The 71,002-nt window shown below is 35.1% G+C and overlaps 9 protein-coding genes and 1 pseudogene across 12 annotated transcripts in view; 3 read left to right on the top strand and 7 right to left on the bottom strand.

The window, feature by feature from the left end:
- The window catches only part of LOC105174762, a 3,413-nt gene extending 2,217 nt beyond the window's left edge, over positions 1–1,196 (bottom strand). The window contains exon 1 of the mRNA XM_011096950.2: positions 557–1,196. Coding sequence (XP_011095252.1) covers positions 557–994 — 438 coding nt within the window. The 5' untranslated portion in view covers positions 995–1,196. The remainder of the gene's footprint in view (positions 1–556) is intronic.
- LOC105174761 (transmembrane protein 184C) lies at positions 2,156–5,370 on the bottom strand. 2 transcript variants are annotated; one of them, XM_011096949.2, is made up of 5 exons: positions 5,063–5,188; positions 4,086–4,351; positions 3,879–4,001; positions 3,147–3,437; positions 2,156–2,673 (listed from the first exon to the last, which is right to left on the bottom strand). In XM_011096949.2, exons 2-5 carry the CDS (start codon positions 4,332–4,334, stop codon positions 2,467–2,469), a joined length of 870 nt encoding a protein of 289 aa, XP_011095251.1. In that variant the 5' UTR covers positions 4,335–4,351; positions 5,063–5,188; the 3' UTR covers positions 2,156–2,466. The 2 variants fall into 2 exon arrangements, with proteins under 2 accessions (XP_011095251.1, XP_020554016.1); XM_020698357.1 differs by having other exon boundaries at positions 2,229–2,673; positions 4,086–4,347; positions 5,063–5,370.
- On the bottom strand, positions 7,948–16,626 carry LOC105174760 (phytoene dehydrogenase, chloroplastic/chromoplastic-like). 2 transcript variants are annotated; one of them, XM_011096948.2, is made up of 15 exons: positions 16,294–16,626; positions 14,433–14,710; positions 14,217–14,349; positions 13,503–13,591; positions 13,350–13,407; positions 12,895–13,050; positions 11,458–11,606; positions 11,144–11,263; positions 10,379–10,592; positions 10,181–10,283; positions 9,918–9,965; positions 9,647–9,692; positions 8,993–9,180; positions 8,674–8,836; positions 7,948–8,340 (listed from the first exon to the last, which is right to left on the bottom strand). In XM_011096948.2, exons 2-15 carry the CDS (start codon positions 14,670–14,672, stop codon positions 8,278–8,280), a joined length of 1,770 nt encoding a protein of 589 aa, XP_011095250.1. In that variant the 5' UTR covers positions 14,673–14,710; positions 16,294–16,626; the 3' UTR covers positions 7,948–8,277. The 2 variants fall into 2 exon arrangements, with proteins under 2 accessions (XP_011095250.1, XP_020554015.1); XM_020698356.1 differs by lacking the exon at positions 16,294–16,626 and adding an exon at positions 14,804–14,919.
- LOC105174759 (uncharacterized protein YnbB-like) lies at positions 17,691–21,731 on the bottom strand. The gene is given in 12 exon segments (XM_020698544.1): positions 17,691–18,220; positions 18,383–18,475; positions 18,723–18,842; positions 18,961–19,047; positions 19,138–19,359; positions 19,449–19,526; positions 19,930–20,079; positions 20,173–20,286; positions 20,398–20,513; positions 20,516–20,648; positions 21,341–21,454; positions 21,555–21,731. Coding segments are annotated over 12 exon segments (1,449 nt in total). The 5' UTR covers positions 21,717–21,731; the 3' UTR covers positions 17,691–18,160.
- Positions 22,217–25,949, bottom strand: LOC105174758 (lysine-specific histone demethylase 1 homolog 2). Its single transcript, XM_011096947.2, has 2 exons — positions 23,801–25,949; positions 22,217–23,642 (listed from the first exon to the last, which is right to left on the bottom strand). Exons 1-2 carry the CDS (start codon positions 25,344–25,346, stop codon positions 22,924–22,926), a joined length of 2,265 nt encoding a protein of 754 aa, XP_011095249.1. The 5' UTR covers positions 25,347–25,949; the 3' UTR covers positions 22,217–22,923.
- LOC105174757 lies at positions 27,672–29,071 on the top strand. The gene is made up of 2 exons (XM_011096946.2): positions 27,672–28,010; positions 28,094–29,071. The coding sequence occupies exons 1-2, from the start codon at positions 27,776–27,778 to the stop codon at positions 28,816–28,818; spliced, it is 960 nt and encodes a 319-aa protein (XP_011095248.1). The 5' UTR covers positions 27,672–27,775; the 3' UTR covers positions 28,819–29,071.
- Positions 31,989–32,441, bottom strand: LOC105174756. Its single transcript, XM_011096945.2, has one exon. The coding sequence runs from the start codon at positions 32,425–32,427 to the stop codon at positions 32,152–32,154; it is 276 nt and encodes a 91-aa protein (XP_011095247.1). The 5' UTR covers positions 32,428–32,441; the 3' UTR covers positions 31,989–32,151.
- Positions 46,599–51,003, top strand: LOC105174755 (PAP-specific phosphatase HAL2-like). 2 transcript variants are annotated; one of them, XM_011096944.2, is made up of 4 exons: positions 46,599–47,095; positions 48,580–49,252; positions 49,570–49,937; positions 50,829–51,003. In XM_011096944.2, the coding sequence occupies exons 1-3, from the start codon at positions 46,942–46,944 to the stop codon at positions 49,871–49,873; spliced, it is 1,131 nt and encodes a 376-aa protein (XP_011095246.1). In that variant the 5' UTR covers positions 46,599–46,941; the 3' UTR covers positions 49,874–49,937; positions 50,829–51,003. The 2 variants fall into 2 exon arrangements, with proteins under 2 accessions (XP_011095246.1, XP_011095245.1); XM_011096943.2 differs by lacking the exon at positions 50,829–51,003 and adding an exon at positions 50,264–50,811 and having other exon boundaries at positions 46,600–47,095.
- Positions 56,087–57,994, top strand: LOC105174754 (annotated as a pseudogene).
- LOC105174753 (NAC transcription factor 56-like) lies at positions 68,641–70,463 on the bottom strand. The gene is made up of 4 exons (XM_011096942.2): positions 70,366–70,463; positions 70,110–70,295; positions 69,719–70,017; positions 68,641–69,626 (listed from the first exon to the last, which is right to left on the bottom strand). The coding sequence occupies exons 1-4, from the start codon at positions 70,406–70,408 to the stop codon at positions 69,090–69,092; spliced, it is 1,065 nt and encodes a 354-aa protein (XP_011095244.1). The 5' UTR covers positions 70,409–70,463; the 3' UTR covers positions 68,641–69,089.

Genomic DNA, 71,002 nt, shown 5'->3' with positions numbered 1-71,002 from the left:
CCACCAGTGAAAGAATCCAAGTAGAAAATTAGAAAACAGCATGTTTAGAAAACTACCTGCACAGCTAGCTGCTACTGAACAGAATTTTACAGAACAAGCAAATGCAATAGCGTTACATCTCAAGAAAATTATTAATCCTTAACTGGTACGCTTAGTTAGTTTGCGAACTGATATTGAACTGTTTCACATTAATCAGAAACAACGGACAAAGCTATCTCTGAAAATAATAACCTCTAAATAAGAAACAAATTGAGCAGTTCAGTATTACAGACTCACATACCAAATTAACTATCCTTCATTCTTTTCCCCTCCCCTAAAATAGTGTTTTGAATCTTATTATAGCAAGTAGATTAAGCTAAACTCGAAATTCAAAAACAGCCTCAACGCCAACATTCCTGAATAATGGCCAACGGTGACAATTCATGGAAGAACATATATCCCTGAGTATCTCTATATTCACATCGCTACATACATGTAAATGATCAAATAAACAGAACTCCATCTTTCGATCCTCAAAGGAAAGAACAAAGGCACAAAAGAACAAAGAGAGAACTACCCAAAGGGAAACAATAGCATCAAGAAGCCAGCCCAACTGCCCAGTCATAGAAAGATAAGTCAGTAGAATTGCCAAAGCAAGATTCCCCAACACTCTTGCAGTTTCACTGTTGATTCTCCCACCACCATCACCGCCACCACCTCCACCAAGCCCATTAAAGCCGTTATTGAATCTCATTGCGACTACCCTCCGACCCTTACTAACCAAAATCCCATCTTCGCGCTTGCCCACTCCTAAGAATGGCAATTTTTCCCTCAAAGCTTCAGCCTTGAACCCGTCTCTGTGAATACATTCAATCTTTGTTCTTAATCGTGAATAGTAATTGATGGGTTGTGAAAGGTTCAACTTATATATGAGGTGTTTCGTGTTTGTACCCCTGTATTTGTGGAGAGGGTATAAGGCCGAGGAATTGATTGAAATCTGTACTAATGCTGGCATGGCAAAGCTTTTCGATGTGAAGAAAGTCAGGTAAGAGAAGTTCGTGGTGCTTGTCTATGGAGGTGGACTGGTGCAGGAGCAGCAATTAATTTCATGCTTTGCAAATCTGAAAGAGATAAAATTGAATGGATATTTTCTCTTGCATTTTATATGGCTTCTCCTCAGACGAAATCAAGAAAAGTCCTCCCTTTAATTAACAAACTCCCCACCCACAAATAAAATAAAGGCTTCCCTTCTATGTCTTTCTCAAGAAATTAGTTTGGGAATTTTCTTTTGGTTTTATTAAGTGGACAAATATTATCATTTAATTTAAAAATTCTAGAAAGTTGCCTTTTTGTTTTGTTTTATTGTAGTGAAAACGAGAAATTATTATTTTTTTGAGTAAATCTATTATAATTATCAAAACAAATATTTATATTTAATGATTAATAACTAATGACAATTATAACAATCATATATCAATATCAGATAATTATATTTGTCAACAATTATTATTAAAGTAAAACGACACCTATTATTAAAGTAGAATAATATTTTATATGTTGGTGGAATTCGAATATATAACCTTATATGAACATAAAATCGTTTTCTTTTCTTTCTTTCTCCCCCCCTAAAATGACTTCTCAATCTTTATTTTCATTCAATCGTTGTATCCATTATTTATATGATGTAATAAATATTGAATCTTATATAAAAAAAAAGGAAAAGAACCTATCCATATTTCCGTAGTACGAGAGATCACTACTGGTGCATTATTCCAAGTCATTACAAAGCATATTGGTTGTCCAAACGAACTAAAGTCTGTTCACCATCACTGCATTAATGGTTCTTGTTCCATAATTATATTGGATTAGAAAATAACTTGGGGTGGTGCTTCTGAACAAGTTAACAATTGCAGATTTTGTGTTATTAAAGCTTTGCTTAGTGTTTCTGAACCAGTTAATAACGATAGATACTCGTCATGCACTTGTACCTCTGCAAGCAGCTGTGCCGCCTATGACATGCTGCTGCTGCCATGATCTAAAGCTGGGCAAGTAACTCACGGAATTCGCTTGCGCGGGTCTTTGCAAGTTTCAGAATCTGCAAACTGTTTAGCTTTCACAGTGCTGATGGTTTTCTCACCGGAAAGAGCCTTATTTTTTGGTGGATCCAACACATATATAACTTCCAAACAAAATCCCAAATGAAAGGATTGAGTTTCAGAACTTCTGTCTAGTTTTGGACAAACCCCATCTGTTTGCTAACTAAATATCCTTTATTACCACTGGAAGAGCTACAGTGATTTTTGTAAAATAGAGTTCTTGTAATATGATCAGCAATCTACTAACTCCGAGTACATCCAAGCCAAAAAGATCCGTGGTATTATTATTAATACAACAAAAGATGAAATGCATAGCATTACCGATGGTTATACACCATGAAGCTGCCACATGTACTGGCAGTAGTATACACCAGGACCTCAGTTCCTTCAATCACTCATTCTTCTTGTCACTCTTTTCTGCAACAGATCCAGTGCGGTAAGGCTCAGCCGAATATGCATATTGCATGAGCAAAGAGAAGAAAACCATCTCCACTATCACTAAGACATTCTGCAGAGCTTCCTGAAGATGCTCGACATCCAGCCAGAAATGGTTCGATTTAATTATCCCCAACGCTACAAGAATATCAAGCAGAATTCCCTGGAGAAGGATGAAGAATAAGCATTGGCTAACCGTTACATAATCTGCCAAAGATTGGCAGAAAACTGTGCTGCCCATGTTCACCAATAATATCATCAAACTCTTTCCAGTTCTTGATTCATTGAATGTGGAAGATTGTAACTAAGTTTAACACTTTAATCCTGGGAGGGGTAATTTAGTTTCAATAAGGTAATTTCCATTTATAGCTGAAGAGAAACTTAGCATCCGGTAAAAGTATGATATGCATTAAACATTGTCAGATAAGTGAGGAAAGAACAAAGAACTGATTCCAGAGCAGTTATATTATGGCAAAATATATATAGTTCTTAGATCCTTTAAATTAAGACATAATATAATTTATGTAATTGAAAGGTACCATATATATCAGGATACTACCGCAATGTTGATCATATACAGAAAAGCATCTGCTCGTTATCAAATTGGTCATTGAGTGAAGAGATATGAAAATATACCTGCCAGAAACAGAAGAAGACAATCCCTTTGACGCACAAAAACTTGGCCAGAGGTTTGTGTGGTGCTAGCTCCTTTGCAAAAACATGGTAGAAGACCACAAGAGAATACAATGCCAGTGAAACTGAAACATTCAAGATGATGGTGAATGTCCAGCTAAGCCAGCTGGGATAAATATCAAGAAGTTGAAATGCTATCATCAAGACGGAGCAAACAGGGCGAATCACAACAAATTGCCATGTCCAGTACTTGAGAAGCTTTAAATTATTGTGATCCAAACGGACAGTGTGGGGCTGCATTTAACATAGACAAACATTTAAAAACATTATTATCAATCATGAGGTTTAAGGAAAAACACAGAAACAATTCTATATGTGTGCAATATAAGTTCTGTAGGGTAGTGCCATTTCAAAAGATCATAAAGAACAACACAGCTTGGACGATCAGCAATCTAAAGCTAGTTTTAATATATCCGACAACCTATTACCTACAAAGCAACCTTGATTGGATATAGTGTTAACATTCCTACAGTTTGTTGCAATAGTTATGACAGTAAATTTCTATTTCACTACATTAACAATTCAATGTTTTCTGGAGAGGGAAGTCAGGGACAAATGGAGCATTACTTGTATCCACGTATTATAAGATCTTCCAGATACAGCAAAGTTTCTCATTGTTAATGGCTAGGGGTAAATAAGCAATAAATACAAAAGTTAAAAGATGAAGACACGTACCTGGAAAAGAGTCATTGGAAATGAGTGATGGATTTCTCTTCCTTTGATTTCATCAGGAACTATATTTTTGCTGATGGATATGTTCAAGTATGTATACATCAAAGCCAGAAACTTTGCCATCACCTACCATTAAATGACAAATTAATTACATAAATGGTCTTAAGTTCCAAAGACAACAAATGATATCTCAATTGTAGAAAAACTCACCAAAGCCTCGTAACATTCTTTTATAGAGTCCAAGAAAGTGAAAAATGTCTCACTCCCTCGTATGTCTAGCAAACCAACATAGGAGTCGATAGCATACAAGGGAGCCATGAGGACAATAATAATTATTGCCTTTTGTTCCTTGGGCTTCTTCCAGGACATGAAATGTTGGGATACTAACTGTATGGAGAAGTGCAGAGATAGCATGACACATACAGTTGATCCGATCAGAGTTAATTGCCCGCGATCCATAATGGAAGTATATCTGGCTAGACAACACAGAGATAACTATTAAGAGCTGCAAGCATATGCCTGACCTCAATTGCAATCATGAAGTCAATCATCTAACATTTGCTTCCAATTATTTTCTTTAATAATTGTACTTTGTGAATTTATTGTAGTAAGCTCCATATGTTTTGGCTATTTGAGACTCAAAACGCAATTTTCATGATTATTTGGTTCCCGCAAGTATATCCTCTCACACTGAATTCTTATTTCTGTAGTTCCCTCACAATAATAACTATCATAGCTTCCTTCTTCATCAAAATTAACAACTTTTCATCCCCCCCATCAAAAGAGAAGATAAACATAGTTCAAATCTGGGCTCCACCATCAAGCACCATCGTTTAATCATAAAGCGGGCTCTAAAGACAACACAGAAAATGAAAGAAACATGGAATAACGATGCTTTATGCTCATCCAGACAACCACAGCTAAGAACCCAAAATCTTCAGCGTCTGAACACTACAAACGTCATAAAAAAGAATTTGAAAAAGCCCACTCAAATCCACTCAAGTACCAAAATCTTATCTTTAAAGCTCAGATAGAACACGCACTCGCTAAAACCACTAACAGCCGACAACACATTCCCAGACACACTGATTCTTTTTCTTTCCGCTTAACAGTTCAACATAAGCATCGGTACAGCAAACGAAGACAGAGATACACCACAAAAGCAAGAAGGAAAAGGGAACACTTACGGAGTTGCGGAGAGTAAAGGTTGATGCGAGATGTGAAGAAATCAAGAACAAGAAAAGTGTAGTGGTTTTTACTTGACGAATGAACCGAGAGATGATTGAGCCTTGACTTCAATAGTTGAATATATATATATGTCTATATAAACATCGAAATTCACATGTTTGTTTGAAAATGACAATAAATCCAGGGATGGGTTGATAATTCGCAGGCTGTAAAAGTAGTATATCTATATATATATCTGGATTGGAGTGGTTGATGGGTTGGTTTGATTGTTAGGTGAAGGGCAAGAACAAGAAGAAGAACAATTCAGCGAAAAAGAAAAATTAAAAATACAATAAAGAAAAAAACTAAAATATGCAGTTTACCCTGGATTTGGGAACGTGAGCTTATTGGACTGAGAAAGTATTACCATTGAATTTTGCTTTACGCGGCAGCACGTGATTGGTACATGCCTCGGATCTCAATAGACTTTTTTTTTTTTTTTTTAAGGAAAATATAGGAATTATGGAGGAAGGATCAATGGCGTGAAATTTTAGAAAAAGACAGATCAAATCTGAAGTTTTTAAATATAGAGGACATATCTGTACTTAGAAAAACAGATTTTAATTTTAAAAATTTTGAACCTACACTCAAATATGTGATTGTTCCACTATTTTACATCTTCATGACTTTTTTTTTCCCCCAAAAATGAAAATAAAAAGGAAAGACATGCATGATTCGCTTACCTTGGGTTAATTATTTTTATATTATAAAAAAAATAAATTATATAATAAAACTATAACGAGATGCGGATATAATCCACTACAATATTTTTTTTTTTTTAAAAAAAACCTATGTCGTGGATTGAATCCACGACTCATTAATGATGTGCCCAGATTCATCAGAAAATTTGGTATCGTTACTATATCTTTCAAAATTAGAGGATACAGAAACGACTAGAAACTACAGTTGGGGCAGTGCTGTATTTGCATTTTTATATCGTGAATTATGCAATATGAGCACAACAGGTAAAACTGCAATTTGTAGCGCACCGCAACTGTTACAAGTAAAATTTAATTATTAACTTATAAAGAATTTAAATTCTATCCGCTACTCGTTATAAATTTATTATACATTTTATTTAAATTATACTTATATAATTTATTTTTTTTACCATAAAAAAATAATTAACTCCGCATACCTTTCATGAAGGTGCAAAAGTTTAAAATTTATATCACGTTGATATATATGAAATGTTTTGTAAAGAAAATACATGGATGAATCATCATGAATTGATTCATAATGTTTGGCCCACAAGGAGGGCACGTGACGGTGCATGGAGCATGGGTACCACCAATCAAATATGTATAAATCTCCCATAAAAGCCTCATATATATATATATATATATATATTCCATCAAGCACAAATCAAGATGAATTGAGTTGTTTTGTTTACGATCGGATTGAGTCACTAAAAAAATAAGTTGAGTTAGTATAGATTTGATTGGTATTAGGTTGGTTCTAAGCATTGAAACCTAGAGCCATCTAAACATAGTGGTCCAGAACTACCTAGTCTTGAGCTAGGCCTGTTGGGCCATTTTTTTTAAATAATAACAATACATTGTATATAATTTTCATTTTATTCTTCTACACTAACTAATCTAGTAGTTTTTTTTATACTTTTGAAACTTGAAAAATTATTGTCATTATTGATTAATTTCTAAATTCTTAGTACTTTAATTCATTAATACTTTTTGTTTATTTTTTCAAAGTTTATTATAAATATTTTTTGAATTTGTTATCATCTAAATTCATTATATAATTTTAAATATTATTTTTTCTAGTTAGGATTTTTTTGTAATTTAATTTATTATTTATTTTATTGCATAATACTATTATTTAAGTAATTATTCAAAAGAAAATTTCTATTTCATAAAAAAAAAAAAAAGAGATAGACACATTTGAGCTTGATCCAGGTCTAGTCTGATCCTGGTCCAAGCCTTAAGTGAGTCGGTTCAAGGATGATACATCATAATATCTGATCTTGACTAGTTCTTGGACCTCATAAGTCATTCGTATCCTGGGACAATTCCCACAAACCTTGGGAGCATGCAATTCATAGCTGGTCACTGCACCATCAAAATTAACATTTAGAAGTTGTCGATTTCTTTATCACATTTCTAGCTGTCTGTGCAAAAAGGCATAGATTAGTCTAGACATGGTTGGATGGTAATCAAAGCGGAGAGTAAAAGAATGAAAAAATCCCACCAAGTGGTAGTTGCTCTCTTACGAATATTTTACAAATAGCTCGTGTATAATGAGTCTCAACTTCATAGATACAATTAAAAAAACTTTTTCATAGTCAATGACCGAATTGAGATAGGTAAGTATATTAATCAATGAACTTAAATGTTCTGAAGTACAGCTACAGTCAATTATCTTATCATGTGTTGAAGGTGAAATTCACATATTCAAGCTTTAAAGCATTTCAGCATGTGACTGAAATCTCACTGGAGGTCATTTGCAGTAAGGCATATGATATGCAGAATCTAAGCCATATTGAAGCCACCTTGCAATCACCCAAAGGAGAAACTTTCAGAGATGAATGCACCATTGTGAGAACCCATATGTGCTGTGTCTATAAAAATTTTAGAACCTCCCCAAGAACTAGTCCCCATTGAGTCCAATGGCTGCCACCCTGTTCAAAATTCATGAATAAATGAACACAACAACCAACATGACAAACTGTATTGGTGAATAGAACTTTAGAGTTTTATGATTCACTGACAGGCCTCCATTTGTGTATGTCAAATAGAATAGTAGGTGCAATAGGATTTGGAATAGAAATCTCATAAATTTTCGAAAATCTTTTGCCATCTCTGGTGATTCAAACTGCCTCACTCACATTTCAATAATTCGCATCTTGTGGGAAGGCATACTGAATGAAGAATTACAATGAATACTTACTGTTATCATTTAACTTCAAATCACCAATTAGGCAATTGTAACAACTGTTATTTCCAATTCAAGAAAGAAAAGATTTGAGTTCAGCATCTTACAATTTGGAACATCCAAGTACGACGATCTAATGTTTCCACACCACCAAAAAAATGTTGAGCCAATTTTCTTATGTTTCTATTTCGTTGAGTCTAACATGTACATAAGCTTCATCCTTATCTTTTGTCTTCCATGAATCGATCGTGCGCTGCAAATATAGCACTTGAAAAGTCCAAATGCATTAGGCAAAGGTGGTTTGAGGAACCTTCTTCCTCTGTCCTTTGGCAGCCAGCAATTCATAATCCTGAAGAAATCAATAGTGCATTCAGCCACACATAACCCTTTCATCATAAGAACAATACTCAATCACCTTTGATGCTGTAATGTAGCTAGTACCACATAAGGTTCAAAGCTCCTTTACAACACAAACACTTCTAATACACAGCTTATTTTTGCACATGTTTACATAAAAATCATAAAAGAAGGATGTATGTTGGGCTCAGATGTAGAATAATAGTTATGAATAGACCAACCATAAAGGAGATGAGTAGGGACATCAATGATGAAACATTAGAAATTAAATGTACCATGCTTTGTTTTATGTCCAAGACATCATAAAATAGTCGGTAAGGCTCACCTTTACAATTGCCTGAGCACAAAGCTTTCCTGATAGGGTGGCACCTTCCATCGAGGCCAAGTATTTTTGCTTTGTATAATCACCAGCTAAGTAGAATCCTTCTACTGGAGACTTTTGTAATGGACGACAAGGCTCAGAGCCAGGTGTAGTTTTATATACAGATCTGCAAAATAGAACTTGAGTCGGGTTAAACTGACAGGAAAAGAAAAAAGGGGAAAAAATGCAATATCATCATAGTGTTGGATTTTTCATCACAAGCTTCTGCAATTTAACATCAATAGCCTGTGGCAAGTAATAGCTATTAGCATTATTCATTTACCGTGGAGTTTTAACTACATGGTACTTCAATATTTTTGCTTTGCTCTGATCAGCAGAAATTTCATCAGGAAATAGTTTTGCGAGTTCCTTCATTGTGGCATCAATGATTTCTTCATTACTGCGTGAGATCCATTCTTCTGCCGGTGCAAAAACCAACTCCAACATGGATTGGTTAGGGTTATAGTATTCCTGACAAAAGCATTGATGCCTTGATAAGCAGAAGGGACATAAGCACAAATGAAACAAAGCAAGATAATTTGAAAAACAAATTCCTCAAGAACTGCATAACAAACTACGCAAACTAGTGTGCCAAACTGAGCTGTTAGAAAAAATGCCTAACAGTTCATATCAATCATGTTTAGTCCCAATCTTATATCCAAATTGCTCCCGGGTTTCTCAAACAGTAACAGACACCTTATTATGTTAGAAATAACTGTCCTCAAAGCTCGAGCAATAGCAGAGTGGCTTACAACCTTGAAACAAGACAATGTAATATATTGTAAATCCTCGAGAAACAAAAAGGAGAAATTTTCTATCTCCCTGACTTGGGTGAGATAAAAGCCAAAAAAAGATAATTCTAATTACTTTATGGATTTTGGTGCTCTTAAGGAACCTTCTTCTAACAAAACGACGAAGATGCAGGTTTAGGTATTACCTTACAAGTCACTGACATGTCAGCATATACACTGAGAAGTGGACTTCTGCATACAAAAAAAGAAAAGGCATGAACAAGTAGCTCAGTGGGATCTTACAAAGAAAACCCAACACGGTAGATATAATAAGTTAGTAACTGTGATGTTATTGAATATTGATACAATTTTATAATTGTTGTATTATGTAGAGTTGCTAATCTGATAATTACATGTATTTTAGCTGAAAGAAGTTCATAAAATAATATAAGTAACATATAAAGTGAATGATCATACCTGCTGAAAAGTAGATGATCATATGTGTTCTTCAGTTTTCTGTCAAACCTGACATTACCACACTTACATGTCATCTCAGTTTATATACATGCGACAAAATCAGATCCAGTGTTCATAGAATTAAAGATGCTTTATCTTTTTCCTAAAGGATAACATCACCTGTTGATGCAGTTACCATGGCATTAGTTAATACTATCACTCTACAAGTAATGTAGTGCAAACTGCCTATGAAGTAAGTTCTGTATTAAAATTGCAAGACTAACCATATGTGAACATTTATAACTGGAACTCCGACTAATTTCTCCAATTTCTTGAAATATTCAATCTCCCTCCAGTCCTCCGGTAGAAGAAGCTTCAGGACATCGACTAACCAGGATAATGGTTAATCAGAATCTTATACAGACTCAAGCTAAATAACAGGGGTATATATATATGATGGGCTAGGAGAACGAAGGCTCTACCTGGAGTTGCAAATACATATGCATCTCCTTCAATCACATTTCCATTATTTAGTATGAAGCTTTTGACACTTCCATCTTTATCTAGCTCAATCTTTTGTATTCGTGAGTTAAGTCGGACTTGGCCACCACGAGACTGTATATGATCAACAATTGGCATGCATAGTCTTTCTGGCGGATTACCATCCAAAAAAGCCATCTTTGATCCATGCTTCTCCTGTTGTTTTATCAAACAGATTGGAGTCTGTGTCTTTTGGTCTAATTCAAATGAATGCCACATAAACTTACTAAATCATGAAAGTAAAGACCAACCAGATGATTTCTTTATTATGGATAAAAAACGAGTTCCAAGAGTATATTCATTCATGCAAGTCTTGTATGATTAGTGGTCATTTAGACAAAACGAGTATGATATTAAACAAAGTGAACAATGGTTGTGCCAAATAAAAACTAAATGCGAACTATACTCACATTCCATGAGAACTTTACATGGCCTCTTTGTAGCTGTTGCTAACCTATAGTCTTAAGTTGAAGTGATCAAGGAACCTTAATTCTTACTCTGTGAATTCCTATTGTGAACTTTCATAGTGCAAAGCAACAGCTTCATGCTATACTAATCATATTTTGTTGTCTGTAGTGCATTAATTTGCACTTGGAGATCGAGTGAAACAGGGAAATAGAGATAGAGATAGACACACACACACACACACACCACAGAGAGAGAGGAGAGAGAGAGAGAGAGAGAGAGAGAGAGAGAGAGAGAGAGACCTGCAGAAATCGGTTCAAAGCAATCAAAACACATTGCATTGAGAGCTCATCAGGGTTTATGAAGTTCAGTGCCTTTGACATGGCAATGAACACTTCATCAGTAACCCTATCTGGTATGCCCTGAAATGATCAGGATTTATGAATTATTAACTATACCATGGGGATCAAGAAATGATGGCAAATGAATTAGTGCAGAGAAAAATAATTGAAATGATATTTATGTTTCTCAAAATAAGCAAGCATCGTCAAAATGGAAAAGTTGTTCACTTCATTGTACAGCACAATAAGTTACCAGTATAAGAAACCAAGCATACCTGCTTTCTCATCCAGTCTTCAACTGTTATTCCATCTTGAGCCTCGACATAAGACTGACCGCCAATTATGGCTGGCAAGAGCCCAATGGCAAACTTGATTTTCTCTGGCCAAGTAAGCATTTCATTGTTCTTCAGGATGGCCCATAATCCTGCCAATAGCATTTTAAGTGAAGGACGGGAACTGGAAAATTGACAATTCGTAATTAATACTATGACCACATACTATCCCACATTCAAGGAACTCATGATTTTTCAGGTGCTCATGCAGTTTATCTTAAGCACAGAAGACAAAATTGTCTCAAAAATAACTTTCACGTAAAAGAACCTTTAAAAAATGACTTTTTGTAAACTTAAATAAGTATATTATTCCTCCTATGCATATTGGTACGCACACTTTAATAGCAAAGTGAGTGAAGATCTTCCTCGTGAATGGGCAAAGATACAGAATCAGGAAAGGGAATACAATGGATCCCAGCAAAGTCCAAAGTTCACTGTAATATGATAAATTTCTTCACTCAACAAGAACTTTCAATCTGTTTGCACACTAAGCCCCTGTTTTTTTGTCGGGAATGGAATATTATACACGAAATAAAAATGCAGGGAATTTGATTGCTGGAAATCTTATTCCATTGCAGATATTTGGATACAACAAGGTATTTAATAGAGAAATCAATCAAATTCCTTAAAAAATGTTTGGTGTGTTACATATGACAAAGGAATGGAAAATATATATATAGATAAGTTTAATAATGTCCAAAAATAGTTTTATTGGTATATCCCAAGGGAGTGGAAAACAAAAGATAGGTTTTAGATTCTTAGATTTTCTATGCATATTCATAATTTGTGGGGATTTTGTTTCCATTTCCTGTTTTTTTAAACTATCTAACCAAACGAAAATATATGCTACCTGGGATTTAAATTCCCAAAAAAATGCCATTCCCACTAGACCTAAGGGTAATGAGAAACAAATAATGCAATAACTCAATTTATGAATTCATGATGCGAAGAACTATCACATTATTTGGATCTGTGTTCACAAGATCATCACCAGAAAGTCATCTACTTCAAACAAATGTAATATATAAGATAGTATATAAGTACCCACGACAGAAGTCAGGAGATGTTGATTTGAGTCTGATATTTGGGCATATATATCACTGACTGCTTGGAAAGACTTAACTAGACAAAATTTTGCAGGATAAGCTGCTGAAGAGGGTAGCAATTATGCATCGAGAAATGACCTCCACACAGACAACCAGAATGTAATAAAAATATGAGGCTTTATTATCTAACATTCTTTTTTTTTTGTGCGGTTAAAGTGGTGTATGGTACGTCCTTATGTAATGTGCTGACAAGATTTATAATAATACGAATCTTCATTGTGGTATGGTAGGTCCTTATGTAATGCATCCTTAGCTTTTGCAAAGACAGGCTCACCGTTTATTGGCGATGGTAAGACTTCGGGAAAATCAAACCGGCTGAACTCTCCTGGCTTGTTTGGCATTGCAAATATCATAGAATGCTCCTTCCATTGCAACCTGTCATTAATGCCTAGCTCTCCAAACAGGTTCTGAATATTTGGGTAAGCCCCAACTAAAGCAAATCACAAATAAATAGAAAGTCATTTGGCGCATAGGAATGTCATCTATAGATGTAGGAAGCTATTGAAAGGGTCCTTAAACAATAGCAAGTAAGAAAAGTTAGGTAAATACACAATGAAGATTTGTATTACTATAAATCTTGTCAGCACAGTTTCCAGAAGTGCATAAGTGAAAATAAGAAATCTAACAAGATATGCTGCAATGGAAATAAGGCGATTCAGTAAATTAAGCTTCGTTGCATTAAAAAGTTTAATGAAATTTTGGAAGTCAAATTAGGGAAATCAAACTTACAGAATATATGTAGGCCAGTCTCATACCAGTCTCCTTCATCATCTTTCCATGCAGCCACCTGGACCAGACAGATGTCCATAAAAGAAGATATGTTTGAAGAACAGAAAAGTTTGTGAGAGAGTGAAATTCTGGAGGCTGGAGCATATTACTAACCTTTCCACCCAGGACATCCCTTGCTTCCAACAGTATTGGTTTATGGCCTGCATCTGCCAAATATTTTGCTGTAGACAAACCAGCCAAACCTACAAGTATTGAACAGCTCAGCAGTTTGGGGAAGAAAAGAAAAAGGAAGAGATCTATCAGATAATACTCTGTAACAAAAAATCATGTGAGACTTCTAGTCATTTTCAATATTAACCAGAAGTGGCACATTGTGACATAAGTGAAGCTACATCAGATGTAGCAAGATAAATAATAAATTCATTGCTCGGGAAGAGGCTACACTATTCTAGGGAAAACATTAACAGGAAGCACTGTCTTGAGGTTGCTATTCTTACTCAACTGTTTGGTTTTCTTGCACTAAAATAAGGGACTGATCAAAGGATGTGAATTCAACAAGAACCATGAACTAAGAGCATGGGGAAACAGGGTCCTTATTTTTGCATTCTTGTTGTTGGATAATATTTGGTACAGCGACATGGGAACAGAAATCAAATCCAATTGCTTATCAAGGAAAGGCAAGAACCAGAAATAAACTACAAGTATAATATTTCTTCCTAAAGGAATGAGAAAAAAATCAAATTAAGTAAAGCATAAACCAAAGTAATTCAATAATAGCATAGGGAAATTTGTGAAAACACAAGAAATACAATCAGCTGATACAAAAACAAGAATAAATAACTGAAAACTAGAAAATGCTCATCTCACCTGCACCAACAATAACCACTTGCAATGGCTTGTTTGGACGGGGAGAAGTACGAAAAGATGAAGATAAAAAAGCAGCTTCCAAATAGTTGATTGTATTCTCAAGTTCTGGTCTCGGGAAGTCAATGCAAACAACCTACTCAACAAACATAGCATCAAGGCTGTCCTTTATTCATGACATATAATCCCAACCATTTGAACAACATTTTGAGAGCATACTTTCAAAGGGAGCGGATCCCTGTTAGATCTTGATGTAAAAGCATGTACAGGAGGAATCCTTAATTGAAGGCCCATAGCATCACCACCAGCAAACGACAAGCCATACATTCGAGCAACAGTGCTGCTGCTGGACCTCCTAGAGGTGCAGCCACTTGTCTTGGCAGATCGTGAACTCCAAATATTGGCTATGTTATTTGGTCTGCTCAGGCTGACAGCAGAAACATGTCCAACTTGGGCCATTTTCCAAATTTAGGATTTGCTCTCAACCAATGCTGCCCCTACAAAATCACTGCTTAGTTAACATTTATATCAAGAATTTCAGTAAGTAGCAGCAGCAATCAATACTAATGACTAGGAGCAACCCATACTACCTATCCCAATCTTCCCTTGGACCATCAGTATAACCCCGGTTCTGACAACATTGGGGGAAAAAAGTAGCTTTGACCGCTGAAATCAAGACATCTCAATTTCAGCTCCTGACTTGAGGCATGTGTGCTAGTTGCATGCATGGTTTTCTATGTATTAATATCCCATCGTTTGTGATTCAGCTACAACAAATTTTCGTTCATCTTCAGAAAATTTTCATCTGAAAAATGTGATTCTTCATCGGCAAAAAGTTTTCGTTCAGCGGGTTTATTTGTGAATGTTTAAAAGCTCTTTTATTCGGTTGGAAACCCAAAAATTGATAGCAATAATTTTACTACTCTTAATAGTCCTCTCATTATTTTTATGTGAAAAAAGTTACTCGAGTTATTAATAAAATTTATTTTTAGTAAAAAATTAAATTTAATATTTTTTTATTAATATTGACAAAAATAATATTGTGTCTTTATTAATATTGTGTATAAAAAATTGACAACAATCATATTACATGATTTTAACCAAGCAAATTTTTCAAAAAAATATTTATTATTTGAATGTAATTTTTTGAAAAAAATATTGCGTGACTAATTTTTGTACAATATGATTAATTGACAATATTGCGTGACTAATATCGACCAAAAAAAAACTATTGTCTCTTTTTAATATCATGTACAAAAAATTAACAAAAATAATATTGTGTCTTTATTAATGTCATGTACAAAAAAATTGATAATAATCATATTGAAGTACCGATACTAAATAATTTTTTTAAAAAGTAATTATTATATATCATGATTTTAATTATTTTGACATACGCACATATTTATTATTTTTATAAAAATTAGTTGATTTAGTTACTTCGAATAAAGTTACACAATATAATTATTTTCAATTTTTGTACCAATATCAAAGGACATGCAATATTACTTTTGTTAAGTTTTTGTACACAGTACTAATAAAAATATTAAAATTTATTATTAAATTAAAATATTTTTGGGAAAAAGTACATTCAAAAAATAATTATTTTTGAAAAAAATGCTTGGTATCTACTTTAACTAAAGTCATACAATGTGATTATTGTAAATACCTTTTTCTCTAATTCTATCTCACTTTTCAAATAACCCTACTTTCGTAATTTTTTTTTACATTATTAAAATATTTTTTTCTAAGGATCTCTGGATACCATCAGACCTAATGTTTAAAGTAGGGTCCATCCCGCGAAAAGCATGACAACTAAATAAAAGATGAAAAACACAAAAGTTTATTGCATTCATTCAACACATACAAAAGAAACATGGAATAACCGAATGCTTTCCACAGCTAAGAACTCAAAATCTTCAGCGTCTCAACAAGTTGAAAAAACCCCACTCAACTACCATAATCTTGTCTTTAAAGCTCAGATACAACGCGCACTCCCAGTCCACAACACATTCCCACAGCAAACGAAGACACTGAGAGAGATATACCACAAAAGCAACAAGGAAAAGGGAACACTTACGGAGTTGTGGAGAGTAAAGGTTGACGGGAGATGTGAAGAAATCAAGAACAAGAACAGCCCACTGCTGTTTGCTTGACGAATGAACCCAGAGATGATTGAGCCTTGACTTCAAGACTTGAATATATACATATATATATATACATCGAAATTCACATGTTTATTTGAAAATGGCAATAAATACGGTGGGATGCGTTGACAATTCGTAGGCTGTAAAAGCAGAATATATATATACATATATATATGTCGATTGGAGTCGTTGATGGGGTTGGTTTGATTGTTATGTTAAGGGCAAGAACAATAACAATTCAGCGAAAAAGAAAAATTAAAAATATAGTAAATAAATATGCAGTTTACCCAGAGATTGGGGAACGTGAGGTTTATTGGATTGAAAAAAGTCTTACCATTGAATTCTGTTTACGGATCAGCACGTGATTGCTACTTGTCTCGGATCTCGATAGAAAATTTGAAGATTTTGAAAACAGTAATTTACAAGTAGCCCTGCAACAATTATAAATAAATCGCTATTTTTTAAAAATTATTTATTTTTTAAAATAATTAATTAATCTTTTTAAAATTAACAATTATCTAATAAATACACCTCATGACAATCAATTATAGAAATGTTTGTCAGATGACCGTAAATTTCAAAAAAGTATTTATACTTTTTAAATAATAAAATATTTTTTAGAATTATGATCAAGATTAGGAAAACCAATTTGTAATATAACCTTTTAAAAATTGTAGAGGATAAAATAATGACATACCAGATGGCCCATCACTTCTGGCAATTAAAGTCTACCTAGAAAAGGAGATTTTAGTTTTAGAAAAGTTGAACATTGACAGAAATATGTGATGGGTCGAGTACTACTACTTCATGAAGTAATTCGTTAACGTTTGGCCCACAAAGAGGGCACGTGAGGGTGCATGGAGCATGGGTACCACCAATCAAATATGAATCAACTGACCCATACAAGCCTCATATATATCTGATTGCATCCGTGACATCAAGTACAGATTAGTTATTTCAAGAAATGAAACACAAAAGGAAATTAAAGTGACAGTCTTTGTTTGTGCTACTACGTGTACACTGTACAGAGTAAAAAATTAAAATTCTAAAAGTTTAACAGTTCGAACCATGTTTTTCTTCAGTGCTCTTCTCTTGCGACAAATTCTCAGTTCACTATATTTCACAGCAGAACTTTGATTCCCATGACTCCATGAGGATAACGAGTACAAATTTGAGAACTAGATTGATACATCATAATATCTGATCTTGACTAGTTCTTGGACCTCATAAGTCATTCGTATCCTGGGACAATTCCCACAAACCTTGGGAGCATGCAATTCATAGCTGGTCACTGCACCATCAAAATTAACATTTAGAAGTTGTCGATTTCTTTATCACATTTCTAGCTGTCTGTGCAAAAAGGCATAGATTAGTCTAGACATGGTTGGATGGTAATCAAAGCGGAGAGTAAAAGAATGAAAAAATCCCACCAAGTGGTAGTTGCTCTCTTACGAATATTTTACAAATAGCTCGTGTATAATGAGTCTCAACTTCATAGATACAATTAAAAAAACTTTTTCATAGTCAATGACCGAATTGAGATAGGTAAGTATATTAATCAATGAACTTAAATGTTCTGAAGTACAGCTACAGTCAATTATCTTATCATGTGTTGAAGGTGAAATTCACATATTCAAGCTTTAAAGCATTTCAGCATGTGACTGAAATCTCACTGGAGGTCATTTGCAGTAAGGCATATGATATGCAGAATCTAAGCCATATTGAAGCCACCTTGCAATCACCCAAAGGAGAAACTTTCAGAGATGAATGCACCATTGTGAGAACCCATATGTGCTGTGTCTATAAAAATTTTAGAACCTCCCCAAGAACTAGTCCCCATTGAGTCCAATGGCTGCCACCCTGTTCAAAATTCATGAATAAATGAACACAACAACCAACATGACAAACTGTATTGGTGAATAGAACTTCAAAGTTTAATAATGATTCACCAACAGGCCTCCACTTAGCCTTGTTGTAGAAGCAAAGATTATAAGAACAGCAGGAGAAAATGGTAGTACACACCTGACAATAAACAGCAAACGGCTCCCTCAGTGGTCCATCACATGAAAGTTCACTTGTACTTCCATCAATAAAAGTTCCATCAGCAAATATCACCTATTCCACGAGTGATTTTTATTTGAATCAGATTGTCTCAGAAGCTTCATATGTAACTTCACATGAAAAGGCATATATAAATCACATTATATTTAAATGATTAGAAATTTTTCTTTCATCAAATGAATTTGTTGATTAGTAAATTATTGCAAGTGAACAAAGAATACTCAGCGCAAACAACTATGACAATTATAGTTCCACGGTCTGTTGCAGTGCAGCAGTTGTATTGAAATGCGTGTAAAGATACCTCAGACGCATAGCCAGGAGTAGCACCTGCTATGGGCTTTGTAAAAGAACTAACAGGAGAACTTCTCTGCACGGCCTCACAGAAGGCAAGCAGGCGCTCGCGGCTTCCAAGCTGTACTGCCTGAAGGCAGAAGAAAGCAGTATCAAATCAGCGTAAAAGGTCAATTTGAACTGCAATGAAGTAACCAATTAGTGTTATGTAATTAATTACATTTTAGATGTAAATATACTAAACAAACCTGAACTACATCATGGCGAGGAACCCGGCGACCTGGTTGAACCTTGTATCCTCGACCTGCCATGACTTCAGCAATCAGAAGGCTTCCCTGGTAATTGATTAAAATGTCATTGACAGGGTAGAGATAACAACAAAATGAAAAGAAGAATATGATGAAAATAGAATTAGGATTACTTACCTTTATTGCTTCGCCAACCATTTGTGGAGCAAGAAACAGACCTTGAAAAAATATTCTCATAATATCTCCTGGAGTTGAACCACAGTCAACTCCTAGACCTGGTGCGGAGAGACGAGCAGCTGCTGCTGCTACCCATTTTTTTCTTCCAGCAACATACCCACCACATGGCGCAATTGTTCCACCAGGATTTTTTATAAAACTTCCAGCAATTAAATCTGCACCCTGCCAGCCACCAACAGTATATTGTGCTAAACTTTGACACTCAAAGCACTATTATGAAGCAGAAATCACCAAAAGCCAATGCTACATACCACCATCGAAGGTTCCATGATCTCCGTAAATTCACCATAGCAGTTATCCACCATGATCAAACAATTTGGATTCTGCAACTGTAATTGCACACTAATGGTAAGATGACTAGGACAATTGACCACTTCATACAAAAACAGAAAGAAATATCCAAAGAGAGAGAGAGAGAGAGAGTATGTGAAATTTGATGCTAAAATAAAGTTTGATATTTGATGCTCAAATAAAGTTTGATATTTGATGCTCAAATAAAGTTTGATAAGCTTTTCTCATCACTAGCTGCAAGGTAAGATGACTAGGAACATTTATCCTTTCGTGAATGGAGAGAAAAATCAACCAAAAGAATAAGTTGATGCCAAGAAAAGTTTGATAAGCTCTTCCAACCCCTAGGAAACCAGGTTATCCCTTATCCCATCTTAGTTAACAGAAGTTTACTGAATCCAATACTGATCAGATCATATAACAGAACTGGTTTTCCAAAGTTACCTTGATTATCTTTATTGCCCTTCCTATTTCATCTACACTCAAGCTGCGTCTCCATGAATAACCACATGACCTCTGAATGAGTGCACATTTTGTCTGAGGTCTCAAAGCAACCCTTAGGGCACCCCAGTCCAGTCCACCATCCTCAGAAAGCTGAAACACAATCAATAAGAGCCAGAAAATTAACACTTGTGAGAGAAACAGAAATCTCAACATATAACTGAAAAGGTATCAGCAGCAACATACTGGCACTTCTCTGTAATCTATTCCAAAATCTTTCAAAGAACCTATATTGTCAGAGTCTCTTATTCCAATCACCTCCTCCAGTGTATCATAAGGAGCTCCAGCAACTGCCAGAAGCTGGCCAATGATCAGTCTAAGCATGTTATAGATACAGCTGAAGCACGCAAATTGCACAAACAAAATATAAATACTTAGGAACTCGAACAGCAAGAAGGAAATGAAACTTACCTCATCTCCTGGCCTTAGAAAAGCAAACAATGCACAGGTGATTGCATGAGTACCTGAGAAAAACTGGCAGTGAACAAGAGTAAGTAAGAAAGTATTATCACCCCTATCAAACAAAGAAACATCGACGGGAAATGGCAAACCTGTGCTCTAACAATTGCAGATTCAGCACCAAAAATTTCTGCAAAGGCTTGATCAAGCGCCTCACGCCCACCGGCTTCTTCATGACCATAGCCTGTGCTGCCACCAAAGTGCTGATGCCATACATAAATTGCATGGTACTCATAAAAGCTTCTAGGATTAAGCTAAACAAATGTACTTGACCGGCAAAGTAATGTAAGAGTGAAAATATATCTGCATGACACAATTGTTTATGTTTTCTTATACTCGTGTAAGTCACTAGGTGATCAGGCATTTCGTTGATCTTTAAGAATATTATGGTTAAACATGATTGTTTATATTTTCTGATAATCATGCAAGTCGCTAGGTGATCCAGGCTTTTCATTGATCTTTAAGAATATTATGGTTAGACAATCTCATAGATTCTACAAATCATTCAACAAAATACAAAATTATTAACATGTTACCCAACACTGCTTTAGGTGGGTTTGCATTATATGAATGATGGTAATATGAGTTAGAGGCCTTTCAATCATCAACATCACCACTTCATATTCTAATGGTAAATAAAGGTTGAAATAAATGTCTGGTGCACACCATTGAGTATATATACTAAATTAGTCAACAATTAACTTCATTCCAGCAAGAAAGCATGCAAAAAATTTCAAAATTCTGAAACCAAACCATCCTCTTCATTAATGTCTCGCCACAATCAGCATAGTCAAAATTTACGTATCGAAACCAACACAATTTGCAGAAATAATGGTAATGAAACGTAGACCAAATAAGTAAAGGAAGCGGAAATTCTGCGAAACGCAACGCCTACATGAGATCCAACACGACCATTCTGAAAAGCTTTAAGCACGCGCGCCGAGTTGCGCGCCACCAAATTATCCACTGCTCGGAACTCCGGGTACAACGAGTCCACTGCTTTCTCAACCTACACAAATTTCCAATCAATTCACGAAAAGAGAAAAAGAAAAAATTACTCGTCAGTCGATTTTTTGATAAGGAGCACTAAGCCGGTGTCCACGTTGTACCTCAGGAACAAACGTTTGTTCCTCGCAATGGAGAGAGACAGCTGAAACCCGAGACTTCCGGCGGGCAGAAATTTTGGCTCCGGTATAAGCGGTGGCTGCGCAGGGTAAGGTGAAAGTGCGCGGAGGATAAACGGATGTGGTGGAGGATAAGTACAGAAACATTTTCTGAATCAAGCTTTCAGAGGAAAGACACTTCTCCCAGTTCTTAGTGTTAATGCAATTCAAAGCCCATTACAATTTGGGTTAGAGTATTGGGCCCTTGTGGGATGATGATGTCTGTATTAAAAATACTTTCTTTTTCACTTCATGTCCACACTGTTGTCAATTTTGGCCCAACATTTAGTTATAATGATAACTATGAGTTTTATTTTTAGTTTTTTGTAATCAATAAAAAATGAAGTCAAGATGAACCCATTGCGGCTACTCTAAGGAAACCTAATCACCACAAAATGTTATTCCTGTTGTAACTACTTCACTAGGGAACTTCAAATGTTTCTTCATCAAAACTCAACGGGGCATTGTTCAATTTGGTTACATAACCCAACCAACATACTGCGATGAAGTGTTATATTCTGGCTACCGCTGCTTGAATGAAGATTATCGGACGATGAAGTCATTACCTAAATATATTTGACCAAGGTTCAGGAATGTGGGTCTAATTCATATTATTGACATCCTGTGTCATTTTCTTCAGCACGATCACACATCCGGCAATTTTGAATCAGAAAACAATTAATTACCTCTAGTTATATACCTAACTAAGAATTTTTAACCTAATTCGAAAGTTACTTGAAATGGACCGAGAAGGAATTATAAGCATGCAGCAACTCTGTAGTACTATACTAGTACTTAATAAAGCACAAGAAGAAAAGAACAGATACATGTGTATAGTAGGGTTTCTACTTTCTAGTGTACAGGGGATCAATGTGCAATGGATATTTCAAAACAATCAAAATCTGTAAGCAGAGGGCCATATTCAGTTGCCGCGGGAAGCTCAGATTCTCTTCGTCCTGCTGTCCTGCTCTATAAGGTGATGACCAAAGAATCTTGGACAAAGAAAGGGGCAGAGATGGAGGAGAGAGTCTACAGCTTCGAGAAATAGTTTCAGCATTGCAGAGAGCTCGTATTCTTTAGAGAAACCTAATCAAACATATCATTTACCAGATATAGTAACCTATTAATCAACACGACCATCTGGGCAAGTTACAAAACAACAACTTTCATTCCGAGATTAACTTCCATTGCCATCTATGCAAGAGTCCAACAGAGAATCACAGCATGCCAATTTTCTGGCCATCATTATGTGCTTATGCAATAATTGACAAAGAAATCTCCTCCAAGAATCTCGGCAGAATATTGGTGCATCTCGTTATCCAGCAAGTATGCGAGACCTACTCCTACTTCTCCTTGAACTAGCAATATTAGAAATCAATGTGCTACCTAAGAGTCCGATAGCATTGGCCCCCATCAACTTCAGGCCGTGCTTTTGGCACAGAAAAGATAACTTATTTGAATGTCCTTCAGTAGCCTGCTGCAAGTCTTGTGCCTGTTCACGAGATATTACTGTATATAGCTGCACCGGTTGATTTAACAACTGCTGACTGCAAATCTCCTTCCCATTACAGTCGTCACTGATATATCCATTGCAGCATGTGCCAAGAGTCACTTGCATTAATCCCAAAGATTTAGGGTCTCCAGAGGAAAGATCAAACACAAAGCAAAATTCTTCAAATGCTAGATCAGGTCTCTTGAAGAGGTCTAACAAAATATCAATGTTCTGTCCCAGATTCTTCTGCATGGACTTCCTAGGATTATTTTGCCTAGCCCTTGTGGCTTGGAGGATTCGAGAAGCTTCTCTAAGGCCACTTAGATAAGCACCATGCATGGTGGCAGGGTACTGCCTAGTTGTGGCCTCGCCACCGAAAAACAAACGGCCACCTACAGGTTCTGCAAGGATATCATAGTCGTTTCCAGAAGACTGGACTCTGATGTGCGAATATGAACCATAAGAAAGAGGATCAGTTCCCCATCTAGTACATATTGATTGTAAAGGATTAGGTACATGAATTCCCTTGGGAGCGTATATGCCTGTAAAAATGGAATAACACCCAAGAAAGCTCAACAGAGAAACAAAAAACATAAATCAAAGTTTTACAGAAAGAACAGGAAAGAAAATAAAACCACAAATGCATTAATATCAATAGACTAATGAAATGGCATAAAAGCACCAGCATTAAATAATGTACCTCTGAGGATTCTCAAAACGTGATGAACAGAAGAAGCTGGGTCTGTGTTTTCAAAAAGTTGTGCTGCTTCTCCGGCTACCAGCGCAACAAGAACCGGAGCACCAGAAACAGTATGGTAGCTGTAAAACAAAAAGAATTCTCCCCGATGGTGGCTGGATTCTCTCAGTGAGCCAAATGTATCCAAGTCCTCCCCCCAGAAATTATGGGCGAAAACCATGGCCACCTTATTAAGCAACCCAAACCCGAGTCTTTCTATTGCTGCTAGCTTCTTTTCAGGTAAACCAGGTTCAAATCTGATTTTTCCTTTTTTCAGGACTCCAAGGGGGACAGTGCAAAGGACCATATCTGCTTGAAACACTTGATTCCCTGCAATGACCTCAACACCTTCATTGCCATACCTAATGGTCTCAACGGTCTTACCATATAAGATCGGAACTCCTTTACATAAAGCTCTGATTAATCTCCAGTTTCCACCTGCAAGAAAACAGTGGTCGCCTCCCATTTCATAAGGATCATCTTGGTCCCAATAAGCAGCAGAAAGGTTTGAAAGACTTCCAGCATTGGAAAATTCCAGGTTAGCAAAATGCCAATCAAGTAGTTGTCTTTCCTCATTGCTTCTAGCAACAGCATATAATTGTCTAAGTGTGTCTAGAACTGAACCTAGAGAAATATTAGCCGCATATCCACCCATTATTTGTCTAAGTTGGGTAACTTTGTCAAGCAGCTTATTAAAGATGAGTTCGACCTCCGAATCAATTTTTTCATCAACGGGTGTTCCATCCGGTTTGTATAGAGGGCACTTATCTCTGACCTTGTGAAGAGGAATCGAAAGTTGTCTGGCTAGAACTCCAAGAGGGTTGGCATGAATACCAGTTATTACACTGCCACCAAGGTCAACAGCAGCATAGTTACCCTCTTGACCCATCTTTTGAGTGTAAACTCTTCCCCCAGGTCGGCTCCTACCTTCGAGGACGAGCACTTTGAAACCAAAGGATCTGAGCTGCCTTGCTGCTGCCAACCCTGCAAGTCCTGCTCCAACAATTATCACAGAAGCCTCCGTAGTTTCCTCAAAAATTTGAGACTCAAATGATGCCGAAACCCCAAAATTTATATAACCATTTATTAGAAGGAAGTCATAAGCTGCATTCATCAAGCGCGCGTAGTCATTACTTACGGTTTCCTTAATCTGTGCTTTGGAAAGCCATGAGTGCACATTGTCCCTCCACTTTGCAAGTATGTGGTTCCTTACAACTATGTAATCATTCTGCTCTTTCCCACCCAATTCACTCACAACCCCAGCTCTTATTTCTTCATCAAGTAACTCGTCAATTGGAAATCCCAAAGACAATGCTATCATGGCTTCGGTCTCAGTTTCCTTCTCTAAATCTTCCTGTGTCCTATTTTTCTTCTTCAAAGAACCACCCAAATGCTTCTCTATCAACTCATCCATCAAATTCTCATCATAATTTTTTGAGCCCCTCTTCCTTCTCAATAACCTTCTGGAACCTGGATTATCCAATATAGGGGTATCCCCAGTTTCCCCCATTGTTCCTGAAACTTCAATCTCGTTCAAATATCTTGGACTTTATCCCCACAATGAAGCCTCATTATACATTTCTCAAGAAGCAACCACATGCATTATAAAACTTCAAAATATCAAGAAGGTTTTCCGCTCATCAACAAAACACACGTGCACTCTCTTCATCTACAAAAGTTTTCTTTTCTTATAATCGATTCTAATCATTTGAGACTTGCCTTCAACTGACAAAACCAGAATTCAGCGTCACGTACACTTAAGATTCACATTCCTACTTCAGAATCTCTATCTTTCCATTCAAAAACACTAGCAAACCCCATTTTCACTACGAAGAACTCAAACCCCGGCACAATGAGGGAAATTACACCCCAAACTTGAATTTCAAATGAGCACTGAATTCTCTCAACTTTCTAACCAAAAACTCAACGGCACAGAGCGACTGCAAACAGCCAAATTCCGGCCCAGGGTTCGTAACAGGGGAAGAAAACGTACCGTTGAGGGAGCGTCAAAATTTGGTGAGACACAAATATGGTTAAGCGGAATTAGGGTTTAGTTTGGGAACTATTGCACCGTCGCAGCGCTTGCAAGGCGAGTTGACTCGGGGAAATTGGAAAGTGTCCGATGTGATTGGAGGGAAATCACACATTTGATGGGCTCTTAAATAGGCCCAATTAGGAAATTTCTTACGGGCTTTTTAATTAGGCCTCAGGACTTGTGTTTGAGTTATAATTGGGTGCCCAGAAGAGCAGTCTGCAGAAAGGTACCAATCACATGGGCTCACCAAAGTCCATTAAGTAAGGCCTCGTTAATCGTGAAGGGATTACGGTGTTGATTATTAATAAATGATAACATAAGGAACAAATTATGATAAGTTTATACAATATTTTATTTACTTGACTGGACCAATAAATGTTAAAATGTCATAAATGCCCAAGTATATTTATCATGTCAAAAATGAGAAAACTCCTACTTAAAGTAAGTTTGGCCGAATCAAATTTATCAATGAGGAAGCGTGATACACTTGCTCACTATCTATAAATTCATATTAATTACACCATAAATATATTGTACTTATCATATAATTAATTTATATTCAACCAAACTCAATCTGTTCCAAACAATATGAGAGACGAAGATTGGTCCGTCGCCTGATCATTATGTCGGGCCTACTCCTCTAGTCCATGGTTGGACTAGTCAAAGTAATCGAACCATTGTTCATATCTGAAATAGTAAATGACTCCTTATTTATGAAAATTATTATTATTATTTGTTAATTGATATTTTACTTGAACTCTTTCTAAAGTAAGAGGACCAAATGTCTGATAAAATTATCTTTAGATTACTTTTACCTCTTCTCAATTCCCAAATGTGATTCTTCACTTTATTAATGTAACTATTTGGACTAGCATAAAGATATACAAGTCATTTTATTTGGTTGGCACGAAGCATTATTCAACAATTTATAGATATAACTAGAAAATGCGGGATTCTAGTACAATAAACTGTCCTCTGTATGTGTATGTGTGTGTGTGTTTTATCAATTGAAGTACTAATTGAAGGTATTATGGTTAGAATACCGAAGGAGGAGGAAACATAGGCAAGAATCCAGGGAGTGTTTATGGAGCATAACAATGCATGTTGTCAACTATCAAACATCTGCCCTATCTTTACTCTCAAAATTCTAATTTAAATTAAATTTTGTCCAATTTTAATTAATTATATAACAAGTACAAAATTGGTATTCAATTTTTTTTTAAAAAAAGTGATTATTTATATAAAAATATATATTATACTTAGTAATTTATAATTAATTTAATTCAATCAAATTTTAATTTAAATAAAAATTTTGCACCTCCACTCGGCACACAAAATGAGTACTGAGTTCCACATGTATCTCCCTTGAAATAAGGTACCCTTGGTAGAGACAAGCATGTAATGTAGGTATACTAGTTGTACTAGTAGCAATATTCAATTAGCCCTATTCTAGGAGCAAGTAATAATTTCATGAACACTGTCTTAATCTAGGCACACATCAATCTGGCCGTAAATTTGGTCCAACCTATTAGGCTTTTCACCCAGCACTACGTACTAATGATTAATCAACTTCTTTGATCACGGATCAGTCATCATGTGACTCCTTTTTCACAAAAGACCAGACATATAAAATGTCAACTGCAAGTTGATTAGTTTAAAAATAGGCCTTACAGCACCAAACCCATTGACCCAACAATAACAATTTAGTACTCCACTACGAAGACTTAATTCCAAATTCCCATGCACGCACCTAGCTGGAATCGATACAAGTTCAGACAGAGCACCCACCAGATCTGTTTAGTATTTTATGTTTTAACGACCCACAAGTCCAAGTCATTGCACTCTATATAACGAAGGAAGGAGTGTTTAAGTTATTAGTATAGATCTCGATCGGAGAAAACATAATGAAGAACCTAATAAGCAGCAACTGTTTCCGTTTCATTACCCTTGTGCTACTCTTTCTGGTCTGTGTAGTCGACGCCCATGGAGATACAATAACCTGCTACACCAGGAAAAGTCCGTGCTTCCTCAAGCAACTCAAGTGCCCCGCCGAGTGCCCCTCCAAGCAACCCACCAGCTCCTACGCTAAAGTCTGTTACCTCAACTGTAACTCACCCATATGCAAGCCCGAATGCAAGAGTATGCCGACATTCTTATTTATATTACATTCTTTTTGCTATTATATTACATTTTTGCACTCCATATCAAATTTTAATTTGCAGATAAGAAGCCTAACTGCAACGGCCCCGGGGCTGCCTGCCTGGACCCCCGCTTTATAGGCGCAGACGGGACTGTCTTCTACTTCCACGGCCAGAGCAACCACCACTTCACCTTAGTGTCAGATCCCAATCTTCACATCAACGCCCGCTTCATCGGCCTACGCCCCGTCGGCAGGCAGCGCGACTTCACATGGATTCAAGCCCTCGGAGTCCTCTTCGACGCCCACACTTTCTCCGTCGAGGCAACTAAAGCTCGAAAATGGGATCAAGAAACCGACCACCTGAAGTTCTCCTACAACGGCCAAGAATTAACCGTTCCGTCCATCTGGGAATCCCCGGAGAACAAAATCAAGGTGGAAAGAACGTCGGAGAAGAACAGCGTCGTCATCAGTTTACCTGAAGTGGCTGAGATCTCAATCAACGTTGTGCCCGTGACGAAGGAGGATGACAGGATTCACAACTATCGCATACCTTCCGATGATTGTTTTGCTCACTTGGAAGTGCAGTTTAGGTTCTATGGCCTGTCTGGAAACGTGGAGGGTGTGCTTGGGAGAACTTATCAGGCGGACTTTGTGAACCCTGCGAAGCTGGGCGTGGCGATGCCGGTCGTGGGAGGTGAAGATAAGTACAGAACGTCGTCGCTTTTGGCTACGGATTGTGCGCGCTGTATGTTCTCTCGGGGTGCAGTTTTGAGTGAAGGAAATAGCGTGTCAGTTGAGTCTGTGTAAAACAGACGAGACTGAGCGATTGGGAGAAAAGAATGAAGTGCTCAGGCAGCGCAACTTGTGGCCAAATATGTGATTTTGTGAGAAATTTATAAATGGTTGTAGAAGCATGTTATCCACCTACCATCTACTTTTTAAGTTTTCTACTTGATTGAATTTTTCTTTTTCAAGAAAGTGATAATTGTGGAATGTATAAACAAAAATATGAATCGGAGGAAATAGTTCATTCGAAATTTAAGTATAAATTTTATTTCAATTTCTTCTACAAATAATTAATTATTTTTTAAAAGAATTATATGTAATGTCTCAAAATATGTTCGGCCCAAGAAAAAATCTATCACGGGAAGAGCCCAAGATGGATTAATGGGCATGTAAATGAGACCCAAGTACCAAACCCACAAACTGAACCCATTAAGTGAGAAAGGATCAAGAAAACGCAGGGAACGTTGGCGCGGAAACCACCTAAATGCCGAAACATTCCACTCACGCCTGGTTGTGTTCTAGTCAGACAATTCGGAGGAGTGGTGGCTCCTCTAATGTCGAAAAATTTTAGGGAAGATAGTTGACTACCTTCACCACCTCCTAGGAATTTGGAAAGCTTACCCCAAAAAAGATTTTATCAGAATAAATCTCAACAGTTAATAACTCAAATTAGAAGATAACTTCTGGTAGTTAGGAGTCTATCTCTTTGCAGCTGTTTTTTCGAGTCCACGGGGTACTAGAATCCCTCAGCCAGCAAGATGCGAGTACTATAAAGGGGGACTTCCCCCTGTGTCACAGGCGTACTCTTCGCAGCGGAATGTAATTCTCATATATTTTTCGTCTATGCTGCGTCTAAAGTTACGCCTAACCTTCGACCAGCCTTCGCACATATCAGAGTATCGCGACAATCCGTATGCTCGCTGAGGCTCTCGGCGCTCGTGCCTTAGCGTCTCGCACACTATCTCGGAACCTGCCGACGCATTGCTCAATGGTAAGGAGCATCCTCGCTCCGCCTCGGCATTACAGCACAACGCATGCGCCCGCAATGCCCATCTCATGTCCAACACTCACTCGGTACATCCTAGGCGCTCGCCCTCATCATGGCCGCCTTCCATCATCTAATTATTGTTCTAAATTACGCTTTCTGCAATTTAATTCTTATTTCATCACTATTTATTGACTTTAGCGTCGAAGTGCTGATGTATTTTTTACAAATCTCATTTCCATGACTTGTGAAAAGTTACGCCCAGAGACCTTAAATTGAACCTGTACAAACGAACAACTTTTTGCTCGCATCAATATTTAAATTGCACCTATAAAATTCTAAATTAAAAATACTTTAAATTAAAGAAAAGAAAAAAAGGAGAAGAAGAATCTCAACATTTAAAAAGAAAAAAAGCATCTAAATCTCTTGTCTTGTTGTATTCTTGGTGTGACTGATTTTTTTTTTTCAGACTTATATATTATTGATTTTGCCCTCTTTGTTTTCAATTATTATTTTTTGAAGAAGAAGATCTTCTATTAGATTTTGATAACGCCAAATGCTCCACAATACAGATAGAAGGAACAGCTCCCTCACAAATCACAATCAAACTAAGTATTTGGAGCAAGGTTATGAGCCAGAGATTAGCAGAGCGCCGAAATAGCGAAGAAGACAGTCCCCATAGGTGTCATTTTAAAGCTTCTCGAGTTAATGCTACGAATGACATAATTAAGACAATCATGCAGCTTCAATATGAACCAGAGAGTCCTCAAACCTGACAGCTATTTCAGCGGATGTGCGTGCCGCAATTGCCTCCACCTCATCCGCTGCCTGAACATTCTTCAAACGCTGCATTTTCCACGCAATACACGCACCATGTGCTCTCATGTATCATATTTGGCACATTTGATTGTCCTCATTTGCTAATTAATTATAAAGGATAAATATTCGGGCACTTGCCCCTCCACATAAAACAAGATTAAGTGTTATCTGAATATTTGAGTTTTTATAATTAAAAAATGAGGACAAAAAAAATAATATACATGCAAAAATAAAAATCAATCATAACAGATTGCGCGAGTGAAAAACATAGCAAGACGGAAGTGTTAGAAAATTCTGTTTCAAAATATTAAGGCGTTTTTTTGACTTTTTCTTTTTTACAGAAAAAATAGGAATATTCTGCACATATTTTAATTTTTATAGAAGGATGGGCTGAATTATTAAGGCCTTATACTAAATTCTCCTTGTAATTAATGTGGTTGTCTTAAACTTGCATACATTCAAAATATAAATAATATGCATGTTGAAAAATTCTCATGTCATAACATGCTATGATGTCGACATACATTTTGACGCAGCAAGCGAGTGGAAAGATTGTCCAAACCACGTTTTCTGTCCATATGAGTAGAAGTTACAGCCAAACTCAAGCCAAAAGTCGTTTCTCGAACAAGAATTAATGAGAAAGTCGTGAAATGATAAAAGTTCACAAAGAAAAATGAGCCCACAAAAGAAAACGAAAGATTGAGAAATTGTCATTGGGGAAAAAGATTGAGAAATTGTCATTGTAGCAAGTACGCAAGAAAAAGAAAGATTGAGAAATTGTCTCTGATAACGTAATTTCTGGCCGATTCTGAACTTATGACGAAACCAAACGAAGGGTTTGTCCCGATCATTGATCTTCATCTGATTATGAATTAATATATACTCTTAATTCTCCTGATAATAGAAATTTGAACTCCATTTACTGACTCCAAAATTAGTCATGAATTCTATTTTCTGCTCGTGAGTGAGCGTAATGGTACAAGCCTGTCTCACTGTGAGATCGACTGGTTGAACTAAGACGAAAGTCGGACATAATGATAAAAGTTAAATTGCAGCTTTGGGGTATGCGCGGTTTGTATAAGTGGTGACGATGATCGATCATCTTATGGGAAAAATCCATAAATTTGATACTTTTTGTTAATTATTAAGCATCTGAACTTTGAGGTTACCTTAAAATATTCAAAATTTATTGTATAATTGGTTCAAGTTCGATCAAATTGAGTATGAGTTAGAGTTTCTCAGCACTTCCCCTTCCCAGTATCTTACCAAAATGGTCGATCTGATCAAGGAACATCTCTGCAGTAGTGGATTTTCAAACTCATGACAACATTTATTGTCCAAAAATCAAGCTCCTGTGGGTAGAGAGAGTGAGAGAGTGGAGAGAGAATTATCCACAAAACTTGATTAATTAATTCATGCAGGTTATAATACAGAATGAATCAAAATCCTCTCATAGTATTACAAAACATGGAGAGAGAGAGAGAGAGAGAGAGAGAGAGAGAGAGAGAGCTGAGCGGCGGCCGATGAGTTCACATACACTGATGAATAAATCACCTGTAAGATTTTAGAATAGTCCCACAAAAACTACACATGATGGCCTTCCACGACTTGCAATAAAATGGGATGTAGCAAAACCTGGTCAGCGTTCTCATATCCGCCACCGTGGCTCCATGGCGGCACCGCGAGCACATCCCCGCCACCGGCTTGCTCCGCCGCACCACGCTCTTCTGGTCCACCAGAAAACAGAAGCAAACCATATATGAAAGAGAGAGAGAGAGAGAGGCCCTATTCCTTTTTCCTTCTTCACCACTTTGGCTCAGAAGCATAAAAGGCTTGTGGGTTCAACTTACTACATTTACAGACATATGCTCCATACTTATACTTTTATTTCCACTATTTTTAAATTATTCCAATCTTTTCGCCACGTGGCAAAATTAAATTATTTGACCTTTACTAACTGGAATTTTATTTTATTTAAATAAAATATGTATTTTGTAGTATAGTATATGTACAATATCTAAGCTGCAGAATGACAGATTCTTGCTACGCGTGTAGAGAGTTCCTATTTGGATGGAAAAACCTGTGAACTTTCAGAAGAGTTTGGGGGTCGATTGCCACGTGTGCAATGGGTTAGTTGGGTAATTAAGTATTATCTTTAATGACAAGATATGTGTCTTTTTCTTACAGTTTCTCCATTATCTTATCTTAACCTTGTCTCAGTGAAACAACACCTTACAAAATTTTCCCTATCATTTATTATCATAGTTGAAAGCAAAAACTTGTAGTCAATAATAATTTTTACGATTGCACAATAATTATTAATTATTATTTTTACAAGTAAAATCAAGATATTTATCATATTTGAAAATTATTGTAAGCATTTTGGTTATAAGTAAAATCATAAAAAATATTGATCAAACATGATCAAAAGTGTTACATAGTGCGTTTTGTTGTCTTTTGTAAAGATAGATGGAGAAAAATAAAACTAAATAAGTATGTGTTTGTATGTTCGAATTTGTGTTTTAGAGATAATTTAAAATAAATGTTGTATTTTTTATATTGTGTTTTAAGATACAAAAATCACTGTTCATTATCAAATCATATTTCTTTTATATATTTATATATAAAAATTATATGTTCATTATCAAATTATTTTTTTTATATTATATTTCTATATATATTCGTGTGTATATATATTACATATACAAAGCCAAAACAAAATTTCACACAAATAAAAGTGTAATAAAAAGCAGACAAACATTATGTGTATTTTGGCCTATTTTGAAGACAAGCCAAAAACAACACCAAACACAATGCTTCACATTGATTTTGTTTTATTGTAATAAATAATATTAATTTATAATAATTTTTAATCGACAATAATTTATAATATTTGAAATAATCAACTTTTTATAGTGGTCGATATTCTCCTTTTTTATTACAAATTTTGTATATTTTACACAATATGTATATAAACGTTCCACTTGAAAAATATTTTATAATATGAATATTAAATACAAAACATATTTGTAATTAATGAATTTTTCTAATAGTCACAATTCATTATATTATTCGATATATATAACATTAAAAATTAATTTACTACATCAAAAATTTAAATTAATAAATATATGTAAACGAGATAAAAAAATACAAAGATTTACTACTAAATATACATATACGTATATTATTGTGATTCGAAATTGGGATGCTAGAAAGAAGGAAGTTAGATATTGCTATTATAGTAGAATGCAATGTACGGCAGACCTAAAATGTATATTGCCGCTTCTATGAATCCAACACCAACAGTCCCATGACAATAAATGCATATCTTAGTTACAAAATTATAGCATGGCATCTTTATGGGCAACCTTTCATAATTTGATTAATTCATCGATGAAACCGAAGTTGGAACATCAATCTATGTCCGATCGGAAATTCAAGTTCGACATAGGGATTTTTTTTTATTAGTTCAAAATTCAGTACGTCGAAATGACATATTAAATATTGAACCGACTAGTTCAATTTGATTTGGTCTGATATCGAACAGATCAATTTTTTTTAAAGAAAATCCTATGATACTATAATTTTAACTTTAAATTATATATATACATATGCAAATACAAGGAGTTTAGCCATGGAAGAGCAACAAGAACTCATAATTTGTGGAAGTAGAATTGTTTTGGCTGAAGAAAAATTACAGAAGAAAACGATGGTTTGTGATTTAAATACAGAGACTAATTAACTGCTGCTAACAAAATAGCTAATAATTTCTAACCAACTATTAACACTAAAAACGTGAAAGAAGCAACTTTACAAAGGTGTTCAAGTACAAAGCGTGGAACATAAAATACGAGAATGCGCGTTTTCCTTGTTGGGCTTCTTCAAGCAGAACAGAGAAGAGAGAGCTGTGAACTTGTGCTGCTACCCATACTCGTGACAATTTATAATATAATTGATATATTTAGTTACATCAATCAATCCACAATATTAAATTAATTTTTATATATTGTTGACAATCCAATCATTCATATTTTGAAAATATTTTATAATTATGGGGTCTCAGATAAAGTAGACATGGTGTGAGTCTTGTGGTTTATTTCTATCACAATTGTAGTTGTTAAAAATCAATTATGTAATAAAATTCAAACCTCAACTGTACGCATGGAAGTAATTTTGCGGAAAAGCGCCAAATTGAAGTAAGAAAATCGCATTTATGAGTGTTATTGGGTGATGGCATGTGATAGGGGTATGGATCATCTACCTAACACCACGTGTTCTCATAACTTGATCATGTGATAACACTTTTTCCTTGTACATTGTTTGTCTTGTGGATATTCCCAAAGAAAAGGAACAAAAAGAGACTATTAAAAGAAAGAGATAACATATTGTCATTTAGGGCCTAAATTTTCATTAAAAATCAAGTGCCAAACATAGTGTTAAGTTGTTAACATCTGAACCCACAGGCTGGGATGGACAATTGAAAACTATGGATGAATAAGGGATTTAACGGTGATACTTTCTTCCTGTGAGGGTCAAGTTACGACGTTAAGTCCTTAAAGCAATTCGGAAATTGTCTCTGTTCATTCTTTATTTAAAAAAAAAAATGAAAAGAAAAAGAAATAGAGACAAACAGTTGTAGTGTTTTTTTATTTCATTCACAGTCATATCTTATCACTTTGTAATTAGTCAACGACCGCAGATGCGTAATGTCAATGTAATGAAAGCAAGTCGGTAAGAATATAGACAATCAAACCATACATTCAGGAGTATCAAAGGGTAGGATAAAATTTTACTCAAACTTATGACTTAATTCTAAGATTCAAATCCAAACTCAATAAATATTATTAGATTCAGGCCTAGAATTATTAAAAAAATATAAATTGCGTTTGGATTGGTTCTCTACCCATCAATATCCATGATCTATGTATCCAATTTGAATCCAAAATATATGTTTATTTTTGTTTCTAATTCAATTGGATTATTATTTATCGTTAATTTATCTTTAAGTGAACCAATCTAATAAACTTAAGACATCATATCATTATTTAGCGTAATTATACATTAACAATAAATAATTAAATAATTAGTTATATAAGTATATGACCATGCTAGATATGTTTTTCAATATCTTGATAGGCAACAATGTTTGCTTGAAGAGTTGAAGTGATAAAATTGAATTTTAAAACATATGTAGATTTAATATTTTCATAAGATTATTTTGTAAACGATATAATAAATGATATGTTATTTGAAAAAAATTATTTAAAAAAAAGCAGTAAATTTGTGAATTAGTCTAAATAATTCTGAACTTATCGATAAATTATGGGTGAAAATAAAAAACAAAAAGAAAGAAATTTAATTTGATTATTATGATTTACATAAAATATGTGTCAGAAAAAAAAAGGTACGAGTCTGCCGAACCTGACCACTAAATCAGATCAAATCGTTTTCCAGATCCATAGTTTCTTGAGCTCTCTTTCTCATTCTCAGATCTTAGCTGTAGACGTGTTGTAACTGTAACCATAGCCACACTCACACATCAACGGAAAAATTGGGAGAGAAAAAAAAAAAAAAAAGAAGAAGAACTGATGCCAAACAGCAGCAAGAACCCTCCCAGCGACATCACGAAGCAAGGATCGAACCGAAGAGCCATCTGGATGACTACTGGAACCAGAAGCACACAGAGTATTAGGTGCTATTCCGCCGCAAAAGTGATTTCTCGTACAAGGCGAATGAGGAGGAGAAAAGGAACTACAGTTAGTGAAAGCTCCAAACACATGACCACCGGTGAGGAGGAGGAAGCCGAAGATACTCCGGCCGGTGATGGGGACGGCGGGGAGGTTGGAGAGGAGACTGTCGTAGGCTTAGGAGGTGTGTTTTATGGTGAACAGCAGCTTCTTGGGTCTGAAATTGAAAAAATGCCTTCTTCTAATCCGCCGGCAGCAGCAGTTCTTCTGGGTGGCCGCCGCGTTGGAGGTACAGAAGCAACTAACCTGAACGAAAAACGAGGCGACTTGACCACGAAAAGTGGAGTTTTCAGAGCACCGCCATTGTTGCTCCTTGGAGATTCTTCAAGCTCCATTAATGGCGGACGAAGAGCTCGCGAGTTTAATATGACTCAGTTTCTTAGCCTTGCGTATAGAGTTGTGGATGATGGCGATGATGTCTCAATGGAGGCTTTGGAAGCGCTAAAATCACGATGGGAAGAGAGGTATGGCAATGGCGGAAATCAGACAACACAAACAGAGACTGAAACGCGAGGGGTGGCTACGACGTTTGGAACTCCACCCGCGACGACTGAGAGGGCAAACGGCGCTAATGCTGAAACTGGTTCACCGGCGCTTGGAAAAACTGACGAAACTCTGGGGCAGCTGTGCGAAGGCTTTTTCGGAAACAAAAGCGATGAAATAGTAGATGAAACGAGGGAGAAACAGGCTGCTGACATAAGCTTTTTTTGGGAAAAAAAACAGCCTTCTCCCGACGCGGCAAGGAAAATTGGTGATCACGTCCAAACGGGATTGTACGTTGGGAATATCCCATTGTATGCAAGTCCCGAACAAGCGTCATCTGAAGATAAAATTGCGCAAGTTTTCAATAATTCTTCAAGAAAAACTTTAGCGTATGTGGCGCCCACTGTGCAAAATGGCGAGGTGATTGTTCGTCCTTCTTTGGAAATTATTCGGGAAGGATCGAAGCGATGGAAGTCTACGGCAGTTGGATATTTTCTCGGAAAAAAACCTTATTTTCACCATCTGAAAGAATTTGCCACGTCAATATGGCCGGCGTTGCGTGACGTCACTGCTACGGCAAATGGTTTCTTCTTCTTTCAGTTCAAATCAGTCATAGATATGGAAGAAGTAATTGAAGGCGGACCGTGGTTTTTTCAGGGGCAACCGATTGTCCTTCAGAAATGGGAACCAGGAATGGCAATGCGAAAGCTGAAACATACACAAGTCCCCGTGTGGATCAAACTTAGACACCTTCCAGTAGAGTTGTGGACCACGGAAGGATTGAGTACAGTAGCGAGCGGAGTCGGAAAACCGTTGTATCCGGATGCCATAACGAGAGCATGCACGAGACTGGACTTCGCTCGTGTATGCGTCATGCTAGATATCACCTCGACATTACCAAAGCATATCATTATCATGACCCCAAACGAGGGACGAGGGGAAACTCCATGCAAAGTTGATGTCGAATATGAATGGGTTCCACCGAAGTGCAAGAGTTGCATGAGCTTGGGACACTCTATCAAAGATTGTTCGTTGATAAAACCGGCTAAACCCACCAAACCACCGGTGACTATCTATGTACCCAAAGCAGCGGGGCCGCGGGTACCTAGGAGGGAGGAGAACGTTACTAAAGAGTCAAATGTTCTACAACCCGAAACACCTCGGACTTCTTCCTTTATGCAGTTCGAAGAGAGCGAGCCACCAACATTGGACACGCATGCGCCTCCCGCTCGACGTGGAGAGAAGAAACGCGAGGACAAGGGAATCAGTTCACGTTACCATCATTTATGGGGCCAATGAGTTAGCGGACAGACGAGAACTCTGGGACTATATCACTACATTATCCATCCAATGTGTGGATACCCCGTGGTTAGTTGGGGGTGACTTCAATGCTGTTCGGGATCTTAGTGAGGTCTGCGGAGCTTCTGGAGACATAAGGCTAGCAATGGAGGAATTTAATAATTGCATCCAGAACGCAGGATTGCTTCCTTTACCCATGCAGGGGGAATGGTACACATGGCACAATTGCAGTGCAGGCCCCCGGAATCTATGGAAACGGCTGGATAGGATACTTATTAATGACACATGGAACGCTCGCTTCGCCGCTTCATCTTACTCGAGCCTTACACCACGTACCTCGGATCACTCACCGATGGTCCTGTATGGAGACAGACAACAACAGTTGGGAGGTATGTTCCGGTTTGACAATTATCTTACCCGCTCACCAAAATTCATTTCCAGTGTGCAGAGTATATGGCAGCATGAGATAGTTGGAGTACCGATGTACGCGGTGACTCGAAAACTCAAAGCATTAAAACCAGTTTTTCGAGAACAGAGAAGGAATAAGGGAGATTTATCGCACAATGTGCAGTTGGCTAAGGGTTTTCTTGAAGCAGCACAAATCCTAGTTAGCTCGAACAGACAGGAGGATTTGTTCCTACTCCTGGAGCACTGCTGTCGAATGGTCTTGGCAAAAGCGGCGAAGCTCGAGGAAATCATGCTTCGTCAGAGAGCTAAAATGGAGTGGATGAAGGGGGGTGACCAATGTTCCAGAGTGTTCTTCCGCAAGATTGCGCAACGAAGGACAGCGAGGAGAATCTTGCAAATTAACGATGAACATGGAGTTACCCACAGGGAGCAAGAGGCGGTGATTAATGAATTTGTCTCCTTCTACCATAACCTGCTAGGAGGAGAGAGACGTCGGGACATGGTGGATATTAGGTTCCTTAGACCGTGGGCACGACATTTGCTGACAGATGAAGAGGTCAATTCTATCTTATTGCCTTTCACCCCTTCTGATGTTAAACAGGCACTATTTGATATTGCTGAGGATAAAGCGCCTGGGCCTGATGGTTACTCATCAGGGTTCTTTAAAGCTGCATGGCCGATTGTAGGACGGGAGGTGACGAGAGCAGTGTTGGATTTCTTTACTACTGGAAGGCTATTGAAACAAATCAATACCACTTTACTGGCGCTTATACCGAAGGTACACTCCCCAATGGCCGTTAGTGATTTTCGACCCATTTCTTGTTGTAATGTGCTTTATAAGATTATTGCCAAACTTATTGTCCAACGATTGAGTGTGGTTTTGGACAAACTTATTAGCCCCTGCCAAGCGGCGTTTGTGCCTGGCAGAAGTATCGGTGATAATATCATGCTAGCTCAGGAACTTTTTTCGGGATACAACCAGACACGCCTCCCTCCCAGATGTGCACTGAAAGTGGATATTAGAAAGGCGTATGATACGGTTGAGTGGGACTTTCTGTCTGCTGTTTTACAGTTATTTGGGTTCCCTAACATATTTATCAGGTGGATTGAGGAGTGTGTCACTACAGCATCTTTCTCAGTCGGGCTCAATGGAAAACCCCATGGATTCTTCACGGGAGCGAGAGGGCTTCGACAGGGGGATCCTCTTTCGCCGTATTTATTCGTCCTGGTTATGGAGGTGTTACACTTGGGGTTTCTCCAGTTGATTGATCAAGACGAGCTTTTTACGTTTCATTGGAAATGTGAGGCTGCACGGGTGTTCCAACTTGGGTTCGCTGACGATATACTATTATTCAGCAGGGCTAACATCGCTTCTATTGGAGTTTTCAAAACAGGACTAGATCGGTTTGCAGGATGGTCGGGGCTGAAGTTGAACGTCCAAAAGAGTCATCTTATTATTTCACGGTCAGCACAGGGGATGAGGGAAGATATGCTGACTTTACTCGGGTTCCAGGAAGGCCAATTGCCGATGAGGTACCTTGGCCTTCCACTCATATCTTCTAGATTGTCTGCTTCTAATTGTCAACCGTTATTGATAAAAATTGATCAACGTATAGCTGGTTGGGAGGGGCTTCAACTTTCATATGCAGGTAGAGTACAAATTATTAAATCTGTACTCACTTCACTTAGTGTTTATTGGGCTTCTGCATTCATTTTGCCTAAGAAAATCATTAAAGAAATTGAGAAAAGAGTACGAGCTTTTCTATGGAAAGGAACGGGGAATAGTGGATATGCAAAGGTGGCATGGAAAGACGTGTGTCGGCCTGTTGTGGAGGGAGGCCAAGGAATCAGTGATGTTGCAACATTAAATCGGGCATTAATGAGCAAGAAACTTTGTGATGTGATTAGATGCGAGAGGACATCAATTTGGGTGGACTGGTTGTACGCTGGTCGGTTACAAAAAACCTCTGTTTGGATAATACGGGATGATAGGGGTTCGTGGGGTTGGAGGAAATTGCTACGTCTGCGAAGTTTCCTCCGTCCAATGGTGGATTACCGCATTGGGGATGGGACGAGTTTCTATATTTGGCAGGATCCATGGCACCCTCTTGGGCCACTTATTGACAGATTCCCACGCGCTCCGGACCTACTGGGACTTCACTTGTCGACCAAGCTTAGCTCGGTCATTTGTGGAGGCAATTGGCGATGGCCTCCTATCACGGATTTCGAGTGCTTGGATATTACTCATTTACTACCTCCAATCCATGGAGGAGCAGACCGTATTATTTGGAGATTGGACGGCGGTCAACCTTCGACCAAGGCACTTACCAGATTATTTGATCCACCAGGGACGAAAGTAGACTGGGCTTCACTACTTTCGGGCTCCTGTAAAATCCCTCGTCACCTTTTCATTTTATGGATGGCAATTCTCGGCAAACTCCCAACGACGGACAAGCCATGGCTCTCTCATCTCGGTGATTGTGTCTTGTGTGATGGGACGATGGAGACTCATACTCACCTCTTTTTCCAATGCCGATATAGTAGACGGTGTCTTTCCGAGATTCGCAGATTGGTCCGATTTCCATGGCCTAACCGAGATTGGGCAAATGACATTGATTGGGCAGCACGGAAATGGAGGGGCAAGCATATTGTCAACCTTGCTTATAGAGCACTGCTTGCTTCTTGTGTTTATCATATTTGGAGGGAGAGGAACCTGAGGCGATTCGAGCATGAAGAAAGAACATCGACTACTTTGGCTTTCTTGATTGTTAACGATGTTAAGCAGAAGATTCTTAGCATTAATTTAGCTTGTTCAGTTAGCACATGTGCCTTATACAGACTATGGCGTATCCCGTGGTCTGTAACGGGAGAAACCAACTGATAAACACTGTGTTGTACTACTATTCTTCAGTTAATGAAAATTACATTTACCCAAAAAAAAAATCAGATCAAATCTTAAATTACATTCAATAAATTAAATAGGGTCTAATTAAGTATAAATTAATTTATTTGAAGGTCTAAATCTAAATAGGGTAAGGCCTAGATACATACTTCCAAACTCCAATTGTATCAGGATATTTCTTAATTGGTGGAAGACTTGCCATCCTCATATGTGTCATGGAAAATGGAAGTTGGACATAGTTTAGGTTTTTGTTCATTGCACCAAAATTTGACTGTTCATACATACATCATGGGACATTGCAACTTCATTTAATGTATAGTTCCACTCACAGTTAGATTTTATTCAATGCCCATGATTTTTTATACCAAACATATATGTATATATTGCAATAAAAGACTATATACTAACCAAAATGTCTTAATTCCTATTACTCCACTAATATCCTTTTCCTTGTGCCTAAAATTAATGAATACAGGGCTTAAGTTACATATGAGATGGAAAAAAAAAATACAATTTTTCCTATATATATATTAATTATTACGATTGCTAATGATTGAAATTTATAATTACAATTTTCCCTATATATATATATATTAATTATTACGATTGCTAATGATTGAAATTTATAATTATTCATCTAATTTATTTATAGAACAATTATATAGTAAAGCAAGAAGTAAAGATTTAGTAGAAAACTTTTCATTAGTCCCCAACTCCCAGAGATAAATTAGAAATTAATAAATGTTGGGGAATTGATTTATGTGGTCCTATTTTTTGGTAGATGGGGTGAAGGTTGGAGTTGAATTTGGATTTAAACGAGAATTCCGCCATCTTTGAATATTTGTTTGGAAAAATTCATTGTAAACGTTCATGAATATGTAGATTGAACGTCAAATTTTAGTACAAGTCTATGTTGAGTTTGATTTTGATAATGATGATTAAATTGTCCCAATTCTAAAAGTTCCTGCCTTTAATTTAATTCCAGATGAAGGAAGTTGTATCAAGTACAAATTAACTACGACTTCGCAACGGTTATTAGTTGTTGTTTCTTCAAATGTAGCCAAAACATTAGCCCATGGGCAAAACCATGTCAAATATTTTTGTTATGCCTTTTTAGACCATGACAAATATTGATTAATTGTAGTAAATATTTAAATTTTTGCTTTAATTTTGTTTTCTCGTAGTTAATATTATTGATTTATTATGATTTTTAAATTGTAATTATTTATAAGGTAGAGAAGAACCTCACTTTTTTTTTTCTTTTTTTTTTTTTGTAGTGACTCAACAGGCATATTGGGTGGACCAGGGACTTGTCCCTCCAACTCCGACTTGGACTCGGGAATCGCCTCGCCCCAATCCACTACATGTCCAGACAGATCCAACCTATATAACTCACGATTATTTTTTTTTTAATGATTGTGAAAAAAATATTTTCTTGAGTTAATGAATAAAAAATAATTTATGCAATTAATAAATTCGAAACAGTCCAATTTGTTATTGTTCACATGGTGAAGATTTGAAACAAACTATTCTAAAAAAGACAAGAATTATTAATTCACCAACCATAAATTTAAACAAAATTAAAATTTCAACTATTAAACAAATAGCAAGTTGATCATATACAACTACAAATAAACTCCATGCATTTGTCATTGTTCATTTAATTACCGAATTGTTCATTATTAATTATTTAAACACAAACATCATCTTAATTTTAGATCATAATTTTAGAAATAAGCAAAGAGGGAGAAATTTAAAAAATTAAAAACTCAAAATTCCATGATTTAAAAAAATAATAATTGTGCAGGGTTGGGGCCGTCGCAAGACTCAGGACACGTCAAAACCCATTTAATTGGATTCAAACCCACCCTAATTCGGGACGAGCACTTGGGGTGGGTTCGGATTTTATACAGATTCGTCGCCATTCATAGCCTAAAGATAAAGGTCGAAACCAAACTAGTAATTCTTGGACGACTAATGTTGTTGTGATTATGTGAATTTGATAATGTCTTTCTCTCCTAAACGACTATATATTGTTTCTTTACAAACTCATAACATAATGCTTCTATTTGATTTAGATTTACATACTCACATACACCACAATGACTCTAGGAGTCTATCTTTATATATGTCTTTGAAATGGTTTGATTTTTTTATTTTCGACTAATTTATGGGGTATGTCCATTGAATTATTATAGGGATCAAAATTATTGTACAAAAGGCATTGTGAGTGTCAGTTTTGCATTTTTATTTATTACAGCAAAAAAAAAAAAAAGTAGGGCCAACTGCCAAGACAGTGATAGATATAATGAGTAGTATAGAAGTGCTAGAAATAAAACTCGATCCGAATGCAACGTTTCAAGTATGGTTGCAACTTATAGTGAATCCATATGTACGAACAAAAGTAAGTCTTATTTGGTTAATTTGGTCCAATTAATTAAATGAAACTGGTTCCCGTAAATTTATAAAATGAAGTTTCAATGATTTTTCCTTCCTAGAGAGACCTATGTAAGGGCTGGTTTTATTTTTTTTAGGGTAAAATTATATTTTTGGTCCAATAATTTAAGTTAATAGCATTTTTAGTTATATAACTTACTCTATTTATATATTAGTCATTTTTTTTTACGAATTCAGTCTGAATATTTCACATTTCGTCATTTTTGGCAAATTTAATCATGTGCTAATAAAGTGGACCAAATTGTCGACATATGACTAAATTTATCAAAAAATGATCAAATGTAAAATATTCAGGACTGAATTCGTAAAAAAAAAAAAAAGAGAACTAAATGTACAAATAAAATAAGTTTTATGACCAAAAGTACTAACGACCTAAAATTATAAGACCAAAAATATAATTTTATTATTTTTTTATAATACTTCAAATGTCCTTAAAGCCCATGGGCCGTGGTTCCCCATCTCTTTAATTTAATTATAAATATATTTATAATTATATTTTATAAAATTCTAAATTATGTGGAAATTAGTTGATGAAAATTTTCGGACTATAATGGTTTTATTTATGTATTTTTTGTTTTACGTAAATGTTTGTATGTAGAGGCACATTCATTACATGATTATTTCTGGCTAAAAGACAAACGAACATGATATGAATCTTTTGGACATCTACACATGACATAAGTCAAATAATTATTGAACCATCTAATTTATGTATATATATATATAGAGAGAGAGAGGGATTCCTTGTCAAAGTTCCTAATTCATGTCCTTAATATATTGGAAAATCGAAAGGTCCCCACCTCGATTCCGATCTATGTTTTCTTGGCGGGGACCGAAATTGTAATAGATTTCTTAGTTTCTGTTAGTTAAAGACATGAGTAAAAAAGATTTACTCACAAATAATATTTAAAGATATTGAGTATAAAGAAAAATACCAAGACGTCATAATTTATACTATTATAAAATTTTGAATATCAGAATATATTCTTTCATTTATTTTATTCTTTTTTTAAAATGGTTAAAATAGTAATTTTAATATTTTTTTAATAATTTAATAATTATATATTTATTTTTTTTCTCTTCCGTATTCCACGTGGTTTTTTTCTCACAAAGTTTCATGTTTTTAATAAATCCACAGTTTTAATTAATTTTTTCCTCCTCTGTCGCACATGTTTCTTTAATCATAGACTTTTTTCTTTCTTATTCTCACACAAACACAAATTTATTTTTCTTTTCACATCACACCACAAATATTTTTTATATGCTCATGAGAACCGTGCGATGGACCCTATTTAAATTAAAACTAAGACCTCACAACTAAGAGAGTATTCGCAAAGGCTTAAAATAAGCGTTTATCAGTTTGTTGTTGAAAAAAGCTGAAATAGTGAATTAAGTCGTATAAACCAAAGGGATAATTACACTTCCCTCCTCGAGGTTTTGGTGTAATTACATATAAATCCTATATGATTTAAAAAATTACATGTAACACCCCTTAGGTTTGTTTCCATAACAAATAAGCTCACTGTTAGCCAAAATTCACCAAATTTGCTGATATTAACAAAAAAATTAGAAAAAATCTATATTAATCCCTTTGCCTTATACTGACTTATTGCAGGTCAAATATTTTATTTTACGACCAAATTACCCTTCTATGTATTCACACGTCAATGCAATTAAGGAGGTATAATTTCACCGTTATAAGGATAGTTTAGTCGAAAAAATTATTTGACCTGCAATAAATTAGTATTCAATCATTGAAAGTAAATACCAATTTTCATTCATTTTTTTGTTAACATCAACAAATTAAATGAATTTTGACTAATGAAAGGACTTATTTGTTAGACGGAAGCAAACCTTATGAGTGCTAGATGTAATTTTCAAACCACATGGGGTCCATGTGTAATTATACCAAACCTCATAAAAGGGAGTGTAATTATCCCTAAACCAAAAGTTATAAAGAGCTAACTTCTTACCAGCTTTTGCGATTTATTGGTAAAATTATGAACGTCAATTAAGCTATTTTTCCGACCTCTATAACTTCAAAAAGATTTTATTTTTAACTTATGTTTTCAAATACTTCAAAGTTTTAGTACTACTTAACTTACAACTCTTTTTTATAACTTTTTTCCACAATAAAAGTATAAACTATCGCGAACACCTCTTAACATATTGTAATTTTAATTGGTTTGCGTTTTACTCTTATCTCGATATACTGAGCAATACTAAATTCTACCAATACATCAATATAACTAATACATAAAATAATATAAATACTCATATATTCGAAAAAACTCAAACTTATAATTTCAAACTTATTCACGACGCTTCAATCTACTTAAATACTAAAAACTTCTAATGATATTAAGTAATACTTTGTTTTACTTCTATATCTTGATAAGAAATAATAGAATTATTTGCACTAATCGGTTGTAGAATATAAAATTTAAAGATTTAAACTACATTATTATATGGATGATAAATCATACTGATATTTTTATTTCATGAATTAAGTAAAAAAATATAGTAGTTAATATGTATTCAACCGCTCCCTGAAAATTAAGAAAGAAAAAGTGAAAAATGAGAGATTTGGATTGGAAATCAAAGGCGCAGATGACGTTTTTCCCCACATGAAAGACTAATAAGAAAGAAAGAAAGCAATTTCTGCGCATACACTTTAAAATAATTTGTGGAAATGTGTAGATAAGATTCCTTGATAATTTAATCAAAAATATATTTTATTCTCACAAAGAAATCCAGAAAAAATATACTCCTGCAAAAATGTTTTGGCAAAAATACTTGTTGGGATTTACAACCATTTCCTGTTAATCCAGAGCAACACAGAACGCAGATTTAGAAAATTCACAAATGCACCTGTGCTCCCTTCGCGTACAGGTTCATGCACTCTATGCGTTTGTAATAATGTGAAGGAGGACTAAAAGCAAGAGAAACCCCGGAACCACGAGTTGGGTCTGTCAGATATCGCCACCTTTCCTTCGTTTCTAATCTGGGTTTTGATCCAAAAACACTGGGATTGTACAAAAATGGAGAAAGGGAAATACTCGGAAGAGTTGAATGTGGCGGTGCGGGTGGTCCACATGGCTTGTTCAATGTGCGAAAAGGTGCAGAGACAATTGCTTTCGACGAACCCTGATCAGGTTAAGTCCAAGGATGATGATTCCCTTGTTACTGTTGCAGGTACTGTGATTCTTTCCTCTGTTCATTTCTTCAACTGGGTTCTTTCTTCTTCTTTTTTTTTTAATAAGGGAATTGGACATTTGTTTTTGTTTATTCTTTCTTTGTCTTGATGGGTTCTTGGATTGTCCGCATTTTGTGATTTGGGTCTTTCCAATTTTTTATTTTTTGCACTGTTTGGTAATGAGGGTTAATACAAATTGTCCATCAATTACCTTTTTTGATATTATTTCAGCTCTCCCGGGTCTAATATGGGTGATAATGACTGCATTGTTAGAATGCAATTCTGGGAATTACTAAAACTGCTTGCCTAATTATGAATTTCACATCGTTTTCATCATTTAGGAAGCTAAGAATTTGTTTAATATGGGTGAATGACGTAAATTGCGAGATTGTTTGTTTTGTATTTGTGTCTATGATAATGTTTCACTCTTTATCCTCAGCATACACTCTAGATTTGAACTGCTCTTTCGCAAGTACACTTTTCAAGAATGTTTTTCTTAGTTATGATAGCATATTTATTACAATATGGATGTATATTTCGATTTATTGTATTTGTACCATAGCTACTCCTATAAGTCGGTTCATAGACTTCCATTTATTTTAGTTCTACCAAAGCTATTATTTCATTTATGCATTTCTTGTATTTGAGGTGTTGATATGGATGCTCTTCTGTTTGTAAAAAACTTAAGAACATGGAAGGATTTTTACTACTTCCACAATTTACTATGTCCTGAAGTCTTGTGCTTGAAACTGATGTCCTGCCTTCTCAAGCAAAAAGGCTTGTTGAAGCTTTGAGATCATTTGTTCCTATTCCTTTTTTCTTTTTTTTTTTTTCACTTGTTTCTTTTTTATTTTGTGATCAGCATTTCTCACTTCATTTTGATGTCAAGTCCTTGATGTTATAGCGAATGTGCCTTATTCACTTAATTTGTTAATTTTGGTTATCGAAGTATATGATTTTTCATTTGTTATTGAGACGAGAAACTTGGTTGTTCCTTAAATGTGCAGCTATCCAAGAGTTGTTATGTGGCTAGGAGAACATATGTGGATCAATAGTCAATGAAATAGATAAAAATAATTAGATAGATGGTACTTACATGCATATCGTGATTGTTCTGGTTATAGTTTAGTTTCTGAAGTTCTGGGGTCTCTTCTTTCCACGTTGCATCCGACCTCTGTTCTTAGTCAACTTTTTTCCCAATGAATAAACCAATGATTGTTATAGGGCTATTTACATCCAGTTGCTTCAGTCATTTGCCAAATATAGCTTCCTAGTGACATTGGTGTAAATTTCATCTCTACCATATTTTCCTGAAAATTCAACATGTTAATTAGAGACTTCTGATCCAACTATACTTGAGTGACTTCAGTCAAAACCAAACATTCGATTTTGAAGATTGGGTTATGTATACCAAAGTGTTATGTTTATATCGATGCTTCACGACGTCCCTTGTTTGGTAACTCAATAATCTTTGCATGAACAGACTGGAGTGTGCAAGCAACGGTAAGCTGGATGCTCTGCAAAGCTTTTGACAGCCAAAAGATTTCCATTGTTGCTGAAGAAGATATCCAAACTTTGTCGAAGTCTGAGTCAAAATCTCTATTAGCAATGGTTGTTAGTGCTGTAAATGCATGCTTGGCTGAGGCACCTAGATTTGGTCTCCAAGGCCCTGAAAAAACACTAGATGCTTCTCAAATTCTTGAGGCAATCAGCAAATGTAGCTCAACTGGGGGGCGTTTAGGTAGGCATTGGGTCCTTGATCCTGTTGACGGAACGCTAGGTTTCGTGCGTGGCGACCAGTATGCTGTTGCTCTTGCAATGATTGACGATGGAGAAGTCGTAATTGGAGTACTTGGGTGTCCTAATTACCCAGTGAAGGATGATGGCCTAAACAAGTATAGTCAACAAAATGTTGTTATGTCGAGAATCTCATCAGGGGAAGTAGGATGTGTGATGTACACAAGCAAAGGCAGCAGAAAAGCTTGGATGCAACCTTTAATTCGTTCTGATAAGCGGTTTGAGTGGCCAAATTCTGCAAAACTTATACAGGTTTCTTCCATTGATGATCCAGCACTGGCAACATTGTGTGAACCAGTGGAAAAATCTAATTCAGACCATTCCTTTGCTGCTGGAGTTGCTAATACTGTTGGGCTAAGGTCTGCGAATGCATTATCCAAGTCATTACGAGTTAAAACTTAGTTGCTTGCGCACATTCTTGAGCCGAAATTTAACAAATTTCATGAAGTATTAGTTCTTTACAAGTTTACATGGGCTTCAAGATCAGGAAACGCGGATCGTAGAGCATAATCATAGTCATCTTTGTTGCTAAGTGGCTACTCTTACCAATTGTTGCTGTGTGAAGATGAGTTGTATGATTACTAGATTTCGTTTGATGCCTACTTTACCTCCAGTATCATGTAACCAGCCATGTTTTAAAAGTGATGGTAAGGAAAATTTTCTTTCTTAAATGCAGAAAGAAACCCCTGCGTGTATATAGCATGGTCAAATATGCTGCCATAGCTCGGGGAGAAGCTGAAATCTACATGAGATTTGCAAGGTCTGGCTATAAGGAGAAAATATGGGATCATGCAGCTGGAGTTCTCCTTGTGCAAGAGGCTGGTGGCATGGTCACTGATGCAGGAGGCCGCCCACTGGACTTTTCCAAAGGAATATACCTCGAAGGTCTTGATAGGGGCATAATCGCTTGTTCTGGCTTTAAGTTGCACCAGAAAATAATTGCTGCTGTTTATGCTAGCTGGGAATCATCAAACTTGTGAAATTCTCTCATTTGCCAAGAAACGAAACATGATGTTGGAATGCTATACTGGTAGTTGCTGCAAGGTAAGCTTCAGGAGCAGTGCATTTTCGCTTTCCGCAGTTAAAAAATTGTGTTTCTTGGGCCTTCTTGAGGGCAACTCGCTGAATTTGATTGGTCTACTGAGTCAATTGAGTCATCTTGCATTAATTTGTTGGCTTATTTTCGTCTGCTTTGACCTGCTTGAATTCGTCATTATAGTATTCTAATAAATTCCCATTGAAGACATTTAGAGATCTTTTTTCATGCCAAAGCATAATAGTTCAAGCACATAACGTCCTTAACCTAGTTTTATGTTGATTGCATTGACATAGCATCTTGACATGTTTTATGTTCACTCCAATTATTTCAGGAGAAGAAGTTCTTATCGGTGGAGTAGAGTTCTTCTTCACTTATTTGGATCTCTGAAGCACTCAATATTTCCCCAGTGCAAGAGATGGGTTACTCCACGTTTGCCTCTCCTCTGACTTAAATTGATCTCTTACGTTCTACTAAAGAGGAATCTTCAAACATGGAGTAGCTTATACTTTTAGTAACATAGGGCCTTTTTCCCCAGGAGTGTAAACTTCGGCTGGCCTGTCTGCATGTGGTAGTCGTCATTAACATACTGAGAGCATAATATAGCATACGAGCCATTTCGACTATTCGTGTATAGTTAATTACTCGCCATATGGATTTCTTCCCTATGTAAACCTTCACTAGGTTGCAAGTGAAGGAACAGTCTCTTCATATGGGTTAAGATTGAGTTAGGTTGTTTTTAAGGATCAGAACACATGTTCATTCACATGCTTGTGAACTGTGCGGTAGACGGTTACCCGTTGGTTTTCTCATAGTGTTCAAGAATGTGCATGGTTGCTATGTCATAGAATTAAACAATAACAGTCCCTATGGTTTTTCTAACATATATATAACTGCAGTTGGGTTTGCAGAATCCCAAGTGACAGTAGCCTTTCGAGATGCCGTACAGAATTCTGAATTCTGAAATTGCCAGATTTTGACGTGGTTAGTAACCTTTTCTTTTTCTTTTTTTTAAGACATCAGTTACAAGACAATATTAGTAGTTATACACCGTTGATGTGTGTGGGTTATTCATTTTGTGATTTTTTTCCGACCCAAGTATCAACGATTTCCTCCTTTCTTTCTTTTGTTTTCTTCGGCAACCGTTGTGGTACTTGGTTGTGTGTGTAAAAATAACACTCATAGTTTTAAAATATATTATAAATAAAAATAAAATATATAAATCAATACATCATATTTAAAAAATAATAATAATTAAAAGAAAACTCACTCGGGGGAATATTGATACAATAAACAAATTGATGTCATGATGTCACAAATTATCGTTATCAGTGAAAAACATCTTAGAATAAATAAAAACAATCAATTACATTATACTGTACACCATTAAATATTCAAAATTTTATAAAGTACATTAATAATTTCATTATAAATACGATGATAAAACCAAAAGCTACTATATAAGTAGGCAGATAACTACATATATGAAACTTGAACCCAAACATCTTCTACCCAAAATTTTTTGAAATCTCAACCTTAACATTGAGGTAAGGGGGGAGTAGCAAATGATTCCGAACTGTTAACGAGGCAATCTTTTCCTAGTACAATTTCAAAAATAATAAGATTTAGTCAATCTAGGAATTCTTTATGTACAATCAAAACTTTTGAGTGGGATATGATTAGATCACGAGGTCTAAGCTTGTACTTTAATTAGGAGTGGTTATGGTAATCAGAGAACTTAATTGCGGATTAAGATTGTTTCATTTGGTATATTACACCTTAATGAAGAAGTTTGTTACATTACATGTACGTGGCACATCCTACATTTTCTAGCATTATCTTTTTTAGAAACTCATTTATTACAAACCGCGTCTTTACAGTTGTGCCTACGTATGATCATTAAATGTTGTTATATTCAAGTACAATAAAAGGTACTCCCTTATAAAATCTTTTAATCAATGCACTAAGAGCCTCAAACCTTGCAAATTGTGAAGGTTTGAAACTCTCATATCGTAGTGTAATGGTTAACTCGTTGGTTTTCCAGTTTGAATTTTGTTAATAATATTGATTTAATCACTTTTGTGTGAATATATTGCGAGTTGAAAGTGATTGACTTATAGTGTTTGATTTAATCAACGTATTCCATGATTTAAAAGTTTGATTTCATATCAATCTTGAATCTTCAATAGTATATGCATGGCACAGTTTGTGTTATTTATTTTATGTAAAAGAAGAAATTATAAACATAATTAAGAAAAAATTATATTTTTGGTCCCATACAATAGAATGTGTTGCACTTTTAGTCTCACAATTTACGGCTTTAGCATATTTAGTCTCATAGAATAAATATTGTAGCATTTTTAGTAGCACAGAATAAAATTACAACACATTTGGTTCCATAGCATATAAAGTTGTGGCACATGTAGGATATAAAGTTATTTATATTCCGGGGGACCAGATTTGCAATAAATTTTATCGTATGAGACCAAATGTGTCAAATTTTATTCCTATGGAACCAAAAATGTTACAATCTTCATTCTATGGAACTAAATGTGATAAACCCGTAAACTATAGGATCAAAAGTACAACACCCCGTATTGTATGGGATTAAAAAAAACAATTTCTCCCATAAATATATAATAAAACAAATCCGCATGAAAAGCGACACTCCCGCGTTTATCCCATCTGGCAAGCATAGCATATTCCTGCCTCCTTTGAAAAATTAGGACCTATATTTCCTTTTCATGTTTATAATAAAAGAGTTGCAATCATACATGGAAACTAGAAAGAGATGAACTCACCAACCATCTCTTAAAACAATTCTCACTTACTTGTAATTAATAAATTTTTACACTTGAAGAATCAAGAATTACAGAAGAAAGAGATTTCATATATCAACAAAGTTGAGTAGCTTACAAGCTTAAATAAACAATTCTAAATAAGAAATCAATCAATTGTTAAAAATTAATTAACTGTTCAATCAATAAAAACGCTTTACATACTCAGAACAAATGGATCTCAAATCTTATTAAAAAATAGTTAGAGAGAGTTGGGTCAGAATAAGGATGAGATGTAGAAAAAGTTGTTACACGACTATTTGGTGTAGTCAAAATCAGTTTAACGCTTAATAAAGCAAAGAAAAAAAGAGGAAAAGAATGAATTCGTACAGCGACTTGTTCAAAACAATCCGTACACACTTGGCGGTGAAGAATTATTCCGTTTTCCATGCCTCCTTTTCCGCATTCACATTTTTCTATTTCTTTATTTTTCTTTTTCTTTTTCAATCATATTTCTTCTCAATTCTCACCTAAGCCCTGAAAATTTAACATTATGTTTGGTTTCGTGTTTTTACATTTTATTTGTGTGTTTTTTTATTTTTCAACTTTATATATATATAAAGATATATTATTTGACAATAAATAATAATTTTTTTCTCCAAAAAAATACAATATTAGTGATTTTTGTCTCCCAAATCCCAACATCAAATATTTACCACTTATTTAAAAATATTTTAAATTACCTTAAAACACAAATTCAAACATACCATCTATTTTCATCACACACTTATTTATCTCTATATCTCCAAAACACAAAATAGAACACTCAAACGAACAAATCCAAACATTTCGTAAGTTTTCATCTTGAGCAAATTTATTAGATAAAATCAACTATATAATAAATATAATGAATTTTTCATGTAATAATTATTAGATATATTTTTTCGATTCCGTAGGTAATTTAGGTCTGATTAAATTTAATCTAAACTAAATATTAAAACATAGAATAAGACAAATTTTCTAGGGGAGATTGGGTATATGTAGTTGTCAACGTATGTTTGTTAGCGCTTAACTCTTACATATATATTTAAGTATCAACCGTCAAATTTGGTGTACAATGTCAAAGTTGACATGAAAACTCTCTCTCTATGAACCATATTAATTAAACAAGAATTTAGGAAAATTACAATAGTTCCATGACTTACCTAATGCACAAAATAATATTATATTAGTTCTTCTGGAAGAAAATAAATTAATTTCCTACATTCAAAATTATTATGACTAAAAGATTATGATAAATAATCTTGATTAATTATTATTTGTCATTATATTAGCACATGGTCAAAATATTTCACTTGATTTTTACATGTAGTTAATATTTTGAACTCGTTTATAAAAAATAACAACTAATAAATAAATTTTATATAACTATAAATAACTAGTATTCACCAGATTATCTACTTTGATTTAATCATTATAATTAATCATAGTGAATTCAATTAATAAATATATACATTCAATATGTATTCATATAATTTACATATTAAAAAACATCTTATATGCATAATATCATATGTTTACAATAAATAAAGGATGAAGTGCAATTTTCGTCCACTAACTATAGTCTTATTTCATTTTAGTCTTTTAACTTTATAGGGTTTCAAAAAGGTCCTCTAACTTTTCAAATTGCTCAATTTTGGAATACCAGTGACCGAATTTTGTCCAAAGCGTCGAAAAATAACACCTGAAGCTGACATGGCGTGTCAAAATCCAGTGACTTTGGACAAAACTCGGTGACTAGTGTCCTAAAATTGAGCAATTTCAAAAGGTAGAGGACCTTTTTAGAACCCTTGAAAATTAAAGGCCTAAAGTGAAATTTGATTATAATTTGTGAACAAAAATTGCATTTAATCCTTAAATAAAATATGAGATACAATATTACTTCACAATAAAAATATTCACATAAATTTGAAGTAATTAATAGAATCATATAAATATATGGAGTCAAATTATCCTCCAATCATATAGTAATATATCTTAAATTCCTTCATCAAATCCTAATAACACGAAAATATAAAAGCGATGCAATTTACTTCTTATTTCCGTATGAATAAATAAGTACAATTTAAATGAAATTTTGTCGATAATTATTTAGTTATTTATCCCAACAATACATATATGTATATGTGGATTAGTTTGTCAAACATCAAAGTCAATGTACAACCAACATATTCCAACTACTCCTACATACATAAGCATATTTAATGATAATTTGACATGTTTTTTCATGATAAAAATATAATTCGAATATTATTTTGATATGGCATTTTTTAACATAAAATCCTCAAAGAATCTTGTCACGTAGTGCTATTTTCTGGATAATGTCCTACAACATTTAATAATTTATACTAATATAAAAAAAAAATTACTCATAAACAACAATTTATGACATCCGCGACACTAATTTTTTATTATGTCAATATACTCATAAGTAGATTGTTTTTTCTTTCATTTTTTATGTTACTTTTTTTTTACATGCACATAGGGACGACATACCATGACGATTAATTAATAAAAAAATAACAAAGAAAAGACAAAATATGAGAGTTTTTTTTGGTTTGTTTTTTAACACTGATTTCAATTTCTTCTAATTCGAATTCCTTTTTTTTTCCCGGCACACTCTCTCTTCGGACGTAGCTCATAGGAGCACAAGTCGGTGAAAAGTCGGCCAGACTTAATATTTACGCAAAATTAGATGATTTTAGGACGTGGATGCTGCTGCTTTTTTTATTAAAACTTTATAGACTTCCTCAGACATATAAAAGTTGCATTTATGAGTTCTCACCAATAATTTGGCGTAACATGTAGAATGCAAATAAATCGAACTCGAGTTCAGTATGACAAAAATTGCAGATTCGAGCATAAGATAAATTATTATCTGCAATCTTGTAATCCTAAACCACTCAATTGGATCTTTTCTTCTTCGACATAACTCACCATACCTCTACCCGCGATCCAATTTGATTATGCAGTTCCACCAACATGTACTAATAAATACACTCATTTTATATTGTGTCAAATATTATAAATGGGCTATGATCAAACTCATCATACACCTACATAAAATTGTGAGTTCGATATCCCGTATAAAAATTGAATGCGTAAATTTAAATAAAAAAGTAATTAATTAATCACTAAAGTACCAATTTGTAGAAATCAAAATATTTAATTTAATTTAAATTTAATGGAATCAAATAAAAAATGGTAGATGTAGAAAGTAGATGGGCGTAGATACAGAAAACACATAAGAGCAGCAGCATCAGGAAAAGCCAATAATTTCCATGTCCGCGTACCTCACTCACTCCCACTCTGAAAAAGTTTGTGCTTTTCCCTGGAAAATCCAATCGCCCCAACAAACTCTCCACTCGCGCTCGCGCACATTCCCATAACCCGACAAATCACAAAACGCGTGATAACGTTTTAAAGATTCAGCACCCTCAGATCAGTTTCTTCAATTCTTTCACCATCGATATATATACATGTATCTTCATGCAACAGTATAAGAATCAATCCGTCTGCATATTTGCAGAGGTTTTCATGATTGCAAGCATTTGTACTCCCACACCTCTCATCTTTTTCTGAATTATTGATTGATTTTTTATCGGAAAAGCTGCCCGTTTTGTACGTGTGTGTATTCATTCAACTTGACCTTACAGCCCACTGATCAGTGTCCTTAACTCTCTCTCTCTCTCTCTCTCTCTCCCCTTCTTTCTTGAAACTACTGATAAGAAACTGTACTTTTCCTCTGGTGTTCATCAATCTTGCCTTGTTGGGATCACCAAATCATTCTCCTGTATTTCTCGGATCTGATATTAAGTTTGCAGCAGCTTCATTTCTTGTTGGCTAGTGAAAGCTCTCAACTTTTTTGCTCTTTCACGGCAACTATTTTCATCTCTCTAAGCTATCAAGAAACTAGCTAGCTTGTTCAGAATTTGAACTTGGTTGCACTAATTTGACAACACTCACAGACCGAAAGCTCCAAGAAAATCATCAGCTGCCATTTCCTTGTCTTGCCAACAGTGACAAAGTCAGCCGCTTAAGCTTCTTCTTCAGCTCAGCTCTGCTCTTCACCTGTAAGTTTGATTACTCTATTCCTCCTTTCCCACTAATCCCATGTATCTTCCTTAGATTTCACAAACATCGTGCAGAATTGGAATCCCAAGTAAGAAAATTACAAGATAATGGGGAAAACGAGCAGAGATTGGACGCAGATCTATGCTATCTACGGAGTGGATGATTGGCAGACCCCACTGTTTCTCCTCATCCATGCCATAGGCTTTTCCGTTCTGTCAGTGCTTTTGCTCCTCTACTTCGAGCCCACTTGCTACTTCTTGCAGCACTTCCTCCCAGGCCCAGCCTCCGCCCGTTTCGCCGCCGGCTTCACGGGCTCGGTCACGGCCCTCTCCGCCGTCTGCCTCTTCTTCGCCGCAAGCAACTTCTTGTACTCCGCCGTGTCGCTCCACTGGGAGATGGCTCAGCGCATTGTCTCCTCAGTCCCTGACTGGTCTTCCGTCAAGCAGGCCCTCGACCTCGGCTGCGGCCGCGGTATCCTGCTCAACACCGTCGCCCTGCAGCTGAAGAAGTCCGGATCCTCCGGTCGGGTTGTTGGGCTAAACCCGACCCGAACACAGGCAGAAAACAGGGCCCTCAACCCCACTCGCACCCTCAGAACCGCTGGTCTCGAGGGCGTCCAGGAATACGTCACGTGCAGGTCAGGCGACCCAAGAACACTGCCCTTCGGCGACAGCTACTTCGACGTGGTCGGCGGAGCGGATGAGGGTGTTGGGGGAGGTGGTGAGGGTGCTGAAGCCCGGCGGGTTTGCGGTGGTGTGGGACAACGTGCACGTGCCGGAGTACGTGCAGAGGTTGAATGAGCTGAAGATGGAGGAGATCAGGGTGTCGGAGAGCGTGACGGCGTTCATGGTAAGCAGCCACATCGTATCCTTTAGGAAGCCACGTCAGCACTTCATGGGGTCCGCTGAAGTGAGACTAGATTGGAGATTCAACCACCTCGGTTGACCCTAAACAAAGAACCAAGCGACGTCAGCACTACGTATTTTGTTAGTTTTTCCAATTTTCGGTTTTGTATGAGGTAGAAAAAACTTAAATAGGTCTGGGGATACCAAGTGGAACCAGATACCTCTTTACGTGTAAAACATCAAATACTAATGTAGATCATATCAGATATGGTCATGTCTGGGAATTGTAAATATATATTTTGAATTGAATTTTTTTATCCAAATCAGGTTAATTATTTACTATATATGACATATTTATTGTATAATTGATTATTTTTTTAAATTATACATAAATTACAGAACAAATATATTATATTTATTATATAATTAGTTCAAGTATGATAAAATTTAATTTGGAAAACTTCCCATGGTTGATCTTCAAAATGCTACATAGGATAGAGGGCTGAGAGTTATGATTGCCAAACAGAAATTAAAAGGGAGTTTATGAATAGTAATATAGCAAGTGAAGAAAACGACACTACAGAGTGTGGGATTCACATATATATGCTTTACTCACATGTGTGATAAAGCTGCTTTTATCTTTTGTGCCCACATTCTTAGGGTTGGGGTTAGGGACAGCATTACCATTGCTTTGTCGAAGAAAGAGGAACATCATGTATTATATATATATATATTCACTGTATTAGTCCGACAGCAAACCATGATTTCGCTCTGAAGAAGTCTGGAGCTGCAGGGCTTTTCATATGTTGATGCAAAATTACAAGGGTAAAAAGTTGTGATAGGGGTAGATATATATGGGCAGTACGTTGGACATCTAATCACGGACAAAATCAGTTGTTGCATAACTGTCTTTGTGTACAAGCTCTGGAAATTCATCATCGCCGTTAAAGCTTTTGGTTTTAAAGTATAATTAAGATTGGGAAAAGAGAAGATATATGCAAGTCGCCAACAGAAACTCATGTTGTATTTATCAAATGTATAATTATGTCAGCATCATCCCCAGCAGAGACAGATGAGATAAAGAAAGTGCATTGATTTGATTTGAAAGTGGGAGATGGCATCAGGCTTCAACACATATAACTGCATGCAGGAATTGTATGGATTTACTAACAATTTTAAACTACTTATATTTCTATCATTATGCAACTTATAATGCTAGACAACTTTTATTTAATTCTCACTTATTCCAGGAATAAATGTAGTCTAGACAATCTTGATTGTTTTTCGTGTGTTTATATTTTAGTTTTATGTATTAATTTCTTAAACATTTTTATGATTAATTTAACCATACTTTAAATTATAATTTTTTTTATTTGTAGTATTAAATATTAATTTGTTATAATTGTATATATTTATAATTTTACTATTTTCCCTTTTAGAAACCTTTGAGTATTTTATAATATATTGGTTTCATACCATCGATAATATTTTCATACATCATTATTAAAGTGACACAACACCTGTTCATATTATAATCGATACCGTAAATCTAAACGATGGTTGGGAAATTAACCTCCTCACTGTCTAACAATGTTGGAAAGAACGCCCCAAGACACGCAACAATATTTGAAAAACAAATGTACGGGAAGACCCACAAATGCTTCCAAATATCTTCCTTTTGAAAAAGATTGCAAAGTAAAGACTCGTCATTAAGTTTTCCATTAAGATATAGTCTCCTACCACACAGATAGTAGGTGGCAAGGAGCTGGAATTCTGTGTTTTTCCATTAAAATTTTGTTCCAATTGCATTTGTCTAAACTCAATTCAGCTGTGTATGATCATAAATAGGGTAAAAATGCAATTTAGTTCCATGTATTTTTAAAAATATGTAAAATACTTTTATATAAAAAATAAAACAGCAAATAACTCTACTGTGATTTAAAAAATATAGCTGAACACCCCCTCTTGAAGACAATATTTTTAATTTTTTTAATATATTTAATTATTTTATTCATATTTAATAAATAAAATATGATAAAAATTTATATATTAAATTTGGACCAATAATTTAAATTAGATGAAATCCGGACCACTGAATTGTGCATTAAATTTAGACCTTGATTCAAGTTTAATGAAATCTAACCGTTGATTTGTTTTCTATAAATTTCAACTATTCGATGTATATCAAGCAAGATTTAATTAACGGTTCATAAATTAAGATATAAAATTGATTTATTGTTAAAAATTAAGCCCAAGTTACATGGTGTTTTGCTATATTTCTAAAATCATATTTTCTGTTTTATATTTTACATAGGTTATTTTACACATTTTGAAAACACATTATTGTACCTTGATAAATTATATTTTGCTTGTTGTCTGATCGAAATACAGATGAGATTGAAATTTGATTTTCCAGATATTGTTCCTAATTAGCAAATCTTTAACTTGGGGGATTGAAGACTTGATGAAGAGACAGGCTCAGAGAATTGAAATTAACATCTAACTGACAAACTCTCGAAGCCTATGAATTTTCAGAAACTGATTTCAGTTATGAAATGACGAAAATTCAACAGATAAATCCCTATCAGCGACAGAGATTTTCATCTTAATCAAAGAGAAGAAGAGCCGATCAAGTCACGAGATATAATTTATTTAGTAAAAGAAAAGTAATTCAAAACATATACAGCCTCTGCTTATACATCAATTCACTAGTCACAAAATTCTGTTTTCGGAAAGTTCATAAGAGCTTTCCGTTTCTACGAGGGCAAAAAAGTTTGAAAATTTCTTAAGCCGTAGAGATAATGGAGAACCGGCTCGGCGTCGGCCTGAAATTCCGCCACCTCCAGCTCGGCCTCTGACACGGCGGCGCCAACGCTCTCCTGACGATCTCCTTGCTCGCCTGCCTTCGCCGCAACCTATTTTCAGGTACGGCCATTTCGAATCGGTATCGGGAACCAGGAACTGTCGAAACTCTGTAGGCGCAATTATGAGATCTATAAGACGCGGGATATCTCTTCCGGATATTGAAATTCTTGTCGGATACGCTTCTGACGGCGGAGGCGGGGGGCCTCGCCGGCGGCGGAAGCCTCTTCGCGGGATGTTCCATATGATGGAGTATAAGGAATTCACGAGCGCAGAAATAGCAGAGAGATTTGCTGTATTTGGATGTGGAGCGGAGTGGTGTGTGTGTGTTGCGCAGAATTTTTGGGCTGGATTTTATATATAGTAAGCATCGATGTGATGAGTGATTATCTTTCTAAATTCAGAAAAGGCGTGTTCACAATTTGAGTCTTCCTAATGTCAGGGTTAAACACGCTTTGGTTGACCATGTCAACAACACTCGATTTTTCTTATTCTTCACAGATGTAAATTTTATTTTATTTTTTTTAAAAATCGATTTTTGGTTAATTTTTTCTCATTGAAAAAGATAAAGTATATTAAAAATTAAATTAGAATCAATTATTTAAAAACCATATCGAAAAAAGATACCGACATGTTAATTAAATATATATATGATTAATTACATTTTTAATAGCTAGGTAACTATTTTGTGACGTAAAAATATTTTCTCTCATTAAATTTAAATAAGAGAACAATAAAGATAATTGAATTAATTAACATATAGTAATGAATAAGTATTTCTCAAATAATTTTATGAGCGGAGGGTACAATTTATTTTAACTACATGATTAATTAGATTAATATTTTAATAACTTAACCAATACATTATATAACTAAAAATAACAAAATAAATTTACAGTAAAATCACATATAATGAGAAAAATTCCTACACGTATTAAAAAAATTAATCATGGCTAATTGTTATGGTTAAAAATAAATAATCATAATAAATAACGTGGTGACCGTGATGTTTTTTCGAGTACGACTAAAATATTTTCCATGATTAAAACTCATGTTAAAAATAATTTTCATGTTATATAAGCTAAATTTTTGCATCGATTTTTATTTATCTATAATTAATAATAATTATTTATTACAAATACAAATTACAATTAATAATAACTTTTTTAATAATCTTTGGTGAAGCTACAACCCATAACCTCGAATATAATAATATATAGGTATTATTTTGATATTGTTTCAAGTGGTGAATATATTTATTGAGTGGTAGCGTTGAAAGGTATCTAGCTAGACTATATCGACTGTCAAAATTATTAGGCAGCAATCATCATGTTTATATTTATTATTTTGCGTGGTGGGTCTACTGACTTTCGGAACCAGTGCATTTATTAGCCATGTGTAATGCGTTATAGCCTAAATATTGTTAATTGTCTTCAAAGTCTGGATGTCGTGTTATTTTAATTATTACTATAAGATTTATGATTTTGTTTAATTCTGTTCCGCTGCACTCATTCAAATTAGTTGGTAATATTTATTTAAGGATGTAATGGTCAACATATAATAGAAGATCATTCAATAGAGTATTTCGACTTATTAAATATTGCAAACTATAAACTCGTTAATTAATTATTGAATACTAAAATATAAAAGTTGAATTTGAAGGGCAATTAGCTGTACTCAGTGTTTTAAAATTCGGATTCATAATCAAATTGAAAAATTCAGTGAATTACGGGTCATTGCTTCAATTTTAAATGAAGGTAACATTATATATATGTCATAAATAATTATAAAATATATAAATATTATCTTTAAATATTAAATAATATAAATATACTTAAAAAATTTGTTTTTTAAATATTTTTCTTTTTACAATTAATATTTTCGATAATATATGCCTATAATTAAATAACATAAAATAGAGACGTAACAGTCTAATACAACAAATGTAGCATAAAAATACAAAAATTTCAAATAATAAATATCAAGCCAAACCCAAAATACAAGTTCCAAAATATCAAATAAATGTCCAACACCAATGACTTTACACAAATTATTCTAATTATTCAAATCATAAAAAGATAACCCTATCAACATTGTCTAATTCAAATTGCACATAAAATTTTGAAGTCACACAATTGCTTCTTAACCATGCAACATCTTTAAAAAAAAAACAATTAGGGATTTTTATGATACCCTTCTACAACCTGACCGGTTCGATTGACGTAAGTCCAGTTCAAGCGGGTCGACAGTTGGACCGCAGGATCGAACGGTTCTCTTAAAAAAAGACAATTTTTACTCCTCATCGAGTTTTGCCTTTCATCCGACCCACTTTGTTGCCCGATCAGCGATTCGAGCGATCCGACCAAACGGTTTGGGTTGAATTTTAAACACTGGTTATACTTATCCTGACATGACAAGATATCTGGGTCTAACTAATGCTACCTAATTTAATACAGTTGGAAATAAGGAAGAACTAGTTTGTCAAAGAGAAAAGTTGAATTACCATTTCGTCTTTGGAAAAAACTACTATTGTAGGACAAATAGGGTGGTAAAGAATTTGAGTTGAGAGGAACATGACTCAATTGTCCAAATTTGTTTAAATTATTATTGATTTTAAAAAATTATGACTGAATTAGGGTTGATATCATTTTGGGTCCTTCCATATTTGCAAAAATTGAGCTTCTCAGACTAAAAATATAACTTCAACAAATAATTCAATTGTTACAAAATCAAGTATCACATGTTACTGTGGTAAAAAAAAAAAAAATGTGCATGAGAAAAGTGAGAATTCTACCAGATGTGATTCTCACTTTAAAGAGTACTAACAACAATGGAGGGATCTTCTAGTATTGAGATCAGAGTGAAGAACGATACTGAGAATCTCATTTTTGGTACTCATGTAACCATTAATTGACTGACGAAAATAATTACGTGAAACTCATGTGGTCATTAAGTGTTCGTTTTGGAGAGAAATTTTATTTTTTTTTCCTCATCACAGACAACACTTCTTCCATTCTGTTGGACTTGTGATATTGTAACGGCCGTAAAATCTTTTTTTCGAACTCGAACTCATCTACGAGGTTCTCATACACGGTTTTTTACTGCAGTAACATATGATATTTGGTTTTGCAGCAGTTGAATCACTTATTGAAGCTATATTTTTAGTCTGAAAAGTTTATTTCTCAGGAATTTGGAAGGACCCGAACAGTCTCAGTCTTAATTTTGTTATTTCATTCTCTTGCCAAAAGTTGTAGTTATAATCCCTCCAAAAACAAATCATGTACTGTTCACATGCCATAATTCCTCCAACACACCCCAACTTAATGACCAAGTGAGTATCGCATGACCGTTTCCACTAAATATTTAACGACATGATGAAAAGTAAGAAAAATCATAAGTTATTGTCCTTAAAGTGAGAATTCCGTAATCATTAGGACTAAAAGTAAACAAGAACTAAGTTATGGGATCAAAAATAATATTTTCCTATAATAGGCACATTTCTATTTTTTCCTTCAAAATGCGCACTTAGCGGCCACATGAGTCTCACTTTTTGTGATTTTCATCAATTATTTAATGGTGGGACTAAAAGTGAAACAAAATATAAGATATTGTCCTTAATTTGAGATTTCATTGGGACCAAAAGTGAACATGGCCTAAGTTATTATACAAAAAATGAGATTTCCTAAACCAGTAGATAATTTTTTAACTATGTAGGTCTTGGACAGACTTTTTGTAGTGTTATCTGGCGTCGTCTGTGGAAATAAAGTCATGCATTCGTTCGTCCCCTTTTCTCTGGGTGTTGATCATGTGTCAGTGTCGTATGTTGAAATAAAGTTATGTGTCTGTTTCAAACTTTTCATATGATCATGTATCATATTGTATGTGGAAATAAGATTATGTATCTTTCCAAACCTTTCATCTCCAGGCTAACGATGCTGACACATATTGTATATCAATTGCATACTCATATCACGAACATCCATCCATCGTATCCTATACTTTAAGTGAGGTGTAGTATCCCTGCTGACTAATTACAACAGGTTGTGGGAATCATTCATTTTCTTATTTCCAGTTTGAATTCTGTGGCTGTCCAAAGTGGAACCGTCAGTGAATGCTGTTAGAATTTTGGATGTACGGCTAAATGATGGTCCGTACGAAATATATATAGTGGTGGAGGTTTAGACCAATTCCAACAACATTCATACTACTCGTTATGTCTCTGATTTTTTGACTTTCTATTTTTTCTGTAAATTAACACTAATAAAACTAACTCTCCTAATTTTTCATTCTTGCTCTTAAAAATTCAGGTTATTATTAATAAAACACCAAGGAACTTTTGACGTGTTTTAATATAGTTTTACTAAAACGCCCCTTTTAATTCCTTCTTTTTCTATCTATTCATCATTACAATTATCAGTTAGAAACTTAATACTTTTAAAAAACACCCTGATTTTGAGTAATAATTGTTTTTATTATTATTATAATCAGATATATAAATATTAATTTATTTTATATTTTGCACTGACATCGACTTCGCCTGATTAGTGATTACTAGGCTTGATTGTATACTTAATTACTTGTTTGTGGTGGGAAATGATAATGAGGAGTATTGACCCACTGGGTTTAAAATTTGAATAAATAAACCTAACAAGTAATCACAAATATTTATTTTCATTTATGGGCTAGTTTTATTCTCTTAATGCACCTTCTTGCTGGACTGGGCCATCACCGTTTTTTACTTTTATTTCTCATCTTATATGGTTGCCTATATTGAGATAATGTCTGACAAAATTCCCCTAAAAAGGGGAGGAAAGGAGCAATAAGCCCACATGCAGGCGTTTCGTCATGGGATCCAATATAAATGGCCTTCTCATCTATTTTACTACGCATTTTTCACTTTATCCCTTACGATTACTTGTTTACTCATTTGGGTTTTGAATTGTTAACATGTTTGGTTTTAGGTTGCAAGAGCCTACACTACTCCCAATTGGGAAGAATTTTTTTTGAATTTATAAAATATTAGATTTTATTTTAAAAATGAAAGTTTAAAGTATTGAAATAAATAAGATTATATCACTTACAAAATATTAGTAATATAAAGTCATAATTAATGACTAAGATTGAAGCAGCTTATTATAATTTAAATAAGTCAAAAGCTCTTAACTTTTTCTAATACAGTTTAGAAACTCCCAACATTCTATTTAAATCTCATAAACTCCATCATATATTCATAAAAAAGTAAAACGAATCTTATAATATCTCATAAACTCTCAAACACTATATAAATCAAACCATGATCATGAGACTTAATTGTGCACTTACTAGTAATTCGAATTAATTATGATTTGCCAAGTTGTTAATGATTATGAATGCTGATTCAGGTTGTCATATCACATGCATTTGTAGGAGTAGTAGGAGGAGGAGCCCAACTACAATTTGAGGATGATGTTAAGTTCATTTATGAAGTGTCCAAATTCTTGACAATTATTGAATCATAGCCCCCACAGCCTTATCCTAGCCACCCCATCATTAGTATATGTCTGTTTCATACCAAGTCCCCTTTGTTTGTTCCATCAATTGTCCTCAAGAACTCAGAAATTTCGTGGACCCTTTTTAAAATAATAATTTCTCCTGTCATTTTATGTACATTTGATGTAAGGGATATATTAAGTTTCTGTCTCGTACGAGGAATCGTCCAGCAACCACCCAAAGCTCTCCGTCACTCAGGCTTTGTACTTGGAGGAAAGGCACCAAAACTCTCGCCGGTTCCTTTCACAGTACCCGCCTCAAATCGATCTACAAGTCGAGTAAAGTAGGACTCTCGTACGAGAGAAACTCAAACTCTTGGGGCCGTTTACTTTTGAAATAACTACTTAGATTTTTTTTTTCGCACTCATAAATTCTGAAAATTGTATTATGATATGAAATCAAAGTTACTACGACTCAATATTTAACAATTTTAAAAAATTTAATATTATTATATATTTAGTGTCTATGAGAGGCATGATCTATTTTCCATATTTGGCACTTGTGAAATTGAAATATCATATTAAAGTTGTTTTGTACTTTTTCCTCAAATGAGAATGCAATTAGCAATAGTAATTTTTTTCACGTTATAGATAACGATTTCTTTTGATGATAGACGAGATGGTCCCTAATGACATGTTTGGATGAAGGGACCTCCAAAAAAATAAAAGATTTAAAAAAAGAAAAAGGACTAAAAATACGAAATCATATAATTTAAAGTATAATATTCTTTCATTAATATTTTCTCACTGAATTTCAAGATCCAAATAAAATTAGTCATGAAAAAAGGAAAAAAGAAGCCATTTTCGAAGTAGCCCAGCTTTTTGCTCGCTGCAAAAAAATACAATATCAGTGACAAAGTATCACCTGACGATTTAAAAATTATCATTAAACACATATATTAAATGACAATAATTTTGATCGATATTGTCATTAGATAATTATTAATAATAAAAATTATGTACAAAGTCTTCCTGGTAGATAATTATAGTAGTGCATGTATTGTGATAATACAATATAATGACGACACTTATTATTCATCACTAATTAATTCTTAATAGTAAAAACTTTGTAAAATATTAATTACTATAAAATAAAAATTCTCTTGTAATAAATATATAAAATCAGTGAGAATATTCACTAAAATTGACGCTTATTATTATTTTTTTGGTCGCAAATCTGGTCTGTTTTTGTAGTGGCTGGAAAAGGACACCCACAACCGGAATATACATCTGTAACTTAATTCATTTTCAGACATTAAGCCAAGGAAATCTTGAAGATGATGGACACGAAAGCTGGCATTAATTAGGACAAATTAAGATAAATAGGGCTAATTCTGATTTTTTCTTTTAATTTTTTCTATTCCTAATTTCATATATAGAATGCTATTCAGAGATGAATTAATCAAAAGCTATTTTACTATGTCCAGCTTCATTTTGAATATGGCAGAGAAAAATGATGGCATGTGAATAATGTAGAATAGCTCAATTTTGGGAAGGTTATACTTTCCTTGAGAAGATGTATTATAACAGCTCATATTATTAGTTGAATTTCCCTTTCTTTTAATTTAATTCCTGTCTATTTTATATTTAACTGCATTTCATGTGGGAAAAGTATCTGCTATTTCCCCCTATCTTTCAACTCTATTTGTGTTCATCCTTTTTTTTGGGTTTAAGAAGAAAAAAATTATAATCCAATTTTCCAGAAATTATAACTACTTTATCAGACAAGAAGTAATTAAAGTTGAGAGATTCCTCTTCTTTGATCAGTAAACATTATTCTCCTCACGATAAACATTAAAGTCTTATCTGCCTTTTTCATGAAATTCTTAAATAATCGAATCGAATCGAATCGAATCAAGACTTAATATTTAAAGTTTGGGTAAAAATGTAATTTATTTTTCAAAATTTCGTGGATGTATTGAATTCAATGGAGAAAGTAATCAATTTTATAATGTATATATATATGCTACAACTATCATATCTGCATGGAATATGTGCACTATATGTAATATTTTTTCGACAAAAAAACCAATAAAAAATTGATTATATATATAGTAATTTACAAATTTCACAAAATTGAGATGATAAGTTAAAAAGAAGAAGAAGGAAGAAGAAATTCAGATGGTAAAATATAATTAAGAACGGGCACACCTGGAATGGTAAAATATTTTTACCCTTTGTAAAATATGTTAATTATTGACTATTAAACATATATATAGCTCGAGGTGACATGCTTATGCACATGACATGTGAACTTAATTTATGATTATTGTCTCCACAAAAAAATAAATAAAACGAAAATATTATTTTTCTTAAAAGAGAGAGAGAGTGAGAGAGAGAGAGCTCTAGGTACATACAGTTACTAGCTACATATTTTAATTAGGGTTTTCTGAGATGTAAAGAATCCCAAACCCATGCCTGATCACCACTTCCTTCAATCAGGACTTCAAACTATGATCAGTCGGTCTCTCTCTCTCTCTATATATATATATGTGTGTGTGTGTGTGTGTGTGTAAGATTTTAGGCAAGGTATGCAGTTTCGTACCAGGACAATCATGGAAACAATGAAATTAAAAAACACACACTAATAAGCATAATTAAACACATATTTGCATGTCTTAACTCTTAGAACATACATCAATTCTATTTATTACTGCTTCCCAGAAGAACAATAAAATCTATAATCTGATTCTTGTCCCTAGCTATTTGCCCAGCAGCTACAACAACGTCAATACAAGATTTTGTATAATTTCCAATCTACAATGACCAAAAACATATAATATATAGTGTATATATATATATGAATCATATATTATAATACTGAAAATAAAATTGACAGTTAATTAATATATACCACCCCACCTATCCTAAAATTATAAAGATATATATATAAATTCGGAAATTAATTATAAACATCACCTGATCAATCTTTATGTCTTCTTCCCTAGCAACAAAATTCTCAAAGTCCAGCAATTTTTCCCACAGATCAGTTAATTGGCAGGTCTTTTCAGTAATCACGAGTACCAGTTCATGCCGGACACTTGATATGGCTGTTGCCGGAAAACCCCGTCACCGAGGGCGCCGGCCGCTAGAATTGCTTGTTGCTGCAGAGATGGAGTTTGCGGGAGCTGGCTGAGAATGGTATGGTGGCTACTCGTCGTCGTTTCGTCCGCCCTGCCAATGCTGCCATCGCAACTCTCCGCAAGAAATCTTTTTGTCGGGGGAGAATTTGCGTTCCCTTCTTCGTTCCAGTACAAATTTGGCAGCGTTCTCTTGCCCTGGAGGAGATTAGGGTCTGCAGATGAACCTAAATGAGAATTCATTGATTCATTGTTGTTCATCATTCCTTCGTACAAGTTATCATCACTTTCCAGCAATGACCCGTAACTGGAAGCCTTGATTCCGTGGATCTTTTGATGTTGTCCGAGCGGCAGTGACAGAGTTGGCTGAACCGAACCAATCATATCATTTATATGATCGTCTCTTTCTTGAGTCATGGGTCTTTGCGCGTTGGTCTTCTTGTAAATCCGACAAAGCACCCAATCATCAAGCTGCCCGTAAAATGGAAAAACAAGATCAGAATTAAGACAAAAACTAGTGATGAAATTAACATGGGCGGGCCGCCATCGCTGGTTTTAATTACCCTTAAAGAACCCTTTTTGTCGCAGCCTGGAGGCTTGCAGTTGGGCTTGTTATCCGCGAGCCTGTACTCGTGCATGATCCAATTGGTTTTGATTCCTTTAGGAGGCTTCCCGCCGTAGAAAACCAGTGCTTTTTTAACCCCAACTTTCTGAGTCCCCCCCGCCGTCAGCACCGGCTTGTCGGTCCCTGTCGCCTTCCAGTACCCCGACGTTGCCGCCCTGTTCGGCCTCGCCCCGTTCGGGTACTTCCTGTCCCTCGGGCTGAAAAAATACCACTCTTGCTCCCCAAACGTAGCCTTAGCTGGAAAAAAAATTCACAGGCTAATACAGTGAAATAACAATTAAACAGAGAGACAACAGAATACTACGTATAGCGTACAAAAGGCATCTTACCTGGAAGTTCCCAGGGATCGAATTTGTACAGATCAACTTCGGCGATGATAGCGACGGGGAGAGGGGCGGAGGCGGCCTTCTTCTTGAGGTAGTGGACCACCAGTTCTTCGTCGGTGGGGTGGAAGCGGAAGCCCGGTGGCAGCTGAGGCTGCTGGGACCCGGTGGAGGAATCGGTGCTTTCCATATCTGGACAATCAGTTCTAATTTGGATCAGTAAATCACCGGCGACGTATATTCTGGAGAAGACTATTAGTACCTTGTTTGGGAACTTGAAATTTATGAGAGAAGGAGAAGAGCATGGTACAGTACCAAGAAAAGAAACAGCATAAGCTGAGATGTTTTGCTCGGAGTTGGCTTCCCAATCTTTTTATATGTATATACCAACCTCTGTTCACGCTACCAAATACAGAGAAATTACAAGAAATTCTAACTCCATTAATTATATTAATATAAACATTTTTGTGTAAATTATAATGGGAAAAACAATTTTACTCGGTCTAAATATAAGGGTTTGACAATTTTAGTTCTACCAATGTATTTCCATAATTTTGTCATATAACTTAGAAATTTATTGAGGATAAAAATGATAGAAAAATATATGAGTGACATGCACTCCACCAGCATAATTTACTGTATTTTCAGCCATTTTAGCAAATTTCGAACAAAATTATTAGGGATAGTTACACTCCTTTCTCTTGAGATTTGGGGTAGTTACGCTTAAACTCTCTGTAGTTTAAAAAACTACATTTAATACTCCTAAAGTTTGCTTCCATCTAACAAATAAGTCCCTCCATATCAAAATTTTCACCGAATATATTAACAAAAAAAAATTTATATTTACCACTGATTTATTGTAGGTTAAATTATAAATCCTTTTATAACCAAATTATCCT

Source organism: Sesamum indicum, linkage group LG12, assembly GCF_000512975.1.
Source record: "Sesamum indicum cultivar Zhongzhi No. 13 linkage group LG12, S_indicum_v1.0, whole genome shotgun sequence".
In the NCBI taxonomy this organism is placed as follows: domain Eukaryota; kingdom Viridiplantae; phylum Streptophyta; class Magnoliopsida; order Lamiales; family Pedaliaceae; genus Sesamum; species Sesamum indicum.
This window is presented reverse-complemented; position numbering and strand designations above follow the sequence as displayed.

What these genes read in the sequence shown, in the direction of transcription:
- LOC105174761 (XM_020698357.1), bottom strand. Translation starts at nt 4,334, where the DNA reads ATGGATCGCGGGCAATTAACTCTGATCGGATCAACTGTATGTGTCATG. An exon ending in TTCCAATGACTCTTTTCCAG is followed by an intron (nt 3,438 to 3,878) that starts GTACGTGTCTTC and finishes TGTTAAATGCAG; the next exon opens with CCCCACACTGTCCGTTTGGA. An exon ending in TCTTCTTCTGTTTCTGGCAG is followed by an intron (nt 2,674 to 3,146) that starts GTATATTTTCAT and finishes ATCCTTCTCCAG; the next exon opens with GGAATTCTGCTTGATATTCT.
- LOC105174760 (XM_011096948.2), bottom strand. Translation starts at nt 14,672, where the DNA reads ATGGCCCAAGTTGGACATGTTTCTGCTGTCAGCCTGAGCAGACCAAAT. An exon ending in GTTATAAATGTTCACATATG is followed by an intron (nt 9,966 to 10,180) that starts GTTAGTCTTGCA and finishes TGGTAATGTCAG; the next exon opens with GTTTGACAGAAAACTGAAGA. An exon ending in CATGTAGTTAAAACTCCACG is followed by an intron (nt 8,837 to 8,992) that starts GTAAATGAATAA and finishes TCTATTTTGCAG; the next exon opens with ATCTGTATATAAAACTACAC.
- LOC105174758 (XM_011096947.2), bottom strand. Translation starts at nt 25,346, where the DNA reads ATGGGGGAAACTGGGGATACCCCTATATTGGATAATCCAGGTTCCAGA. An exon ending in CGTTTTGAGAATCCTCAGAG is followed by an intron (nt 23,643 to 23,800) that starts GTACATTATTTA and finishes CCATTTTTACAG; the next exon opens with GCATATACGCTCCCAAGGGA.
- LOC105174757 (XM_011096946.2), top strand. Translation starts at nt 27,776, where the DNA reads ATGAAGAACCTAATAAGCAGCAACTGTTTCCGTTTCATTACCCTTGTG. An exon ending in ATGCAAGCCCGAATGCAAGA is followed by an intron (nt 28,011 to 28,093) that starts GTATGCCGACAT and finishes TTTAATTTGCAG; the next exon opens with ATAAGAAGCCTAACTGCAAC.
- LOC105174756 (XM_011096945.2), bottom strand. Translation starts at nt 32,427, where the DNA reads ATGCTTCTGAGCCAAAGTGGTGAAGAAGGAAAAAGGAATAGGGCCTCT.
- LOC105174755 (XM_011096944.2), top strand. Translation starts at nt 46,942, where the DNA reads ATGGAGAAAGGGAAATACTCGGAAGAGTTGAATGTGGCGGTGCGGGTG. An exon ending in TTCCCTTGTTACTGTTGCAG is followed by an intron (nt 47,096 to 48,579) that starts GTACTGTGATTC and finishes TTGCATGAACAG; the next exon opens with ACTGGAGTGTGCAAGCAACG. An exon ending in GCTAATACTGTTGGGCTAAG is followed by an intron (nt 49,253 to 49,569) that starts GTCTGCGAATGC and finishes TCTTAAATGCAG; the next exon opens with AAAGAAACCCCTGCGTGTAT.
- LOC105174753 (XM_011096942.2), bottom strand. Translation starts at nt 70,408, where the DNA reads ATGCTCTTCTCCTTCTCTCATAAATTTCAAGTTCCCAAACAAG. An exon ending in ATTTCAAGTTCCCAAACAAG is followed by an intron (nt 70,296 to 70,365) that starts GTACTAATAGTC and finishes CTGATTGTCCAG; the next exon opens with ATATGGAAAGCACCGATTCC. An exon ending in ACAAAAAGGGTTCTTTAAGG is followed by an intron (nt 69,627 to 69,718) that starts GTAATTAAAACC and finishes TTTTACGGGCAG; the next exon opens with CTTGATGATTGGGTGCTTTG.